Source organism: Rhipicephalus sanguineus, chromosome 8, assembly GCF_013339695.2.
Source record: "Rhipicephalus sanguineus isolate Rsan-2018 chromosome 8, BIME_Rsan_1.4, whole genome shotgun sequence".
NCBI classification, from domain to species: domain Eukaryota; kingdom Metazoa; phylum Arthropoda; class Arachnida; order Ixodida; family Ixodidae; genus Rhipicephalus; species Rhipicephalus sanguineus.
In genome coordinates this window covers 57245798-57317886 of record NC_051183.1, presented here as the reverse complement: position 1 = coordinate 57317886, position 72089 = coordinate 57245798, and the positions used below count along the sequence as shown (strand labels likewise).

At 46.9% G+C, this 72089-nt stretch overlaps 1 protein-coding gene and 1 long non-coding RNA gene across 2 annotated transcripts; both read left to right on the top strand.

The window, feature by feature from the left end:
* Nucleotides 1–33918: 33918 nt before the first annotated feature.
* LOC119402756 (metalloprotease mig-17-like) lies at nucleotides 33919–58320 on the top strand. The gene is made up of 7 exons (XM_037669835.2): nucleotides 33919–33981; nucleotides 44532–44662; nucleotides 44969–45040; nucleotides 45093–45223; nucleotides 48060–48100; nucleotides 56438–56546; nucleotides 58179–58320. The coding sequence occupies exons 2-7, from the start codon at nucleotides 44567–44569 to the stop codon at nucleotides 58318–58320; spliced, it is 591 nt and encodes a 196-aa protein (XP_037525763.2). The 5' UTR covers nucleotides 33919–33981; nucleotides 44532–44566.
* A 3135-nt stretch (nucleotides 58321–61455) lies between these two features.
* Nucleotides 61456–71804, top strand: LOC125759733 (uncharacterized). Its single transcript, XR_007417370.1, has 3 exons — nucleotides 61456–61600; nucleotides 63276–63395; nucleotides 71703–71804. It is a non-coding gene; the product is annotated as an uncharacterized LOC125759733 (long non-coding RNA).
* Nucleotides 71805–72089: the final 285 nt, after the last annotated feature.

Below are 72089 nucleotides of genomic sequence, written 5' to 3'. Positions count from 1 at the left end.
ATTGCTGACATTTCTTGCTCACAATCTGTAGCCGCTACTGTATCGGCACTCGAGTTGCACCTTGAGTTCTTATCAAAACGATGAATACGTTGTTGAGTAGTATGCCGTAAAGATTTGCATGCGCGCAGTATCAGTGCGTTTTTTATTCTTTTTGTATCTGCAGTTTCTTTTTCTGTATTTGCAGGTTTTCTCGCATGCCCAAATTGCCGCGCGCGCCCGCTGCACCGGTTCCCTCGTTTTGTCAAGGTGCAAGCGTAGTTCTGCACGAGTTCTCTGCCGGCCTGCACTCGCTCAAGAGGAGGTGCAAAGTGCAGTATGGCGTGCGCCCCGTCCTCCTCCCAAGCTTAGAGCAGACGACGCTGCGTGTTGTTGTTCAGGGCGGCAAAAGCAAGTTAAACTGCTGACTCCGACGGGCAATCTTAGCCACGTCTTTTCGGCAGCTATTAATGCGGATCTTTTCACGTCTCTCGTGAACAGAAAAATTCGCCGTACTTTACGGCAATACGAATGGTACACAAAAAAAAATGTATTAAAGAAGTGGCGCAACTCGCGTGCTGCGCTCTCAGTTCGCCTTTGCGAAATCGTGAAGCTGAGGCTATGGGAAGTCTTCTAGAAAATCGTTTGAGTTTAAAAATGTATTCACCATGCGAGCGTGCGTATACATGTGTCTTAATGGTCTACAAGAATTGCACATTCGTTCTCTAGTCTAGCGTGCAAAAAAGGTGGCGACGTCAGTAAAATTCTTTGAGCACAAATTTGCGAGCGTTCACTTTCCTGAATAACTGAACTGAACTTTCGCGTGAAGCCGTCTTAGCGTCGGTCAAATGACCCCAGGTATTTCTGTTTTTTTTTTCGTGTTGTATGGCCTCGCACGCACTTTCATAGAAGGTTGAAAGCAGCGAAATTTTCTATTGAACCAGCCAAACGTCTCTATAGATACTCTGAACAGTCTCTTGAAATCACACTGATGGAACCTGCCGACGACGTTCTCGTACCCGGGAACAGGAGTTACATCTTCACGTACCAACATGCAGGCCACCAAAACACATACACCGTCAAAACCATGCTCGGAGTCGTTGTGAGGGTCGCCGTTGTCGGAATCGTCGTCGCTACAGAGTCGAGAAGTTCCAAACGGCAGCTACAAAGAGTGCCGCCGCGGCAGTGTTTTTGGTAAACAACACCAGCGATACACGCCGCGTCGGCTGCTCGACCAACACGGCCTGCACCTACATCTTCGTTTTGGTGGCAGCCGCTGCGTGGTAGCATCAGTAGTGTCGCGGCTGCACCGGCACTTGCTGAACCGGTGCGGCGCGCTCACAGCACCGCATCGCACCGCCACGGCACTTTCCAGAACTAGTGCACGCAGTGCTAGCCAAATCGAAGAGACCTAATGCTTCCCCGTCTTCTTGTTGTTGTTTTCATGCGTCTTCTTTGTATAGACGCTTCGCGAGAACTGTTTGTATGCGCATTCCTGTATGAGCCTTCAGGGCTTACATTATTAATAGATAAATTATGCTTGCTCAAAGAAATAAAATACTGAATGTGTGTGTGTGTGTGTGTGTGTGTGTGTGTGTGTGTGTGTGTGTGTGTGTGTGTGTGTGTGTGTGTGTGTGTGTGTGTGTGTGTGTGTGTGTGTGTGTGTGTGTGTGTGTGTGTGTGTGTGTGTGTGTGTGTGTGTGTGTGTGTGTGTGTGTGTGTGTGTGTGTGTGTGTGTGTGTGTGTGTGTGTGTGTGTGTGTGTGTGTGTGTGTGTGTGTGTGTGTGTGTGTGTGTGTGCACGCGCGTTAATATCCAGTGTACGGGCCATTTATTTGTGCGCATTAACGCTGCGCTGACAGAAACAATTACACAAATAAAACGCAAATTACACAATAAAGCACAAGTGCCACTAGTCCATTCACAGTGATCGTAAATGATTAAAAAAACAGAAAATGCGTAATTACTTAAGACAGCACGAAAATGTCACCTTGAAACATAGAAACAGGGAAGGATAAAAAACATTTAACTGCACACATACATACATGGGCATCAGACCAGCACAGAAGGTGTACTTGACACATGGAAAGGAATAAAAAAAACAGGAACCCGGCGTGGTTTTAGTTATGGTGCTTGACTGGTGACCCGAAGGTTGCGGGATGGAATCCCGGCCGCAGCAGCCCCATTTCGATGGAGGTGAAATGACAGAGGCCCGCGTACTTAGATTTAGGTGTACGTTAAAGAACAACAGATGGTCAAAATTTCGGGAGCCTTACACTATATACGGCGCCCCTCATAATCATATCGAGGTTGTTGGGACGTAAATTCTCAGAAATAATTATTAGGAAAAAAGAAGGATCTGATCTGCAGAAAAACACGCATAATTAATATATTCCATGATACATTTCGAATCACAAAAACATCGAAAGCAAAAATCAAAGGCAGATATAGGACCAACCAAGTGCAGTAAAGAATGTTTGCGAAGAAAAATGCAGGATTCATGCACACGTGAACCAAAGCATTTTAAGCATGTAGCTCATATCAGTGTGTTCATTTATAACGCAAGGTTAACACCGGCAAAATTTATCCTTGCATGTGCATTCGAAATACCGGCCAGGAACTTAAGCTGAAAGTGCATAATGTGTTCTTCGGATGCCGCTTGTCACGTTTGATTTTTACTGTCCAATGGAACCTCGTATCTTCTAAAACGATACAGCTCCCAGCGTTTATGGAATGATTGGTGCACTGCGGCACGGAACACCCGGCCATGGTGATGGTAGAGAGCGCATAAAACTGGAGGGAAACGTGCACCGACCTAAAAACTGCACGCGCGCGACGCACAAGTGACCGGGCAGGGGATTCAAAACGGCGGCCCCGCTGCCGCCAAGGCCGAGGAGGCGGCACATGCCCTTTAAAAAACTGACACCACTCTAAGCGGGGTCGAGCGCATCGGGTCACTCTACGTAGTCTACTTGCACAGCGCCACCACGCGGCAGCGGCGAGCGGACGCGGAGCGCGCGCTCGACGGCCCGAGGAGAGCGTTCGCCCAGGCACTAAAAAATAGAGGAGGCGCTGACCAAGCTTACACTAATTGATAGGTCGTTCTAATATTCTTGCTAATTGGTATTTTGTGTCATTCATATTCTCACTACACACACGTGTTTCGGTATTGCCATAGTGCTTGCTATTTTGCCGAAGCGTGAAACTATGGCTGGATAGGGAGGTAAACTAAGCTACGCCCTTTTGCGTTTAGGGTACTTAGCACGTGCATTGTTATCACCCACAATGCTTTACAGTGTTTGCATCGACAACGTACAATTACAACTTAAAGTCGTGCAGGAAGACTACCTCGTGAGCAATACGTTCACATTGGCCTGAAAAGTTTCAAGTGCGCCACTGCAAAGTGCTACAAATTAAATTAAATGCAAATCAACGTACAACAGTCACGAGGTCGGATTGTAGCAGCACGCGGTTTCAGGTACATGCTTCTCGCGAGCGTTCATACATGCAACGTGTTGCATTCAGCTGTCGTATAGCGCGAAGGTGAGAGGATAGCATTATGATAGCACGTATATAAACACTCTCGGTGGGTTCTTACAATCCGTGTCGCCGTCACATTTTCTATATGTATGGGTATGTATATAAGTACAAAATTCATAAAGAAAATATGTTGGAGAAAATTCTTTGGTCATCCCATGCAAAACGTCTCACACAATGCGTTCGTCCCTTTCATATTATGTTCTAAGCAATTGCAGGTGCTTTTTCCAAGAAACAAAATTTGCTGTCCTTGACAGTAATTTTAATGTTGTCGCAGTGGTCAAAACATGACCTCCTAAACAATTCAACCAGCTCCTCTTTGCGCACACCGGAAAAACAGCAAAGCTGGTGGCATTCCTCCGTCACGCTAACGCATTTTCATGTCTTGCAAGTCTTTCAGATATATTATATCACTGCTTTTGATTACGCTTATATGCCCAAACCAAAAAAATGACAAAAGAAATATCTTTTTTTTACAAAAAGTGTACTTCTACTATCAAACGAGAGCACAAGTTTTTTTATTTACTGCGAGGTAAACGCAACACTGTTTTTCAAGCCGTCCTATACATATAGGAGACTGGAGATTAGGGGTGCTATGCGTGGGTGTGGTAAGCCTTGAAGCATTTCACGTGCACGCCGAGATTGCACTTCGTCCTCTCCATGACGTGTCGCATACAAAGCACGCGTTTGCCCGGAGGAAGCGGTCGGGATTTCACGTCCACTTCTTCCTCTCCATGACGTCTTTCACGCAAAGCACGCGTTTGCCAGGAGAAGGCGGTCGGCACGTGGCACCATGAAAAGCAAGCAATGTCTAGGCTTGCACACGTTGATAATGAGGCCTGCTTGATGTGCTGTAGGTGGCGCTAGTCATCAGCTAAAGAAATAGCGATGTTAGAGTGCATCAAAGAAGCGTTCTATATGTACGACACTGGGCATATATTTGTTAAACACTGTTTGTTGAGCTTTGAGATGGTATTATAGTTTTATTGCATCTTGACCATACCACTCTTTACACATGTTTACAAAGCAGCCTTCGTTCAGATGCTTCGATATGTTGTGTCACTGCTCTTTGTTGCGCACTCTTCGTTAACCTTGAGGTGGTCGTAGAGCCACCACCTTTTATAACCACAAAGTATGACGTGACAGTGGTGTGACTGTGGTAAAGCAATTGCCGTTTGTTGGGCTAGCTGTTGCCTTCTTCCTTTTTAGTGGAACTTGGTGTGTCGTTGCATTTACCCAATTTCTGTGACACATACGGCTTTTTGATGATGATAGTTTCCTCAAAGGCCGCACAGATTTCTGTGGCACATAACCGTTTGTCAGGCTAACTGTAGCCGTCATTTTTAGTGCACCACTGATGAGTAGTGGGATTTCCTCAATGTTTGTGCCGCATATCCGTTTATGATGTCGTCTGCGTTACCACGGATTCCGGACATGAAAGCCTCGACTAAGAACAGCTTCCATATTTTCAAGACTTTCAAGACTTTATTGAGGTTGTTTACGATACAGTTCATGTAAATTCAAAACACTGATTAGTCCCACAGCCATAGGCTAGCAGTGGGTCTAACGGAAAAATTTATACGCACAATAACAACTTAATTGTGAAACAAAGCACAACATCACCAAAACAAAAGTAATTAAGGAAAGGAAACAAAAGTATACAAAAAAGATTTCGTTAGGGTTTAAGATGTGGTAGTGCATAACTCATATGCATGATAGCACATACTCAAATATAGCTAATCATTACAACATTGTTTTCACTTTTGTACATCATTATATACTTGAAACGAGTACAGTCGAAGCGCCAAAAATATGTGTAAGGTTTTGTGCATGGTTATATTTTATTGTTCTTCATGCAGCAAATATTTTTAAGTGCATGTGAAAACCCTTTTATCTTTTATCTGAAGTGGTATTTTATTCCATGCTTTAACTCCTGCGAACTGCAGTAAGCGTTCACCATAGACGTTGTTTGTAGGTGGAAGATTAAATTTGCGCGATGTCATGCATCTAGTTACGCGGTTGGAGGAAGAAAATATTGATACATCGAAAGGTACACTGTATGTAATTTTATTATTGATGGTGACTGCTGTTTTATGTTGCCGTATATAATCAAAAGGTAGAATTTCCAACTTGTGAAACACTCTCGCCTCTCTTTCCGTCCAAGTGCATTCGACGCTTGATGCACGGGAGTGTTTAGCTTTGGCATCAAGGCATCAGTCGTCAGCGCACCCATTCACGTGCAGAACACCGTGCAGTGTGTTACCCGCCACACTGGTGACCATAAGCATTCGCAGGGTGTCCCATTAGGGGGGAAGGGGTGTTTCATCGAAGCATCCCTCCCTCCACTTGATCGAGTTCAAAAAGCAACATGCTTCACAATGGCTGATAAAATGATAATGATGCGATGACGTATGTCACTGGCCTTCTGGGAGCGACGATGCGAAGGAAACAGTTCCTGGAATGCATCTCTGCTTTTAAGCAATGATGGGTCAGATTTGACTGAGCAAAAGTATTCGGCAGGCTTTGCGGCTGTATCCCCTTACGTAATTAGGAAAGACGGCCGCCCCCTTCTAAGCACGTTAATTGAGGTGCAATTTCCGGCATGGAGGAAGGTCTTGTGCCGTGGTCTTCGTTCCTTTGTCGTCCTTGTTTCATTCGCGCTGTTACTTTATTTGTTCTAATTATGAACCAACTAGCCCACATCAAGTTGTTACTAAGGAAAAGGTTAGAAGCGAGCATTTCACAGTGCAATAGAAACAAACAGAAAAAGAAAAATAGCAGGTCAGGCACGCGCAGAACAAGAATTGCTTGTTCTAAGTTCCTTGGTAGAGGAAGGGTGTTCTTAAAACGTCTATGCACTTCATTGACATTTGTTCTTTGATCTTTATTCTCTTCTGTGTCCGAAATAGATATTTAAAGAGAACGTCACGACATCCTGATTGCTTCGGCCCGGATGCATAAAGAGTAATGCGTTTGCAGACAAGTCCGCCTTAAACATATCAACAAAAGCTAGCAATTGACATTTGCCTGTCCCTGCCATTTCTACGAAGTCTCTCTTGCGGGGAAAAAAACAACACCAGGCCTGTAATGAACACGCAGCACAGTCACAGCGACAGCTGCAGGTGTGGCGTTTATGGAGACGTTTTTAACCTTTCTTGGGGTGTCTAATTCAGGTACAGATGCGAGGAAGCCATTACGCCGTAAATGACCATAGTTTTGTGAATTAGGCAGGACCCACTCTGCCATTACACAGCGTTCTACAGAGAACTGAACTAGCCATACGCGCCTCAAAAGTCTTATGTGCACTTTGATAATGCTGTGTCTAATGACGATTAAGAATTATGGCTGATCCCTTTGTATTGCCTTGGCAGCTTACGTATTCGGTGCGTGATGTTACATGTACTTGAGATGCCCAGGCAGCAGGCATTCACTACTTATGGTGTTGGATAGCGGTACATTTATTTCGATACAACACACCGTGCAGTCCACCAATTTTATAGCTATATGATTAGCTGTCACAAAAAAATGTTTATGTGCGCGGTTATTTTCATACTTTGGCAATACTGATGACTGGTTTCTTCACCAACTGCTTTTCCAGAGGTACATGAATTTGCAGCTTCAAATGAAGCTGCAGTTTAACGAAGCTGGTTCGCCTTTCCCGCATTCTATACATGTTGAAGAAAGGCTTCTGCCATATTGGTAGCTCCAGTTTGCCGTCGATTTAGCCGGATCCTAAAGAGGGAGGGACAAGGAGATTTCTTTCGAGTTGCTATTGCGCATACGCTGTGTGTAAAGAGGAGGAGGTCAGTGCGCGCGGAAACGCCAGTGTGAGCAGGAGTTTGGTGGCGCTAGCACCTTGCGAATAGTTGTTCAAGGAGCACAACTGCAGTCGCCCCCGCACAACCAGAATGTTATGAAACCCCATCAAAAAGTAAAACTCGTGTAGAAAGGCACAGAAGTCTGGGTATGTTCCACCAAGATGGCACATACCCACTAAAGAATGTAGCGGCATCATCATCTCTGACAATCATTATCATCGTTTGTACCACTTACGCGTCTTGCCTCTTGCACAGGGGATGCTGACAGCTCGAGGAGCGAGCAGTGGAGAACGAGCTGTCGCTGCTGGCGGTGTGGACGCTGGCAGCCGCCGCCGTTAGGGTCGTTCGCCTCCCGAATAAAGTAGCGAGATTTCGGCACGGCCACGACAGCCGCCGTCACGTCTTCACGCCTCTCTTAGCTCGCTACAGTGGTGACCCGGACAACCACACCCTTCGACGAGCGGCGCTGCCATGCTTCCACGACTGTGCCCACCAGTGAAGCCTTTCTACACGACCTAACCCCGAGCTTGCTTCTCGACGCCACACTCGCGATCAGTGGAATCAAGAGACAGAAAACGATGCACGCCATCCTGCTTGACGCCCTCCTGGCTAAGCTGCGACATCTCCCCGCCGCGTCTTCCTCCAGCCCGCGGCCATATGACGACCTCTGCGTTGCGGTGCTGGCCCGTCATGGCGAAACGTACCGCGCGCTACCAGGGACGCGAGAGTTCCGTGTTTCCTCTCCGTGAGCGGTACCACGCGGCCCGCAGCCCTCCTATGACCGCGACCTACCTCCCCCACCATGTCTCTTCCGATAAAAGAACTTGTTGGGCTAGTTGTTATATCATTTCCACACACTTAATCAGACCGCAAACGCACGACACATTCACACACACACACACACCCACACACCCAGGCAACCCCGTAGAGCGCTGTACGTGGTTGTTGCCTGGAGGTGTGGGTGTGTGTGGGAATGTGTCGCGTGTTTGCGCTCTAATTAAGTTCTTGGAATTGTCTCGTCCGGTCACCAGCGCAGTGGTTCCCGCTCACGACGCCCCGCCCTACGATGTTCAGGTTCCCACGCCCGAGGTTCCCGTGCCCGACGACTTCGCTGCTGCCATCGACCACTCCGCCACCAGGCGCGTTTCTTGGACGCCCTCGGCCGACGGTCCAATACGCGTCCCCGCCATCCGCACGTCTTCCCCGACCTCAACCGCTTGCGACACCTCGGAGACGTCAGCCTCCACGACGATTTCCGTGTCGCACGCCCGATGCATTCGCCTAGGACGAGTCGAAGGCGACAGCCATCTTCGTTTTCTTCTTAGTCGACATTTAATGTGGGCACGCCCCCTCCGAAAGATTTCTGCACCGAGAATTGGTTTTGCACTGCCTCCAGAATAGGAGGCATTGCAAGCTTTCTGCACCTCACGTGTTTTTGCACTGCCTCCGTGACTGGCCAACCTTTGACCAAGCGACGATATTGTGTGACGACATCATCATGTGATGTCACGTAATGTGACGTCACAATGGCGTCAGAAACTTTGGTGATCTGTGGAGTCATCACGAGACGAGGATTTTTCACATCACTTGTGCTGGGGCCGACAGTGTCAACGGCCGATTTTAGGACCTTGCTCCTTTTGCCGGGGGCTTGTCCCTCGTCCTTCCTGCCGTGTACGCTGCGCGTGCTCCGCCGAGAAGGAGGCCGAGCGCGGAGCACGCGCTCAAGTACACGATTCAATGTCGCGCGCTCCGCTCTCGGCGGAGCATGCCGCGAAGAAGAAGCCGAAGAAGCCAAGGCAGCAGCGCGGAGGGCTCTCAATGCAGCAGCAGCGTGGGCTCACCGCCAAGACCTTGCGGTGAGAGCTTGCGGGGCCGAAGAGAGACGCCAGCGCCGACAGCAAGCACAAGCCACTACCAGCACCAAGGCGGCGGCAGCAGCGAGGGCTCGCGATGCCGAAGCTGAACGGGCTCGTCGACAAGCGGACTCGGAGGCGGCAAGGGTCCGCGAGGCCGCAGCGAAGCGGGCGCAAAGACAAGCGGACCCCGAGCTGGGAGCCCGCGATTCAGAAGTCATTATACTAAAAGGAAAATGTTCCACCGAGCTTATGTTTTCCGTAAATTAGCTCTTCAACAAGATGTATATACTGCATCAATATGTAAATTTGTGTATATAGTGCATCGATATGTAAATTTTAAACATTGTGTATATAACGTGTAGATACAATCCCACCACAACAACTCTCGTGTCACTTCAGTACATGATGATGATTGAGCAGATGTACAGAGGATTAACGGTTTACCGGATTTAACCTCTGGAGCAAGCTCCTTCGGCATCATTCACTTCGTGGATATGCTGTGACGTTTTTGCATTTGATGAGGCTTCCAAGGCTTTCGCCTTACAACAGTCTGTTCTGCATTGTTCTGTATTGCCACCACGAAACCAAGCTGCCTACACGCAATAGTTACCCTTTAAGATCACCATTTTGTAGGCACGATCTCCGAACAAAGAAAAGAGTACAAGTGCTTGCTAAATGGTGCACATTTAATGAATCCACAAATCATTCCATAAGTAATCAACACACACTGCTCGATACTAATAGCGATGTAAATTTGCATAAAAATATACTTCAAATTCTCGTTTCTCGCTAAACCACGAAAACGCTCTCGGTTTCTGCAATTTCGCACGTTGTTGCCAGCCTGTTTTTTTTTGTTTACTTGCAATGCGTCTCATGCGGATTTGCTACCTCCTAATTCATCATTTCTGGTATAATTTGGGGTTCTTAAGGGCCTTTGTTATGTACGCAAAAGTATTCCTTTTCATATGCATCTGCATCTTTATGCACGTAACTCAATCTGTGTAAACGCTCAATAAAAACTAGCCATAGAAATGCACGTATCAGCATATGGTTCAAATGCCGAATAAGAATTTTTAAGTCATTGCGATCATGCAGGGCAGCACAAGCTAACTGCTTATTCGAAAAGGCAAACTTACAAAACAACCAAGCATATGAATTGGCATCTGTCACGCTCAAGAAATCAGCGTTGCGGAGGGATAGAAACAAAGTCTCTGTAAAGCGCATGTAACCTGGTCAGCAAATTCGCAGTATTGAGGTATGCCAGGTTTTTTTATCAGAAAGAACAGCGTAGCGTGTAATTAAAAGTTACGTTTTCTGCCAAATATTGTAGATATATCTTAAGTTAGGAATGAATGGGATTTAAACCTTTCGGCTTCACACGACAATAAATATGATAATGAGGAACGTTGAGCGTTTTGATACAAGCTTTTTCTGTCTGCTTTGTTTTTCCCACTTTTTTCTTACCTGGTATTTTACTTCCTTTGTTGTGCGCTAATGTACAGTGGAACTCCTGATAAGGATGGAGGCTGTTTTAGGGAATTAACGAACTGTTGAAGAGAACGGAGAGTTTACCTCAACCCCAGTCGAATTGATCGCAACGTTGACCTAGGGGACTTATTTGTGCTATACTTCAAACTGCCAGTGAATTAAGTTTGTTTTGCATCCATTTTCAAAGTTGTTTCAATGCAACCCCTAAAGCCCGCGACTGTCATCACAATTTCAACAGCCTCTTTTACACGCTGACTGCACGCAGTGGTCGGCGCAAAGTTTGTAGGTAGAGTAATCGCGGTAAGCTATATCTTTTTGCGGGTAAATGCTTCGATAGCACTTACCTATAAGAATGTTACGTCTGAAGACGCGAATATTATCCAGCTTCTTCAAGCCATTTTCGTTAATCCGCGCCAGCCAAATTCGTCAGTGCTATTCCGATAGCCGCTATGTGCGTTCACAATGTCGGGTGATAACTTCCGGCAAAGAGAACCTCCCGACGCTTTTCTCCCTGTTTGTGGGCTTCAAAATCGACTTGCTTCTCCACCAGCTGATCATTACACAAACTTGCATCGTGAGGCCGAAATGAGCGGGTCCAAGCACGAGCAGACAATACGGCAGCGGATGGCGACAGCATCAGTAGGTACCCAGGTATGTCAGTGGCGCATTCCGGATGTGACGAAGGGGCGGTGCGTGACGCACGTGCACACTATGTATATGCAAGGAGTGTTACGTTGCTACAACTGCGGATAGCGAAGACTTCAAACACAGCTGGCCTTGCCCCAATGCGAAGCTGAGCTCAGAATTCTTCTTTGGCGGTATTGTAATCACCGGTGAACTTTTTTGACAGTCTGGTGTTCTTTAACGTGCACCTAAGTCTGGGTACACGGCACTCTAGCATTTGGCTCCATCGAAATGCGGCCACTGCAGCCACGATTCGATCCCGCGGCTTTCGAATCAGCAGTTCAAAACCATAACCACTAGACCACCGTGGTGGGTCTCGTGAATTTTGATCAGTACAAAAGTGGTTACGCATTTCACCTCATTGAAATTAGACTGTGGTTGTCGGGATTCAGACCCACGTCCTTTAGACTGGCAGTGCAGCCCGCTGGCCAGTGAGCTTTCATAGCGGCGCGAAGCATTAGAGTCATTAGAGAAATCGTCTCCCTTCATTTCGTTCCCCACAGCGGCGTCTGTGCAAACAGGCGTTTGGTGTGTAGCGACACCACGGACCCGAGATAACGTGGGGTTTCGACCGCTCCCATCCCTCGCCGTGCGTGGCTTTGTCGTGTCCGGGGAAAAGGCAATCCTGGGGGCTGAGCCGACGCCGGGTGCTTGGACCTTTAAGGCCCCCCGGCAGAGGCAACACACCCCTTTGGCTCTGGCTTCACGCAGACGGCACCCCTCGGCTGACCCAACCAGGAGAAATCGGCAGTCGCCGTTTCCTGCCTCGCCCTCTCCTCACATTTTTATCTTTTCTCCCACCTTTCAGCCTTCCTGTCTTCTCCTCTCTTCAATTTACTTCCATTTTTCCTGGCGGCGAGGGTTAACCTTGTGCGTGTGCCCTCTCTTGGGCACATTATATTTGGTTATAGTGGCTGTGTACAGCTGACATCGGCATGCCTTATATATATCTAAGTGCTTTCGAGTCCCCATGTTGTGCTCCATGGTGGGCGGCTCGCATAGCTGCCGAATTGATACATAATTTATGGCTTCCGCTTCCATGCCTCGACTGCATGATCGTCCTCTCACAGAGAGGGCGCACCGAAGACACCTTGAACTTTTTTCAAAAATCAAAAGAAAATTTCCCATGATTCCACATTATTCACTGCGAAAATCTTGAAAAGAATGCAAGAACGATTTATCATTTTGTTGTGTCGCGATGCCTCACAGATACACTCGGTCAAGCCGATAAGGCGACAAGAATGGCTAGTGTGGACCTTCTCCTTGAAATACAAAACAAAACCCAGTACGAAAACACCTTCAAAGTCGTCTCTTTTGGAACCACACCTCTTTCTCTCACACCGCACCGATCCCTTTACAGCTCCCGAGGCGTATCTGAACAAGACCTACAAGGACTGACAAAAACTGAACTCCTCGAGGGCTGTAGTGAACAGCAAGTGATAAATGTACAGCGGATCAAAATCAGGCGCGATGATAAAGAAATGCTGGCAAAACACCTAATCCTCACATTTGGCACAAGCACACTACCACACTATATCGAAACTGGATACCTCAAACAAAAGGTCAGACCGTACATACCGAATCCGCGGTGTTGCTTCAAGTGCCAGTGTTTCGGTCATGGCTCTCAGAATTGCCGTGGCAGTCAAACCTTTGCCAAGTGCAGCTCACACTTACAGCCTGCTGACAATTGTGCTGAAACTCCCCCTGTGCAAACTGCGGTGGCAGACACGCAGCCTACTCTCGCACGTGTCCTTCATGGAAAAAGAAAAAGAAATACTGACACTCAAGGTAACCGAAAACATCTCCTTTCAGAAGGCGCGCCAACGCGTTTCTTTTGCACAGGGTCATTTGTACGCGGACGTGGCACGAAAGGGGCCAGTGCCACAAAGGTTCGCGGCGGCCGCGCGTACAACACACAGTGGATGGGCGGCAGCGCCATCCGTTCCTCAGCGGAAGCAGCCCGTGCTGATCCGCAACCAAAGGGCATGCAGGCCTCCGAATCTGCAGGCCCAGGGCCTTTTTTTCAGGCAGAGAGCCCCAAAATTCTGACACCCGTGCACGTAACCCGCCAGCGGGCATCCAGCGCCTCTGCCGAGGCGATGGACACAACACCAAGCCCAACGAAGCCTCAGGCGGCCGAAGGAATGGTCCAGCTCGTTCGAGCACGCCAAAAAAGAAAAAGCCTGCATCACAGGGCGTGGAAAGGGCTCTGTGACAAGGTAATAGTTCCTTCAGTACACACAGCGCTAATTTAAACTACAAATTATACAATGAAAGTATACACAAATTATACAATGGAACGTCAGAGGTCTACTAAGAAACCTCGACGATATCCAAGACCTGCTACATCAACACTGACCAAAAGTGATGTGTGTACGAGAAACACACTTAAAATCCAAGCACACGAATTTTCTACGCCAGTATGTCATATTCCGAAAGGACCGGGATAATGGTGTGGTGTCATCTGGTGACGTAGCCGTTGAAGTTAATCAAGGAATTAAATGCACCAACTTACCACTCCAAACGTCCCTTGAGGCAGTGGCTGTTCGAGCCGTTCTCTTCACCAAACTCATTGCAATCTGCTCTTTTCACATAGCTCCGCACTACCAGCTCTAAAAACATGAATTCCAGTCCCTAATATATCAACTTCCACGACCATATCCGCTCCTTGCAGACTTCAACGCACACAGCAGTCTGTGGGGGGACTCTCGCTGCGATGCGTGAGGTTGACTGATTGAACAGTTTCTTTTCTCTCTGGTGCAGGTCTCTTGAATAAAAAACAACCAACATATTAAACCTTGCAAAAAGAACATTCTCGTCCGTAGATCTCAGCATAAAATCTCCATGACTTCTGCCTACCTAAATGGAAATTTATCAAAAATCCTTACGGAAGTGACCACTTTCCAATATTTCTGAACACACCAATAGCGAACTAATGTCCCCCTCAGGCTCCAAAATGGCAGACTGAGAAAGCCGATTGGGAACAGTTTCGGAAAGTTACACTCTTACGTTGGATGGTCATGTCTGCATAGACGCAGCTGTAGAATACATTACAGCATTTCTAACTGATGCTCCAACCAAATTTATTCCTCAAACAAGTGGACTCTCTGAAAAACGACGAGATCCATGGTGGAACACTGAGCGCGGAAATGCGCGCAAGAAACAAAATAAAGCATCGATGTTACTTCGGGACCCTCCGACAGCGGAGAATCTTACAAACTTTAAGAACAATAAGTCACAAGGTAGGAGAACGCGCCGACAAGCAAGAAGGGAAAGTTGGCAGAACCTTTATCGGACATTAATTCATATACACAGGAGGCTAAAGTCTGGAACATGGCTAGTAGGGTATCAGGACGGCAAGCATATTCACTTCCTCTTGTAAACACACAAGGGACAGCTTGGAGGACCAGGCAAACTTCATCGGCGCACACTTCGAACGGGTATCGAGTGCATCGCACTATACCGAAGCTTTGCAAGAATACAAACCACAAATCGAAAAACAAAAACTAGAGCGCAACCCCACAAAGCACGAAGCATACAATAAACCTTTCTGCATAGCTGAGCTACAAGCATCGCTTAATTTCTGAAATAATGCGGCCCCAGGGTCCGACCGTGTTGTATATAAAATGTTGAACGCCTGCCATCTAAAATCCAAAAATCCTTCCTTTCCCTGTATAATGATGTTTCGTTTTCCGGCGAGATCCCCTCGGCCTGGAAAGAAGCCATTCTTATTCCCGTTTTAAAACAGGGTAAGGAGCTATCCTCAGTTTCAAGTTACAGGCTTATAGCCCTAACAAACTGTCTATGCAAGGTTTCGAAAAGATGATAAACAGGCGACTCCTACACTTCCTTGAAACAAACTGTCTATTTAACCTTTACCAATGCGGGTTTCGAGAAGGTTGATCCTTAACTGACCACCTGATACGTATCGAGGCACAAATCCGTGGCGCTGTCGCCCATAAACTATTATTTTTCTCTGTGTTCCTCGATATGAAAAAGGCCTATGATACCACATGGCGCTTTGGCATACTTCGAGACATCTCACATTTAGGTGTACGGGGTAGGATGTTCGCTATAATAGATAGTTACTTGTCGAATCGGACATTCCGTGGTAGAGTGTGCAATGTGTTGTCCCGAATATTTGTTCAAGAAACAGGAGTTCCGCAGGGTGGTGTATTGAGTTGTACACTTTTTATTATCAGAATGAACTCCTTGCGACTGTACAACCCGCGTAACATTTTAAATGCTACGCATGTAGATGATGTGCAGGTTGGCTATAAGTCTTGTAATCTTGCAATGTGTGAGCGGCAGGTTCAGCTTGGTTTGAACAAGGTTCGTAAATGGGCGGAGGAAAACGGGTTCCGACTAAATCCACAAAAAAGCACGTGTATCTTATTCTCCAGATAGAGAGGCATTCATCCCAGTCCAGATGTTGACCTGTATGGTCAACGTCTGTCTGTAAAGACACAACATAAATTCCTAGAGGTAGTTTTAGACACGAAACAGAACATCATATCACACATCAAGTATATAAAAAAATCACACCATATCCGCGAAGTGAATGATGATTGAGGAGCTGGCTCGGAGATAATCGGGTAAACCGTGAATGCACCATACAATTCATCTACTGTCATATAAAGACGTCACACGTTTTTGTAGTAATGATTGTGGTCAGGTTGTTGTCGAAGCACAAGCGGTCGCAGACCTTGCAGCTGTGGCCGAACGTGTGGTGGAGGAAATCGAGGATATATGGTTATGCCTGCGTTGATATCATCATCAAGGCGCTCGAAGAACAAGAGGAAGAAGTCTTTTCCTTCGCGCAAGCGTGCGCATGCTACAGTTCGCTATGCTATATTAGCAGATACAGTTGGGCGAGTTGGTTGAACTAGCAACTGAAGCTTTAATCAAAGCGAAAGAGGATATACACACACATTACAAAAAACAAGAAAAAGAACCAGACCACCGCAGAATGGATATGCATATAATGGATATGCTATGCTATATGTGGTTTTGCCCGCGTTAATGTCATCATCAATGCGCTCGAAGAGCTAGAGAAAGAAGACTTCTCTTTCGCGTGAGCGTGCGCATGCTACAGTTGGCAATGCTATTTGTGGGTTTGCCTGCGCTAATATCATCATCAAGGCGCTCGAAGAAGAAGAGGAAGAAGACTTCTCTTTCGTGCGAGCTGCGCCTGTAGTGGTCGCCTATAGAACTAAGGTTACGCTTACGACGCACAACATGGCCCCAGCTTAAGAACCTGCCGAGCCAGCTCCTAAAACAAGTGCATAAAAACAATGAATGTTCTGAAAGTGTTCACGCACAACTTGGGGAAGTGACACAACGTGTCCGATGAATGTGTAAAGAAGCCCCATACGCACCCGCCTAGATAACGGGGCGATAACCTATCAGTCTGGGACACCAAGCTCCTTGAAGATGCTTGACACTGTCCATCATCTAGGCATTCGACTCTCTACAGGTGCTTTCCGTACTAGCCCAGTAGAAAGCATTCACGTTGAATCGAACGAGTGTTCATTACACCTCAAGAGATCCTACCTATCTTTTGTAGATTTCATCTAGGTGAACGCTAACAACGAAGACCTCTTACACTCTGATATCAACGATTTGTCCAGTTCTGTCCTGTTTGACAACCGTCCCGCCATGAGACAGCCCTATGCAATCCGTGTGAGGGGCCTAGCTGAAGAAATAGGTGTACCACTTCTTGAACACAGTGGGGTGGCTCCCACTGCATATCCCCCGCCGTGGCAGTGGAAACTCGTACATTGCGATGTATCCTTCGTGGAAGTTAATAAGCACGCGCCTGCTGTACATATCAGTACACACTTCCTCGAACTCCAGCACAAATACACTTTTCCAGAATTCTTTACCGATGCCTCTAAGTCTCATACATCTGTGTCCTACGCCGCGGTCGCTCCATCCTTTTCGGATGCCGGCGTTCTGCATCCTAATACAAGCATTTTCACAGCAGAGGCATATGCAATGTTGGTGGCCGTTAAACACATAAACCAATTAAACATACAAAATGCAGTTATATATTCAGATTCCCTAAGCGTTGTAAAAGCTTTAAAAACTATGAAAACACGTGGAAATGCTGTCCATATCTCTCTTTACTCACTCATATGCACGATCTACACGCTCGAACAGCATGTTGCTGTATGCTGGGTGCAAGGGCATCGCGAGCTCGAAGGGGACATGTTGGCAGACCAGCTAGCAGCATCCCTTCACGGAAACGCTGCCCAGCACCCATGACTGTCCCTGCGCTAGACCTGAAGCCCTTCCTCAAGCAGAAGCTCAGGGCTCATTGGCAGCACCTATGGAATAAGGAAAAGCACAAAAATTTACATCATATATAACCGTACCTTGGTAATTGGCCGCCGATATCTAAGACACGTCGTACACAAGTAGCACTCTGCAGACTCAGCATAGGACACACATATCGTACACATTCATACCTTTTGCCCGGAGGCAATCCACCTTTGCGTGACCACTGTGGCGACCCCCTCATTATACTCCACATCCTACTGCAATGCAGGGAACTAGACGCTCTCAGAAAAAAGCATATATCATCAATATGCCTTCAGTTCCAACTCCTTCCCGTTATGTTCATTGGAATAGAACCTCTCTTTAAGTATCAGTCCCTCTGTGAATATCTAAAAGATGTGAATAACTTCAACGTTAATTTGCCAGGTGCTCCGTAGAGCGGCCTCATCATTGAGGCTGCTGCTGCGGTAATTCTATCAAAGGAAGCACCTGCCTCCCGGCCTTTGGGCTCAAAGGCCTGGAGGAGGCATTCGTGCTGTTTTCCCGCCTGTCACTTGTAGATACCATGTTCACTCGTGATTGCGTGTGATCATGTGTCAAGGGATCACATCAATTGACACTGCCATAATTTGATGCTCTAAACAAATCGTTTACGCTGTGACAAAGCACGTGATTTTAGGCCTCTTTACAGCACAATACATGCTGTCATCGTAATCATTGGTCATCGTTACCACCGCATAGGAAGACATGGCGCTCTTTGACCGCCCATGGCCCTGGCGCCACAAAAACCCACTAATCAATCAATTCTTCATTTCATTCGAAGACTATTCCTTTCGATGCATTATCGCATCGCCTCAAGTGCTCGGCAACGGAGCGGTTTCTCACAAGCTGACATTATTGACGTCCATGTACACAATCCAAATGCTACCGGTAATTGAGGTGCGACTGTCATGCAGTTGTTACAGTAAGAGCTCCTACAACGTATACGTTCATAACAGCACAATAGCGTCAACGCCACCATTAATTGGGCGGAAAGTTGCTGAACATTGTTCTGAACAAAGACGACGAGCTGTCTTCCGCATGCGTCAACTATTGTCACTGCATTGTAATTACACCAAAAGAAGTAATCATTAAATATCTGAATCGCGAACAGGCTCGTTTTCTTTTTTATCAATCACGGATGTCTGGGTGTTCTTCTGTTTACTGTCCGGAAATACTCACGTCAAAGGTGCCTCCTACTGTTGCGTTATCGCAGCTTTCACGACAGGAAACTTACGTTGTATTTCACGTTTCTTATGTTACTACGCATCAACACTCAATTAGTGGCTGCAGGTAAGCTTCGTGGCTTCAGAAACAGGTGTTGATCGCGCTCATCATAAGGTCAGAATGTCAATAAAACAATTCAGTTGTACAGTGGCATTCCCTTTTTGGTGATTCTCTCATTTGCAGAATTTTCTGTTGCTTCTTTGTAGGTATAGTGACAAGTAGACTACTCATTAGGGACGAACAATACTTGATGTGGAATGCTATTTTTTTAATTTAATACATTCATGAAAAGCAAAATAGACCGGCCTCTTTTCATAATAACAGTGACAGCTTATATGTCGTTAATTCTTTAATACGAATTCTCATATGTTTCACAGTACATTATCAAGGCCCACATTCTGTTGCTTGCTTGTAAGGCCGCTGTAATATGGGAAAACTCTTCTTCACGGTAGTATATTTGGCTGTTCTTGTAGGTATGTACAATTTCTCCCGTGTGCATTCTCACTTCTCTTATTTTGTTACACACTCCTCGCATTCCAATAGTTAAGGGTTCGTGACGTGTGTGCGTAACCGTATCTTCATATAAGTTCGTTCATTTCGAGGACAATATGCATAGGTAACTGAAATGACCTAAGAGCTGGCGGTGATGCGAAAAACACCTCAGGGGATACCATCACTGCACACTCTCCGGCTTTCTCACCAAAGTGCCGTGTACATCGTAACACGTTCTACCAACGTTATATAGCACCTGCCGTACCGCACGTTTAATAGGCATGTGCAAAATAGAGTACCCTTGTCCACCTGCCTTTCAGCGTGTCACAACGTGAGGATACGTATACGCTTCGCTATATTTCTCGAGAGAGATTGTGATGTGCGCGCAGAAGACCCGCAATGCTACTGTGGGATGTGACAGAAGAGAAAGCAAACGACGACGACGACGACTACGACGCCGGTGCTCGCGCCAACTCTCTTAGCTGGGGGTTGAAGAAGAAGAAACAGAGGTGGCAGACGGGACTCGGCGTTCTATACAGTCGGGTGACCGGACCCGAGTGTCGACGCTCTGGGAAGCGGTCCAGGAGTTGGAGCCAAGGTCTTCACGTGGCCGCTGACGGCCTCCGACGCTTCGCTTCGGCAAGACGCCACGTTTCTTGGCATTCCTCGCACCCCATCGTCGACCTCAAGAGTTTCCGCACCGGTCGTCTCCTCTCGTCGCCCGAAGCATTGCACTCACCGATGGGTGAGCCCAGGTTAGCTGACTTCCTAAGGACACTCGCTGTTTACAAACTGTTTGTAGTTAGTTCTTTCTCTGTTTGCTGTGTTTTCTTTTGTGTGTGTGTGCCTTTCGTTCATGTTTTTATAAAGTGTTGGTGAAAACCTGCAAGCAGCATCGTCGGTTTATTGGGAACGTCCACGTTCATAACTTGAAGATTTTAAGAACCTCACCGTTCCCATTACACAGATATAGCATGACGAACGGATGCACCCGCCTTGTGTGAGCATGGCCAAGCGTCACCAAAATTTGTCGGAAATATCGATCATAGGTCGTACTGTGGGAAAAGTGCTGCAGCGAAACTGCTCTGGGCAGTGTTGTACCGGTAACTGAGGCCAAATGCGACGTCACGTTAACAAGGTTATAAACAGGATTAGGTGGCTCTAGATAGCACTGACCATTGTCTTGAACCCCTGTAGTGTGAAGATTACGCTTACAGTCAGCTCAATATTTTTGCCGGCGTATCGCTGCCAGGCATGATCTTGCGAGTCTTTTCATTCGCTATGGTAATATTTGTCAGGAATTTTTTTGTGGTTGCGCCATTTCTTGATCGCAGCGTTATTATGAGTTGTGCGTGTCATTGTTTATTACCGAACCCTATTATACAGGAATGTGAGCCATGTTGCCGTGGCGTTCGCCTCTAGGCACAAGGAAAGTCACTGAGTAAACACAATGCTTGGAATAAAAACTTTATTCCGGATATATATACATATATATATATATATATATATATATATATATATTTGAAGAAGCTTTTCCAATGGGCCAAACGTACTTGGGAAGAGAAGAGACACAAGCGGTTGTCTTAATTTTATTTGCCAACGGTTTCGACCGGAGGACCGGTCTTCGTCAGGGCTTATGAGCAAATACAGCGCTATACGAACATCCAAAATCGTCGTGGGCACTCTTAGTTGAAGGAAGGAAACAGAGGAAATAATGAAACAGTCAAGTTGTCAGCGGTGACGTATAGTGTGTCAAACAGTTCCTCTCGGCTCATTCGCTAGAGCAAGCAAAGAAGAGAATGGGGAAACGGGAAACAAGCGCCGTTTCGGCGGAGTAGAGCAGATGCCGTAGAATGGGAGGAGGAAGAAAAAAAAAAATTGAGATGGCAGAAGCGCAACAAAACGCAGAGCGCGGCTTCCGCGGCGCGCCTTTGAAGGTCGTCGGGAGCATTGTTGCTTTGCTTGCGTGGCAGCAATTACTTGCTGCGAGGGGTACATCCGTGGCAGAGTAAGCCCGATCCCGCGCCTTTTGCGGTCACTTAGAGGGAGGAAAAAAAAAAAAAAAGAAAGAAGGGGGGGGGGGTCGGTGTTCTTTTGACGCTTACCCGTTGCGTGTGTGTGGGGGCACAGATTGTGCATGCGCACGAGGCCCCTTGTGAACTACACGTTAATCCTCGTGTCTGTGTCGAAGTGGCGGCGTGAGTACAAGAATCCTGCCCTGTTAGCGCGGCTCTCCGAGGCGCCTGTGGTTGAAAAATGTAGTGCGGGTCAGCCTATCCCATTTAAAAAATGAATTAATAAGTTAAGCAAACTGGTTAAAATATAGAAAGAAAGGAAGAAAATGAGAATAAAAACGAATAAAACGTTGAAAAATATAATAATAAAAAGGCAAAGGTAAGATGTGGGAAAGGTATACATTGAATACTGAAAAGTCGGAAAAAAATAAAACATACAAAAGCACATGTCAACAAAATTGCACAAAAGTGCAGAATATGCAAAGGTTTCCGGTTGGTCCGCTCCCCCAGATACTTGTTCGATACCATTTTAGCATACATGACGAGTTACAACTGTCAGGATTCCTTTTCCCGTCTACTAACTTTTGCATGACCGAAGAAACGAGAGGTTCCCCATGTTTTCATTTATGCCGTGTGTCACTGTTTCAAATTTGTGGATGAAATAGGACTCTCGTTGTTCCCGTTCGCGAGTGCTGCGGAAGCCTGACTGCAGGAGGGTGACGCGTATTTTGTCGAATGAGTGTTCTGGCAAACTCAGATGTTTAGAGAAAGGGAGATCTGGCAGAGTACGCGCGTGAGCTCTGTGGTTATTCAGACGTAGTCTAAACGCCGTCCCAGTCTGGCCTATATACTGCTGGCCACAGACATCGCAATGTAGCATATATACAACATTCTGACTGTCACAATTTAGAGGTCCCTTAATTTTGAATGTGAAGTCAGAGGACGAAGCCTTGGCAACACAGGTTGTGGTCATATGTTTGCAGACCTGGCAGCGCTGTTTTCCACATGGCCTGCAACCCGATTCCCTGTTTTCAGACTCGGTCGTCTTAGCTCTTACTAGGATGTCCTTTATATTCCTTCCGCGCCGGTAGACCACTCGCGGCGGCTCCGTGAAAACTGAGGACAGGCGCGTACTCTGCTGTATAATGTTGAAATGTTTAGAGAGAATGTTGTTGAGGTGCGGTAGTGTGGACGAGTACGTGAGGACAAGGTTCGTTTGGTTTTTTGAGTGGCATTGTTCCGAGCCCGACAAAATTTCGTTTCTATCTAAACTCCTCGCCCGGCTTATAGCATCATCGATGATACTCTCTGGGTAGTCCTTCGCCACAAGGGCCGTTTTAAGATCCTCGGCATGACCTTCGAAATCTGACACGTCCGAACAAATTCGGCGGTATCGATGGGCTTGTGAGTATGGTATGGCTGTTTTGCAATGACGTGGATGGCTACTCTTAAAGTGAAGGTATTGATGGCGATCCGTTGGTTTTTTGTATAGATTTGTATGGATGCGATTCTCATTAATTTTAACAGTGACATCAAGAAAGTTTATGGTTGATTTCGAGTAACTGTGTGTAAAAGATATTGAAGGGTGAGTTGAATTGAAATCATCTATGAACGAAAGGAGACTTTCCTCTCCGTGGTGCCAAATAATGAATACATCGTCTAAGAACCTTTTGTAGACGAGAGGCTTCAATGTTCTGGTTGCAAGAAAAGGTTCTTCAATAGATGCCATAAAAATATTCGCGTAATTAGGAGCCATCTTTGTACCCTTTGCTGTACCGTTTATCTGGAGAAAATGTTTATTATCAAATTCGAAGTTATTGTGGCTAAGTACCAACCTCAGAAGTGTCGACAGCGTGTCCTCGTCTAAGCATAAGTGTGTACTAGCGTTCTTGAAAGCTTGCACCGTTGCAACAATGCCATCTGACTGTGGAATGTTTGTGTAAAGTGACACTACATCCATTGTCACAAGGATGCTATCCGCAGGAACCTCGAGTCCGGTGATTTCGCGGAGAAAGTGGTTCGTGTCCTTAATGTAAGAGGGGATAGTTGGAACTATGCCCTTAATGATAAAGTCTAGCGCGCTTGACATTCTTTCTGTCACAGTGCCGTTGCTTGAGACAATAGGACGGCCGGGGTGGTTGGCTTTGTGGATTTTGGGGAGCAGATAAAAACGGCCTGGGCCAGGTTGAATCGGTCGCATTGCTTTGAGCATATCGGCCGTGATCTTTCCGTTCTTATGGAGCGAGTTTAGTTCGCGGTTTATTTCTGATTGGAATAATTTAGTGGGGTCCTCATCAAGTTCCGCATAGAAGTTCTTGTCCTCAAGTTGCCGGTAACCTTCTCTCAGGTAGTCAGCTTTATCTAGTACTACTACTGCGCCACCCTTATCTGCAGGCTTAATTACCAGATCCGCTCGACGGCCCAGGCATTCCAGTGACTTTCGCTCTTCCGAGGTGAGATTGTTTCGATACCGTTTTGCTTTTGAGCAAGCCGCTATGATGTCCTTTTGTACGGCCGAGATATACATATCTAGGTGTTTGTCCCGCTGCTCAGGCGGCGACCAAGTTTTTTCTGATGAACCGGGGAATGCTGTTCGGCTCGGTTTATGATCGTGAAAGTACTCCCGTAGGCGAAGGTTTCTGGCAAAATTATCCAAATCCTGATATAACTGAAATTCATTAAATTTGCCACTTGCCGGACAGAATGTAAGACCCTTTGAAAGGAGGCTTATTTCGGACGCAGATAACTGTCCAGAAGAAAAATTAATCACACTTGGAAGAGCTGTTTTTACGTTCTGGTTGGCCTTTATCGGTGTCGCCGGTATAGTTGCATGTGTAGTAGTGATTGTCTCAGTTACCCCATCCCGTTCTAGTTTGCGACGCTTGCGCTCTGTTGTCATTGCTGCTTTTTGATTTTCATATTCCACCAATTCATTAAGGTCCTCCTCGCTGAGATCGGCCTGACGCCTCATTGAAAGCTCAGCCTCTTTAATTTCGAGAGATTTGCGTTCACTGTGCTGAATAATTATTTTCATGAGCTGCAGCGATGCATCTTGAAGTGTTTTCTCCCACTTCGCTTGTTCTTCTCGATTTAATGTTGTCATTGCTGGATTTAGTTTTAGAGACAAGCCCTTCGGTACCGAATTAGCATTTAAATATGCAGTCAGCGTCGAATAGTGGAGATCGTACTTCACCCGTTTTTCAATTAACTTCCTAATTTTCTGAAATGAGCGGGAGCGCAGTTTGGGGGAACGGACCATACCTGAACTATTCGGCAGTCAGTTTACTTTCGGCTGCGCTGGTCGTCGGGCGGCTTCAGAATAGCTCCGGAGGTTGTACGTCGTCGTCGGCGATGTTGGGGCAATGACGGGCCTCGGGACCGGTGGCACGGGAGTGCGCGATGAGGAAGAGTCCGCGGGTGCCATGTTTTCGCCAGGCACCGGAGAGCCGGCACCGGCCAGGGCACCGTTCCTGGCCGGCTGTGAAACCAGCGGGTGCCAGCGGCTGGTCCTCGTGGTGAGCAGGCCTCGGTAGTGGAGCGCCAGCATCGCCACGCCTTCGAAGCTGGGGTGAAGGCCGTCAGCGGCAAGGACCCTCCAAGGCGGCATCTCGTGGAAGGCGTGGTCGAGATAGAAGACACCGCGACCCAGTTCCTTCCGATGGCAGAGGCGGCGCACTTGGGCTACGAAACGGGAGGCCTCTCTGTTAAACCAGTGTACGAACTTCTTGTTCGCTCCTCGGCGTCGGCGGTTCGGGGCTCTCGGTAGCGGCAGGCTAACGCAAACTTCCAGGTGTGGTCGCTCCTGGTGGATTCTCTCGACGAGTTCTTTGAAGTCCGCCAGCGCCAGCGCGCAACCATTGTCTGCAATGTCCACAGTTCCCACGTGAATCACCAGCCGACTTTTCAGTATTCAATGTATACCTTTCCCACATCTTACCTTTGCCTTTTTATTATTATATTTTTCAACGTTTTATTCGTTTTTATTCTCATTTTCTTCCTTTCTTTCTATATTTTAACCAGTTTGCTTAACTTATTAATTCATTTTTTAAATGGGATAGGCTGACCCGCACTACATTTTTCAACCACAGGCGCCTCGGAGAGCCGCGCTAACAGGGCAGGATTCTTGTACTCACGCCGCCACTTCGACACAGACACGAGGATTAACGTGTAGTTCACAAGGGGCCTCGTGCGCATGCACAATCTGTGCCCCCACACACACGCAACGGGTAAGCGTCAAAAGAACACCGACCCCCCCCCCTTCTTTCTTTTTTTTTTTCCCTCCCTCTTTAAGTGACCGCAAAAGGCGCGGGATCGGGCTTACTCTGCCACGGATGCACCCCTCGCAGCAAGTAATTGCTGCCACGCAAGCAAAGCAACAATGCTCCCGACGACCTTCAAAGGCGCGCCGCGGAAGCCGCGCTCTGCGTTTTGTTGCGCTTCTGCCATCTCAATTTTTTTTTTCTTCCTCCTCCCATTCTACGGCATCTGCTCTACTCCGCCGAAACGGCGCTTGTTTCCCGTTTCCCCATTCTCTTCTTTGCTTGCTCTAGCGAATGAGCCGAGAGGAACTGTTTGACACACTATACGTCACCGCTGACAACTTGACTGTTTTATTATTTCCTCTCTTTCCTTCCTTCAACTAAGAGTGCCCACGACGATTTTGGATGTTCGTATAGCGCTGTATTTGCTCATAAGCCCTGACGAAGACCGGTCCTCCGGTCGAAACCGTTGGCAAATAAAATTAAGACAACCGCTTAGTTGTGTCTCTTCTCTTCCCAAGTACGTTTGGCCCATTGGAAAAGCTTCTTCAATTCTACAGCAATGGCTGCCATCAATCCCACTTCTGAGCGGTTGTCTGCGCGTTTTCCGCGCGTTCCGATAAGCTGTGCTATCATCGGAGATTCTTCGATCAAGTACGTACACGAAACGTTCAATCCCCTGGAACCTGGAACTCCCGCGTTCGTCTCGTACCGTGGAGCACGCTTCAACGACGTCCTCGGCCTGCTCCACCGTTTGCCACCGACACTGCCGAGGCTGGTGATTCACGTGGGAACTGTGGACATTGCAGACAATGGTTGCGCGCTGGCGCTGGCGGACTTCAAAGAACTCGTTGAGAGAATCCACCAGGAGCGACCACACCTGGAAGTTTGCGTTAGCCTGCCGCTACCGAGAGCCCCGAACCGCCGACGCCGAGGAGCGAACAAGAAGTTCGTACACTGGTTTAACAGAGAGGCCTCCCGTTTCGTAGCCCAAGTGCGCCGCCTCTGCCATCGGAAGGAACTGGGTCGCGGTGTCTTCTATCTCGACCACGCCTTCCACGAGATGCCGCCTTGGAGGGTCCTTGCCGCTGACGGCCTTCACCCCAGCTTCGAAGGCGTGGCGATGCTGGCGCTCCACTACCGAGGCCTGCTCACCACGAGGACCAGCCGCTGGCACCCGCTGGTTTCACAGCCGGCCAGGAACGGTGCCCTGGCCGGTGCCGGCTCTCCGGTGCCTGGCGAAAACATGGCACCCGCGGACTCTTCCTCATCGCGCACTCCCGTGCCACCGGTCCCGAGGCCCGTCATTGCCCCAACATCGCCGACGACGACGTACAACCTCCGGAGCTATTCTGAAGCCGCCCGACGACCAGCGCAGCCGAAAGTAAACTGACTGCCGAATAGTTCAGGTATGGTCCGTTCCCCCAAACTGCGCTCCCGCTCATTTCAGAAAATTAGGAAGTTAATTGAAAAACGGGTGAAGTACGATCTCCACTATTCGACGCTGACTGCATATTTAAATGCTAATTCGGTACCGAAGGGCTTGTCTCTAAAACTAAATCCAGCAATGACAACATTAAATCGAGAAGAACAAGCGAAGTGGGAGAAAACACTTCAAGATGCATCGCTGTAGCTCATGAAAATAATTATTCAGCACAGTGAACGCAAATCTCTCGAAATTAAAGAGGCTGAGCTTTCAGTGAGGCGTCAGGCCGATCTCAGCGAGGAGGACCTTAATGAATTGGTGGAATATGAAAATCAAAAAGCAGCAATGACAACAGAGCGCAAGCGTCGCAAACTAGAACGGGATGGGGTAACTGAGACAATCACTACTACACATGCAACTATACCGGCGACACCGATAAAGGCCAACCAGAACGTAAAAATAGCTCTTCCAAGTGTGATTAATTTTTCTTCTGGACAGTTATCTGCGTCCGAAATAAGCCTCCTTTCAAAGGGTCTTACATTCTGTCCGGCAAGTGGCAAATTTAATGAATTTCAGTTATATCAGGATTTGGATAATTTTGCCAGAAACCTTCGCCTACGGGAGTACTTTCACGATCATAAACCGAGCCGAACAGCATTCCCCGGTTCATCAGAAAAAACTTGGTCGCCGCCTGAGCAGCGGGACAAACACCTAGATATGTATATCTCGGCCGTACAAAAGGACATCATAGCGGCTTGCTCAAAAGCAAAACGGTATCGAAACAATCTCACCTCGGAAGAGCGAAAGTCACTGGAGTGCCTGGGCCGTCGAGCGGATCTGGTAATTAAGCCTGCAGATAAGGGTGGCGCAGTAGTAGTACTAGATAAAGCTGACTACCTGAGAGAAGGTTACCGGCAACTTGAGGACAAGAACTTCTATGCGGAACTTGATGAGGACCCCACTAAATTATTCCAATCAGAAATAAACCGCGAACTAAACTCGCTCCATAAGAACGGAAAGATCACGGCCGATATGCTCAAAGCAATGCGACCGATTCAACCTGGCCCAGGCCGTTTTTATCTGCTCCCCAAAATCCACAAAGCCAACCACCCCGGCCGTCCTATTGTCTCAAGCAACGGCACTGTGACAGAAAGAATGTCAAGCGCGCTAGACTTTATCATTAAGGGCATAGTTCCAACTATCCCCTCTTACATTAAGGACACGAACCACTTTCTCCGCGAAATCACCGGACTCGAGGTTCCTGCGGATAGCATCCTTGTGACAATGGATGTAGTGTCACTTTACACAAACATTCCACAGTCAGATGGCATTGTTGCAACGGTGCAAGCTTTCAAGAACGCTAGTACACACTTATGCTTAGACGAGGACACGCTGTCGACACTTCTGAGGTTGGTACTTAGCCACAATAACTTCGAATTTGATAATAAACATTTTCTCCAGATAAACGGTACAGCAATGGGTACAAAGATGGCTCCTAATTACGCGAATATTTTTATGGCATCTATTGAAGAACCTTTTCTTGCAACCAGAACATTGAAGCCTCTCGTCTACAAAAGGTTCTTAGACGATGTATTCATTATTTGGCACCACGGAGAGGAAAGTCTCCTTTCGTTCATAGATGATTTCAATTCAACTCACCCTTCAATATCTTTTACACACAGTTACTCGAAATCAACCATAAACTTTCTTGATGTCACTGTTAAAATTAATGAGAATCGCATCCATACAAATCTATACAAAAAACCAACGGATCGCCATCAATACCTTCACTTTAAGAGTAGCCATCCACGTCATTGCAAAACAGCCATACCATACTCACAAGCCCATCGATACCGCCGAATTTGTTCGGACGTGTCAGATTTCGAAGGTCATGCCGAGGATCTTAAAACGGCCCTTGTGGCGAAGGACTACCCAGAGAGTATCATCGATGATGCTATAAGCCGGGCGAGGAGTTTAGATAGAAACGAAATTTTGTCGGGCTCGAAACAATGCCACTCAAAAAACCAAACGAACCTTGTCCTCACGTACTCGTCCACACTACCGCACCTCAACAACATTCTCTCTAAACATTTCAACATTATACAGCAGAGTACGCGCCTGTCCTCAGTTTTCACGGAGCCGCCGCGAGTGGTCTACCGGCGCGGAAGGAATATAAAGGACATCCTAGTAAGAGCTAAGACGACCGAGTCTGAAAACAGGGAATCGGGTTGCAGGCCATGTGGAAAACAGCGCTGCCAGGTCTGCAAACATATGACCACAACCTGTGTTGCCAAGGCTTCGTCCTCTGACTTCACATTCAAAATTAAGGGACCTCTAAATTGTGACAGTCAGAATGTTGTATATATGCTACATTGCGATGTCTGTGGCCAGCAGTATATAGGCCAGACTGGGACGGCGTTTAGACTACGTCTGAATAACCACAGAGCTCACGCGCGTACTCTGCCAGATCTCCCTTTCTCTAAACATCTGAGTTTGCCAGAACACTCATTCGACAAAATACGCATCACCCTCCTGCAGTCAGGCTTCCGCAGCACTCGCGAACGGGAACAACGAGAGTCCTATTTCATCCACAAATTTGAAACAGTGACACACGGCATAAATGAAAACATGGGGAACCTCTCGTTTCTTCGGTCATGCAAAAGTTAGTAGACGGGAAAAGGAATCCTGACAGTTGTAACTCGTCATGTATGCTAAAATGGTATCGAACAAGTATCTGGGGGAGCGGACCAACCGGAAACCTTTGCATATTCTGCACTTTTGTGCAATTTTGTTGACATGTGCTTTTGTATGTTTTATTTTTTTCCGACTTTTCAGTATTCAATGTATACCTTTCCCACATCTTACCTTTGCCTTTTTATTATTATATTTTTCAACGTTTTATTCGTTTTTATTCTCATTTTCTTCCTTTCTTTCTATATTTTAACCAGTTTGCTTAACTTATTAATTCATTTTTTAATTGGGATAGGCTGACCCGCACTACATTTTTCAACCACAGGCGCCTCGGAGAGCCGCGCTAACAGGGCAGGATTCTTGTACTCACGCCGCCACTTCGACACAGACACGAGGATTAACGTGTAGTTCACAAGGGGCCTCGTGCGCATGCACAATCTGTGCCCCCACACACACGCAACGGGTAAGCGTCAAAAGAACACCGACCCCCCCCCCCTTCTTTCTTTTTTTTTTTTCCTCCCTCTTTAAGTGACCGCAAAAGGCGCGGGATCGGGCTTACTCTGCCACGGATGCACCCCTCGCAGCAAGTAATTGCTGCCACGCAAGCAAAGCAACAATGCTCCCGACGACCTTCAAAGGCGCGCCGCGGAAGCCGCGCTCTGCGTTTTGTTGCGCTTCTGCCATCTCAATTTTTTTTTTTCTTCCTCCTCCCATTCTACGGCATCTGCTCTACTCCGCCGAAACGGCGCTTGTTTCCCGTTTCCCCATTCTCTTCTTTGCTTGCTCTAGCGAATGAGCCGAGAGGAACTGTTTGACACACTATACGTCACCGCTGACAACTTGACTGTTTTATTATTTCCTCTCTTTCCTTCCTTCAACTAAGAGTGCCCACGACGATGAAAGCCTACAGAGCTCATGACTGGTGGAAATGTTTTTAAGAGAGGACAGCAAGATATAGTGTAAGCGCCTGTTTTTCTAAAATCGGCAACCTGACATGAGAAGCGGCAGGAGGATGCAGGAAGTTAGGAGGGCAGGTCAGCGTAAGAAATGTGTGAAGATAACGCGTCCGCAGGAAACACAGGATCAGTTTAATGGGAGGAACATGGCAGGGGCCATTACCTCGCAGTGGGGGTAGGCAGGCTGATGGCGGTAATGACGTAAGCAGTACATCAGATGCCATCACGACATGACAATGAGTTTCGGCAATTGCGTGCTGATGGCGCTTCTTGAAATCATTTCGAAGATATGAAGAAATGATGGTGCGTTCAGCGTACTCACAATGCTACGGGAAGTTTGTTCTGAATATACGCGCATTAAAAAAATAAGGCAGCTTCACAGTGGTGAAGGAAGTGCAGAGCTGGGCAGCCTTCTTTACTTCTGTTCGTTTTTCTCTTTCTTTCCTACTCTCTGATTCGTGTTCTCTTTTTCATTTTTTCTGTCTGATTTTTTCTTTTGCTTTCTACTTATTTCTATTTTACTTCCTGTTTCGTCCCTTTGTTTCTCTCCGCCTTCAAGAATAAAAAGCGATAACGTAATGGGACCACGTGTGCATCGTACTGCAGGAAATAATGCACAGAATGAATGCGCAGAACTCTTCGACATCCTGTGAAAGAGTTGCTAATGCTAGCAGTGGCAACTCCCTCAAAGACAGCGAATGCAGCAGCGATGTGGTTTGTTGTCCAGCAAAAGCTGTTATGAGACCACAAGAGCTGATTTCGGCGCCGTGGGTGTCTGCCGCCGCCTCCACCGCCACAGGTATCCGTAACCGCTATCGTGTGGAATAAGGAAAATTGAAATAAAAAATATGAATAAAAAAAACCCCTGCGCCCTCAGCGTGGCGGTCGAGTATTCTACGACAGTGCCACGCCGGTGCTGGGAACTCCTTCGCAAAACTTCTATGTACAGGCGTCATATCGGGCAAGGAATCGCGTTAACATATGTAATATAGCGTGGTAGAAGAGTAAAATATCAACCAAACCTCACATAATGTTAATTGGGCAACGATTGGATCGTTGAATGCTTCCGACCAATTACAAAGGGATCAGCCATAATTCTTCATTGTCATCAGCAACAGCACAACGTACCCATAATACATTACAGATGGGTACCACGCTTTTCTGCAGCATGACGAATAATGGCCGAGTGGGTGCTTCCCTATTACACAAAAAATATTTATGGCATAGTGGGTGCTTCCCTGGTTGACACAAAATTAAAATTTACAGCGTAGAGGGTACCTTACAAGTGTATTTGTATTAGTTGCCCCAAGAGGGTTTACAATGATGAAATAAACTTTTATTTGGCTGAAACAGTGTTCCCGAGCTCGTAAGCTTGGGGTCACCCTAGGTGGGAGGGTTCCTTAGTCCAGGAATCCTCTGGCCGCGATCGACAACAAACTCTAGAAAGGCCGCTCTTCCACTTTTCGCTGTGACTGTGCTGCGTGTACGGCACAGACCTGGCGATTTTTTTGTCCTTGCTCTCACGTGGTGCGTATGTTTGCTAAACTCGATGCATGTGCATATCCGTGTTCCAGAACTAAGTTTGCAGAACCATTGAACTGTTTCTAGGGCAAATAGGTTCCAAGCAATCCGCACTATAATGCGGAATGGCAGCAGTGCATGGGGGTGGCAAGATTGCCACGTTTCTTTAGCTCAACTGCATCACTACGCTTATCCTTTCGCACCAACTCCCGTTATGTAGACAATAAGCTATTGTAAGCCCAAGCTGATGGTAGATTACCGCAGGCAGGGCCATTCTTCTAGGGCCCCGCTGGCCCCAGCGGCTCGAGGGGCGTGACCGAAAGTCGTCAGGTGCGTATTTGCTTTATACCATGTGCGTATTTGTCATGTATTCCCAATACCGACCGAGAATGGCCGCTCTAGGCATGTGAGTGTTGGAGTGCCTCCGCAACAGGGACATACATCCGTGTACCTGTCTAGGTATATGGTGCGTAGCTTGTGTAAATAAGGACATGTGCTAGCCTGTGTAGGACGCCAGTCCAACGCTTGTTTCTTATTGAGTTGTCCATGAGGTGGTGCCATAGTTCTGTGGTGCAAGCGCTGGTTCTCTCGGATAGTTTATCACGTCACCTGTTGATCCCCAGGGATTATGTAAGTATGTATCGGCGGTGGCCGGGGGGTAAGTTCTCGGTTGATAAGTTTTCAAGTTGAGGAGTGGACAAGTTGAGTACCCTGCTTGCCCGTAGGGGCAGGGCACCAGACCAGACCGTGATTCAGGTTTAGTTGACGTTCACTTCACGATCAGTTCAGGTTAAGAAAGCTAATAGGAAGTCCACGTAGTCCATCATTGAAAACGAAGGGAGACAATGAAAACGTGAGGTGGACCTTTGTTGGGCAGTTTCCTAAGGTTGCATGCGACCGATCCTAAGTGGAGTGTTGCAGTGTAGTCTTGTATGAAACTCCACATGTATTGGCAGGTTCGCTTATCAGCATATGTCATCGAGGCCTTGCAAGACCGCCTGATGTTCTATCGCATGAAAAGCCTTATGCACATTCAGAACGATAAATATATCGTTCAGTTTACACGGGGTGGGATTCAGCAATTTCTCCTTCAATAGAAGAAAAACGTCCTGCGCTGAAGACCTCTCAAGACACCACACATTTTGTCGTCCGGCGTGAGGTGTGTTTCTCTAAAGTGTTTCCTCAAAAAGTATTGCTTCCTTTGAAGGTAAACCTCTGACAGCCATACACTTATTAGAACTAACACGTTTCGACATATAGGGCAACCAACTGCGCGCCACAGTGTTTCGTGTCATGCCTGTGTTTTAAATGCCGACACTAATCGCGGACGATAGTTCATGAACACAAAAATATCTAGTTATGAATTTTAGTTCGTTACGCACTAGATAAATTGTCAAGAAAGCACAAAACTTAAAAAGTGCGTTGAACGCACGCAACAGACTGATGATGCTTTTTACACTGTTCCTTATTGTGCAACGGATCAATAGCAGCGCACAGTGGTCACTTGTGTTCCATTATTTTGTTTTCTTTTTCAGCATATTTTGCTTTGGCGCGGTTCATTCAAAATGAAGTTCTGTTTCAAATATCGCGTATGCGTTGAAAATATACATGCTGTTATTATTTCTTTCTGCTTTCAGCACTTTGCCAATCATCTTCAAAGACTGTGCAAAAGGACGAAGTCGAGTCAAGTACCGCTGTGACCAGTACTATTGTGAGCAGTAAGTTACTACATATAGGTTCAAAAAGGAGCATTGTATGTACCGTGTTTTTGTATCGGTTACCGATATTCAATCGTACATTTATTGCACAAGACAGAGTTTGCGATATACCAGCTAACGTAAAGCAAAGTAGAGAACAAGTGGTGTGACAGACTCGTCCACTCATAGGGTTAACGTAGCGGAGCGTGGCCGCGCTCTGCGCAACACCAGTGTATCCGGTGCGGCCGCGGATCGTATCGAAGTGGCGCAAGCGCGCAGGGTGCGCTGGAGCCTTGGCTGGAGCACGCCGCGCTCCCTTTTGCTGTGAATTACAGCAAGAGTGAGGCAAGAGTGAATTACAGCAAGAGCAAGAATTACAGCAATTACGTGAGGAAGGAACGGCAGAAACTGATACGCAAGAAGCCGATTAATGAACTAACTCTGCGAGGGAAAGTACAGGAATTCAGAGTTTCACTTCAGAATAGGTACGCGGCTTTAACCGAGGAAACCGACCTTAGCATTGACGCAATGAATGATAATCTGACTAGTATCATTAAGGAGTGTGCAGTGGAAGTCGGGGGTAGAGTCGTTAGACAGGACACTGGTAAGCTATCCCAAGAGACGAAAAACCTCATTAAGAAACGTCAAGCTATGAAAGCCTCAAAGGCAACAGACAAAATAGAGCTGGCGGAGCTTTCGAAGTTGATCAATAGGCGTAAAGTAGCCGACATAAGAAAGTATAATATGGAGAGAATTGAGCATGCTCTAAAGAACGGAAGAAGCCTCAAAGCTACGAAGACAAAACTGTGCATAGGCAAAAATCAGATGTATGCGTTAAGGGACAAGGATGGCAAGGTCACAACCAATATGGATAGAATAGTTGAGATAGCGGAAGAGTTCTACAGAGATCTGTACAGCAGCCGAGACAGTCAGGATGATAACGTAAGAAGCAGTAATATCCCAGAGGAATCTGACATCCCACCAGTATTAACAGGAGAAGTAAAGAAAGCCCTAAAGGGAATGCAAAGAGGCAAAGCCGCTGGTGAGGATCAGGTAACATCAGACTTGTTGAAAGACGGTGGAGAGATTATGTTAGAGAAACTGGCCACCCTGTATACGAAGTGTCTCTCGACAGGGAGGATACCAGAATCTTGGAAGAATGCCAACATCATCTTGATCCATAAGAAAGGGGACGTCAAGGACCTGAAAAATTACAGGCCCATCAGCTTACTGTCCGTTGTCTACAAGCTATTCACAAAAGTAATTGCTAACAGAATTAATACGACATTAGAGTTTAATCAACCAAGGGACCAGGCAGGATTTCGTACAGGCTTCTCAACAATAGACCATATTCATACTATCAATCAGGTGATAGAGAAATGCGCGGAATACAACCAACCCCTATACATAGCCTTCATAGATTACGAGAAGGCATTTGATTCGGTGGAGACATCAGCAGTCATGCAAGCACTGCGGAATCAGGGCATCGACGAAGCCTATATAAACATAATGGAAGAAATCTACAGCGCATCCACAGCCACTACAGTCCTTCATAAGAAAGCGACAGAATTCCAATAAAGAAGGGCGTACGGCAGGGAGACACGATCTCTCCAATGCTATTCACCGCGTGTTTACAGGAGGTTTTCAGGGCCCTAGATTGGGAAGAATTAGGGATAAGAGTTAATGGAGAGTATCTCAGTAACCTGCGCTTCGCTGATGACATTGCATTGATGAGTAACGCGGGAGACGAATTACAGCTCATGATTACTGAACTGGATACGGAAAGTAGAAGAGTAGGTCTGAAAATTAATATGCATAAAACTAAAGTAATGTGGAACAATCTTGGCAGAGAACAGCGCTTCGCGATAGGTGGCGAGACGCTGGAAGTTGTAAAGGAGTACGTCTACTTAGGACAGCTAGTAACCGCGGAGCCGAACCATGAGAGTGAAATAACTAGAAGAATAAGGATGGGATGGGGCTCATTCGGCAAGCATTATCAAATCATGAATAGTAGTCTACCACTATCTCTCAAGAGGAAGGTATATAACAGCTGCATCTTACCGGTACTTACCTACGGAGCAGAAACCTGGAGACTTACAAAGAGGGTTCAACTTAAATTGAGGACGACGCAGAGAGCGATGGAAAGGAAAATGATAGGTGTAACCTTAAGAGACAGGAAGAGAGCAGAGTGGGTCAGGGAACAAACGGGGGTTAAGGATATCATAGTTGAAATTAAGAGGAAGAAATGGATATGGGCCGGCCACGTAGCACGTCGGCAGGATAACCGGTGGTCATTAAGGGTAACTGACTGGATTCCAAGAGAGGGCAAACGCGTGAGGGGAAGACAGAAAATTAGGTGGGTAGATGAGATTAAGAAGTTTGCAGGTATAACGTGGCAACAGAAAGCACAGGACCGGGTGGATTGGCGGAACATGGGAGAGGCCTTTGCCCTGCAGTGGGCGTAGACAGGCTGATGATGATGATGATGATGACAGCAAGAGTGGCGCGTCCCGGTGCGCGCGCGCAGCTTCGATTCAATACGTCGCCGCGCCGGAGGCACTGCCGCTCCGCAAAGCGCAGCGACGCTGTGCTGTGTTCACCCTAAGGGCCCGCTCACGCTAGCGGCACGGCAGCTTGCCGTTTGCCGTTTGACGTTCTCAGGCTGCCGCGCAAGCGATTTCGTTCGCGCACGTCTGCCGTTCTTTGCCGTTCGCAGAATAGGTCCGAGACCCATTTTCTCGCCGTCCTCCGTCTGCCGCAGAGCGACGTGGCCAATCAGCGACGGAGGAGCGATTGCCATGACTACGGCGCGCCGCGTCGTCTGCTTTTGGCTCTCCGCGTCGTGTGCGTCTGTCGCGGGACGCTTCGGGCTGCTTGCTTTTTTTTCCGAGATTTTCACGCTAGAAGTGCGTATGTCGTCCGTGTCGTTGCCAGGCATGGTTTCAGCAGTCGATAAAGCGTTTTAGTCTGTCCGGCATTAAAGAAAGCGTCGCGTATTATCAAATAAAGTGTCCTCAAGCAGGCGCCAGGTCACGTGGCGCCAGCTATGGAGGATTAGAAACAACTAACAAACACGTAATCTATGTCCTCCGAGCACTCGGAAGCGCCCATCTCCACTCGCTAAGCCTACAGCATCGATTATTTCACTACGGCTCTCAAAAACGGCGCCAAATCGGCACGAATACTTTGCTGTCGAAGCTTAAGGACATGAATCTAAAGCAAATGGACGCATCAGTTCGGAGCTTACAAGCTACAGAGCGCTCATCGGCCACTTGATAGATTCGAGGTGGACGACAACCGCTTTTTGCAGTGCGGCCATGTTTTTCGGAGGCTCGCCGGCGAAGTTTGCCGTGCAAGTAGGACGGCTCTCGCGCGTGCGGCGACGGCGGACGTTCTGCGGCACCGCGCCGTTGCGGCAGGCTTGCCGCTAGCGTGAGCGGGCCCTGGGTGAGCCTGTATATTCATCCGCAGAGGCATCATCGTAAGCCGGCGTTTGGTTCGCAGTGATATCTTGTACACAGGCTTACGTAGGCCATAGCCGATCGAGCGCAGTAGTGCGCGGCTTAGCTTGGTTCTGGACTAAAGGAATACTGCGAGTTCATCCGACACCGGGTGTTCTGACTTTCAAGGACCATCGGGTGCGGCAACATAGCATTCGGCCTAGGTTTTATGTAGATGACACGCCAGTACTGGCGCATGTGGGTGAATCAGCTGTGGTTGCTTTCTAATTTTCTTAATATTTTGCCGTTCTGTTTTCTTTCTGTGCTGTCATACATTTTCTCTCATATTATGTTAATTCACTATACTTCCCAAGGCGCCTTGCGGTAATTAAGGAAAGAACACTACTTTTAAGGGCTCGTTTTTTTGTTAGGCACAATATTATTGAGAACTAACAGACAGTAACGCCTAGGAAAGTATAGGGGGTGTTATTTGTAGTAATTAGAATATAAATGTGAAGAAAGTAAAGTGGACGAAAAGATGACTTGCCGCTTGCAGGGACCGAACCTGCGACCTTCGAATAACGCGTCTGATGCTCTACCACTGAGCTACGGCGGCGGTCATCTCCCGGTCCACTTTATAGGGTATATATGTGGATTTAAAGTAAGGAGGGTTAGTCAGCGCCAGTCGCAGCCATGGCGGCGAGTGTGGAACACTCTTGTTTGTGCCTTTTTGGCGTCACGTAACACGTGAACTATTTACGAGCAGGCAGCTGACCAATAATCCCTCGCATACTACCTGAAGGTATCATGTCTGCCAGAACGAGACCCTCGCTATGAATGAAGGAAAGATTACTTTTAAGGGCTCGTTTTTCTTTCTTAGACACAATATTAATGAGAACTAACAAACAGTAATGCCAAGAAAAGTATAGGGGGTGTTATTTGTAGTAATTAGAATATCAATGTGAAGAAAGTAAACAGGACGAAAAGATGACTTACAGCGGCGCGTAAGTCATCTTACGCGCCGCTAGTTATTATAGCGTTGTGTGCTTGGCGCAGTCTGCTACGAGCGAATGAGCAGCCGTCATGCTGAAAGGCAATTTAAATCCTGGCTATCAAGAAAAACAGCGACGCAGCAGTTGCCCCAGTGTACCATCTTGTGTATAGGATAAACAAACCTCCATGATCACTATATTTGAGCGCTTTACAAGTCTAGTCGTCAGTCATATTGGACATAGTCCGCCTGCGTTAAGACAAATTTAATAAATTCAAACTCGTACAGAGCCTGTGCTTGAAGATTCTCGCAGCCGGCTGACACCGAGTTGAGTGCTTGGCACTTTCGCAAGTCAGCCACGCTCCGATTGCTCAGAGTTACGTACTTCAACGAGTGTTTTATCCCTTTATTAGATGCGAAGCATCTTATGGCGGAGTTCAATCCGGTGGTGGTCGTGTGCGGCGTGACCACCCTTACTGCGCATCTGGAAGACCCTCTGCACACACCTCCTTTCTACTCCCCCTCTCCCCCCTCCACTCCGCCTCTCGCGCGCCTTATTCTCTCCTGCGCCTCCAGGGACTTGACGTGGCACGAGTGGCCGATGGCCGCCTCTGCTTCTGTGGCTCTAGACGCGGGGCGCTTCTGCTCTCCTTTCCTCGCTGAAGAATCCCACGACGACACCATTGACGTGGACTGCAGAGAAGCAGACGAACATGATCATGCGACTTTGCGGGAGTCGAATACCTCGGACGCCGGCAGTTCCACGCAGTGGGAGCTGGATAGAGACTGGAACACAGTGCTGATTCTACGCCAGAGTAAGGCACAGGCTCGAGAAAGCAAGAAAACAAAGTTACACCGTCTCCCGCTCAAGCTAACCATTTCTCCGCTGCTTCGCATCCACACGTGGTTCCCTTTAGCGGGAGATGGTGTAATTTTTTTTGGCATTCATCCACATTCTCTTCGGTGTAGAATGTGCTCTCGCCAGGTACACTGCAATTTCACGATGTTCTTGCAATGTTGGGCTCATCGCAATCAACTTCTTTTTGTAGGCTACTGGTGACTGCGCCGTCATTAAATAGAATCACGCATCGTCCACCACTTAGTCTTTGTGGAATGAAGAACAGAATGGGCTCGTTTTACGTTGCTCTCATGTCGCTCGGTCCTCCAAGGACAAAGCCTCCAGCATGGGCCATACAAGAAAACTGGCCTACATTTCTTGTCTATTATCAAGGATATGGCGGGCCACAAGTAAAACAAGCTACCGCACTGACAGAATGCGGAAATTATGCGAATCCTTTGGTAATGTATCACAATAACAAAATCGGCCTGCGGTATTCTCAGACAGACAGTGTGGGAAGCATGATTGGGTTTAAAATACTCCGCCATCTTTAGGTGACTCCACCTGAATGAAGACAGAGTTCTTCTAGTGGCCTGCGCTGTTGGTGCTGAATTCAACTAAGGCCTGCGTTCATGACACTTTCATGGCACTCTGCATCCTGATTGTCAGCTCTTTCAAAGTGCTGCAGGGCGTGCTCTGCAGCCGATTGAGAGAGTGAAAAAGGTTGTATAGGAAAAAGGAGCGCTACTAAAAAAACTCACAGGGTTCCTTATGCGTTCTCCAAAGATGACTCGAAGGCGAAAGCCATCATTTTGTTCTTTTTCTTTTCAGTCGATGTATTGGACCTCCTCTTTCCGAAGATTTCTGCACCTAACTTGTTTTTGCGCTGCCTCTGTGATTGACCCACCTTTGACGAAGTGACGACGCCATGTGGTGTCATCATGTGACGTCATGTTATGTGACATCTTGATGACGTCAATAGTTTTGACGACTTGTGATTCATGGTACGTCATACGGGGACGTCACCACGTGATGACGATATTTTTGATCGCTCGTGTCGACGCCGCCGACGATGCATGCCGACGCGGAACGCCGACAGCCAATTTTCGCGCCTGATGAGGAATCTGAGGCTTACGCCTTAATACTGCCGTGTAGGTACGAAAGGACAATGCCCTCAAAATTATGACGCACAAAAGCGCGAGTGTTACAAAAAAGGTCATTATTTCATTGGTGGTTTTGTAACTTAATTGGTGTAAAATATCAGACCTATGGCAACACGAGAGTATTAATCAGCTCTCACGAATAATTGTACATCATAACTTCAAATTTATAGATAACAGCGTCCAGATAAATATGACAAAAACAGATGCTCAATAGATGAGCTACGCCGGGTACAGCATGAGTACGCACATCGATCATCGCAGCTGAGGCAAACAACACATGACATTGGCTCCTTCACCTAGCGGAGTGTTACTATGCGTCCTTTGCTCTTTTGCGTATTGCTCTCGGCCAAACATGTTGACTGTGTATTAAGTATTTCCAAATTTCAGTGGCAGCTGCGTTTTTCCTGTCAACATCTGCACAAAAGCACGTAGTCCTCGTGGACAAAGTATGCTGGAGGGTACGAATAATTGATATAAAAATTTGGCATGTCAGTTATTAACACTATTCTTATTTGGGCATCTCCACGCCGCCATAATTTTGACGTTGTATTGAATAGGTAGTATTGCCCATAAGTAATGATGAACGTAACACGTTACAATACCCTAAGTAACTATTTCTGAAAAGAAACTCGGGCGCAGACTAATCCCGCTGTCAGAGAAAAAAATTCTGCCTTTTTACTGCCACATTGTCATGCCATATAAAAGATGACGTGTTTTATTATACGCATTTTATTCTAAACTAGAGTGTTGGTTCGAAATGAATGCTAACCAATCATAGCGGCTTCTAATCCGCCAACTGCAGTGAGCCAACTTTTTTATGGTGATTTTCTAGCAGCTCTTAACGAGCACTGATAAGTTTACATGCTCTAACGATGAGGACAGAGATAATGACCGATTGCTGGACAATCTAAACTATTCCGACTCTTTATCCTCCTCGTCTGCGCGCCAGCCTAATGAGCACGCGCGAGCACCCGAGCCTCGGTGCCGTTCTTCATCATTGCACTCGGCCATGACTGCGAGGGCGCGGAGTTTCCGACAATGTCTCCGGTGGGTGGCACTGGCTGCATCCGGTGGTCAGTCCCGGCCAGGCTCTCACTTGGCTTGAGAAACTGCCAACAACGTCTCTGTTATGGGACACACGTCGTGGTCGTTGCATGCCTCTTGCACTCAGACACTCAAGCTCCAGCTCTACTGTAGTGCAGGCAGGGCAAAGGTCGTGGCGGGCAAGCGTGATCACGTTGATGTTCCGTGACTTGACATCGTTACTAATTCAGAAGGGAGGACGTCTGTTCTTCTATCTAAGAAAGGACTCAATCGTTTGGCATAGACGACACGTGTTCATTTACGTTCTTTCGTTTCTTCTTGCAAAGAAAGGGCTTGTCTTGCCTGCTTCTTGTCCCGTGTTCGTTTGTGTGCTGTGGATTCTCAAGTACCGTTACCAAAGTCCGCCACAGAGGAGTTCCCAGTCACGCCCTTGCCCTCTGAGCCGTTTGTGTCACTTGTAGGCCTGTTCCTTGAATTGCTTGTGGGCGTTCTCCCAAGGTGTTTCATGGGTTTTTTTTTGTCTGGACACTTGTTCTTGCTGCTGTTTGTTTCTTGGGGCAGAAGACGCTGAAACGTGCTGATCAAGTCAACCAATGCACGAGGAGTCTTGGAAGGCGTTCACTTTTGTACCCGATGCTCCTTTAACAATTTGCTAGAATTGCACGAGCTTGATGAAATGCTGCAGTGTTGTAGAGTTACCCACGAGACCCATTTTGGGCCTCGGCACAGGGAACAGTTCTGCGGCTTTGAAGACTGGTCTTTTGCGAGTATTTCAAGGAGCTTTGTAACAAAGCCCACGGCAAGGTTCCTGATTCTATAGGCGGTGTTTGGTGTCTGGATTCTATTAAATGAGACACTGCACAGCGAGCGGGGAATGTTCGCGCACACAGCCAATTTTTCCAGTGAAGTCCATGCACGTGACTTCGACGGTGTGATAATATCCGTGTTCAGGTAGACGTCCCTGAGATGGAGCACGTCAGGTCATTGAGGATCTGTCGTGTCCTCATACCTAGGTGTTGGTAAACTTCAGGCCCACTGATCTAACTGCTATGGATGCAAAAACGGTATCTCGGCCTGTGTCATCAATGTTGCAGCGTTGTATTCCGGCGCAGACTCTGAGATCTGCAGTGAAGTGAGGAATCTGCAGCCGACATGTCTGGTCGCATTCTGCGACGCCTTTCCCGGTGTTTTGCATGGCACAGCTCTGAGACTTTCGGTCTGTGGTCGAGAGGGTCGCTAGCATGTAGAAATCAGCCAAAGGCATGAATCAACATGGCATTCCATTCCGCCAAGTATTGTCTGATGCCTTTGTAGTTGCGCCATATCTTAGCGCCATCTCGAATGCGGTCCAACGCCACCAGCCATGTATGCTGATCCGGCCAGGCAGGGCGGGTACCGAGATCTTTGACGGTTTGTATCAATAGGATGGCTTCGTCTTAAGGTACGAACACACTGGCGGCGCGGCACTATCCCGCGCGCCGCTCACCGCTCGCGCGATGCCGCGGAGCGTCAACGCTTTTTTGCCGCCGACCCAATCGCTCCGGGACCTATTTTTGTCGCTGCCGCCGACTGCCGCACAAGCAAACCACCAATCAGCGCCTGCTTTTCCTCCTTCTCACAAGGGTTGTCGTCATAGCAACTAGACATTGTTCTCCTCACACACGCCACCGCTCTTCGTCTTTCGGGGGGAAATCGCGAGCCGAGAGCGAGCCGGCGGGCGCGCGCGCCTCGACATGTCCACTTTGTCTCGTGACTCGCGTCGGCAATGTGGACAGCTTGCCGCTGCTTTCCGTGCGGAGGTTCCGACGGGCGGGACGCCGCCGCGGCATGCTTTCCACCAGTGTGTACGTACCTTTAGAAACCTTAGAAGTCCGGTGGTTTCCATGCAGCCACTAATGGTAACGTGGCCGGCGATGATCTGAAAGTTCTCGCGGCGAAACGGTCTAGTTTCTTAGTGAACAAAGATATCGCCCGTATGACGTCCGCGAGGTGGTCGAGCGAGGCGCCTGAAGGGCAAGGGGCGACGCCTACGGAGAATACAGGGGCCCCGGAACTCACACCACTGGGCTAGAAATTGCCGTTCGAAGGCCCCGAAGTGTCAAGTTTTGGCGACAAGTGCGTGGTCGCGCAGATGATCTGCGCTGCATCGTCGGGTAGGCCGCCCGGAGATCCAGTGGCGGCGGCCGTGGAGTATGCGGTGGTCGCAGCAATCAGAGAGGCGATGATCCGTTGACTAAACTAATATGGTCGACATCTGTTAGTAGCTATGTTGTAACAAGGGTGTATGCCACGGAAAGCCGGGACGGCGTCTCCTGGCGGGATGATCCCGACCTCTGTGCTACCGACATAAGGTATCGCAGAGCTAGTGAAGCAGTACCATGCAGTCGCCGAGGAGGCCTTGACGCCTTCCCAGGACGGTGCATGTGGTACCGGCAGGTTAACAGGGGCAGAGGAGGCCTGGAAGCCACACCCGAACGGCACTCGCTGCGGCGGCACGCTACCGGTTTCCATGGCTGAAGGCCCTCAACGCAAAATACTCACGAGTGCACGCGGCTTCTGGTCCATGTGGTCAAGTGGCTTTAGTTTCAAGGCTGAGCTTTTTTAGACTACGCCATTCTGATGACGAGAAAAGACAACAGCCGATCACTGGGCTGCCTGTTTTATTCTGACCCTTTGTTCTCCTCGTCTCTGCGTGCCCCGGAGTGACGTCAGAACCGCCGCTTCTTTCCCTTGTCGTGGCTTATCTGAGGGCCGCTATGGCAGTTTTGACCTCAAATGAAGCTTTTGTTTCTAACCTACTGTGTAAATTGCAACCTTCTGACAAACTTGCTGGAAAGAAACATAATTTCTATTCCAGTTTTTACATTATTATCAATTTCGTTGGGCCGTGCGGCACCCGCCGTGTCGGCTTCACGCAACTCGGCCCTCCGCTTCGAAAGGTTGCCGAGCCCTGCGCTAGACAACTGAGAGCGCGCGAGCACCCGAGTATCGGTGCCGTTCTTTGTCATTGCAATGCATATGAATAATTAATGCATACGACGATACCTCGCTGATTTCTTTTGTCTACATTGTGCTGCTTTCCATTTTTCACATAGAAGAACATCTGCATCATACTGAACCTGATTTCACAATGGATCTATTTGTCGTAGTAGACCAGACACTCGCCACACGACTGGGGCAGGACGACGAAATTATTGACGCTTATGTTAGAAAGATTGTGGATGAGGTACGTAAACCATATGGTGCTTACAAAATATATACACATGTATAAGGCACCGTTTATAAGGCACAAGTATAAGGCACAAGTGTAAGATACGTTTTCACCCTGCTTTTATTATGAGGGGAAGGATGTTTTATTATTTGATATGACATCTTTTTTGTTCAAAGAAGATCGAACTACACTGCATGCTTATTCATTTACATGGGCCACGCTAAATACGATGACAAAGGCGGATATTTGTCGAATTCAATTATGTGATTTAGCAAACGAGTACTCTGGATTATTTGATTTACACGTCTGCAATGCCCACAGATAAGTCGTATCCTTGGACAACTGGTACCTCCAGGCAGTATCAACCTAATAGGAGTTAAAATTTCCCGCGAGGTAAGTAGAATGAACTGCAAGAGACACTGTACTTATTAAAGTGACGTTACAGGAAAACGAGCCCTTCTCGGTCTTATGGTCAAACAAGAAGGTAAAGGGTGTAGATGCACTGGTGGCTTTTGTTGCATATGCGAGACGACATATAAATATGTGGAAAGCGGACTTTCTGTTATGGCTGACGGGGTAAGGAATTATTTCAAACTTCATGCTTAGACCTTTTTTACACCCAGTAGCCGCTTCACGATGTGATCAAAGTCAATATCCATTCTTGTAATCAGGGTGCTGCTCCTTTATAATTGATACCCTAGCATACAACAGGTCATCAGACCTTCATATTACAAGAAACTGACAAAGCCAGTACCATCTTCGTGTTAAAGCGAAACTGTTAGTCTCCAGCTGGTGCGGATATTTTGTGGCACTCGTCACAAAACTCTCATCACCATGAGAGACGAACACCTTCATATCAAAGAGACAGTGGCCACGCAAACTGATTTCAAACGGCAGCTTTCGAAGTGGGCGTATGGGTTGATGTCAGTGCGCCAATAATGAGAATATATAACAAATATATAAAAATATTTATTTGAAATAGTCGTTATAGAAGAATCATAAATAGGAATGCCCATTTCCCGATACATATTAGCATACCCCGTCCTGTGGTATGCGGGCATGCGCCACAGGACAAGGAATGTTAGTCTCGATAATCTATAATCGCAGGAAGAGCCAAAATATACACCAAAAGTTTCATTAGGACATAAGTGGCATCGATTAAACAAGACAAATACTTATCGGTGGTCATAGTTGGAGGTGTTATTGTAGACATCACACCAGTAGACAAGCGCAGACAAATGTGGTACAATGACCCGCACCAACCACATGGAACAGCGTGTAAAGAAAAGTATTGCCTCAAGCGCTGCGCCGTTGGTTGTCTAATGACCGCTGTGTTGGTGGGGCGTGTCTGACTTCCACTGTGGTGGTGGTGCTTGTTTAACATCTTCGTTGTACATGCGCTTTCACATAGTAAAATTAAGGGGGTATTTTACATAGGTGTGAGGCCTCAGGCATTTTTTGTCGACACAAATGAAACTTCATGTCACCAAGACAAGACCCATGTAGAATTTTTCGGGTGGGGTACACAGCCCAGCCCAACCACATTTGTGCCCTATATGATCTAACAGATTACCCAGGTGGAAATGACGTATGTATTGCGGGTAACGTGAAATTGTCGTCGACAAAGATCTTATAAGAGCATGTACGAATTACGTGCGTGTGGGCGTTTTTTAGGATTAACGGCAACTTAGAAAATGTTCAGATGTCGAGTTCCGAAAAGTTGACATGCTGCTTACAAATTTCGATATTTGTGCAATGTTCTATTGGCGATGGTTTCCGCTTTAAAATGTAGAAAATACTAGACATTTCTCTAAAGCTTTTCCAGCACATCTGGCAAGAGTAATTTTATAAATCCAACGATGGCAAACATTGCTGTGCATGGTTGTCCTTTGTTTGCGCAAATTAAATATACAAAGTATATTGAGGCGGAAATTTCGTATTGATGAGTTCATCCACGTGAAGGTCACATACGATGAAACCATTGAAGTATTGCTTGCTCAAAACTTGCGCGCACCGTCTAACGTAATTAACTTGGTTCTGGGTTTCGACCGACAAGCAGGACCTAAAATGTGTCTAAGCTTGGTAGTTAACAGAGAGATATCCCGCTTCTCGGAACATCCGTAGCGACCACTGGCGTAACCAGCAGGGCAGAGGGAGAGGGTGGGAGTGTTCAGATCCAGACTCTAAATATTTTTTCAGTTTTCTATCTGCATGTATACACGCACACAACAAACACGCGCACGAAATGCGTAAAGTGCACTTGAACACCCCGCCCCCACCCCCGCATAACAATTCTGGCGACGTCCCTCTTAGTGACTATAAGACATTGCTATCAAATGCAGAATTCACGCTGGAAGAGTTCAGTTGGTAAGCTCGTGCATTGGCAACAAGTCATCAGACCGGGGCATTTTAAAAACGGAAATGTCGCAATCAACTCTACAAGGCCATCCAGAAAAGTAAATTGCTTGGGCATAGATTGCAAAAGTGAGCATTTATTTTTAGGTATTCGGTAAAAAGCTTTGAACAAGTCACTTAAAGAGCCACCAAGGGCTTTTTTTATTCGCTAAGAGGAGTGTGCTGTTGAGGCACCATTATTATACAAAGTGCGTGTACTGCTTTCTTTTGCCTCCTTACCTCCCTGAGCTCAGATGTCATGCATTTGCTATTCTCATATTATTCTAAATTTTTCTCCTTTATTTATGCTAACCTGTTACCAAAAATAAAAGGAAGTTGGTGGCTCTCTTACCGCACTTATAGTATTTATGACGGTCGATCACTACTGACAGTAAAAAGCACCAGAAACTACGAGTAGAAAGGCACACACACGTACGTCGCCAGTGCTGAGATCCAAATAACGATTGTTTGGACTGGAATGCTTTTAATTTGCGTGCGAAGAGATAACTTGAACCATTGATCGGCTTTCAAGCGCCGTGGTTTTCCGCGCTATTTATGGTTGGTGTAAACTGGCCCAGCCAACAACCTTACGGGCTAAATCACTAGTAAATAATTACAATAGATTCGCATGGTCAACACTATTGCGTTGCTTACACTAGCACATTCGCCCCGCCACTGTTGTCTAGTCATTATTCGTCATTATTATTAGTCATTAGAAGATTACTGACGCGAAGGTCGCGGGATTGAATCCCGTCCGTGTCGGCTGCATTTTCGATGTAGGCGAAAATGTTTGAGGCCCGTGTACTTACTTAGATTTAGGTGCGCGTTAAAAAACCCCACGGGGTCGAAAAAGACTTGCGCTACAGCGTCCCACATAATCAGATCGCGGTCTCGCGAGGTTAAACCCCAGATATTATTACTAATACACGAGCACATTCAACTTGACAATTCTTGTTGTACCTCTCGCCAATAGTGCTTAACGCTTCTCTGCATTTTCTTCTCCGCTTTTATATTTCAGACGCGGTCTGGCTCGCGTGTCAGAGGACCATTCCATTGAAGGTATGCTTTCTACAGGATACACACCTTTAGACAAAGGACACGATGATCATATAGATTCCAATTATTGTTTTCCCACTGATTGTGACGCAGAATATATATATATATATATATATATATATATATATATATATATATATATATATATATATATAGCTCAATCGGTCTGAGGATGCGTAAAGGAGCTCTCACTGCGCCGTCTCTTCCAACGAGCATCTCTGGTGCGCGCGCGCCTTCTCGGTAGCCCCGCGCTCGTGGCGGCTGCAGTGACCAAATAATTTCAAAGTTAACGTCTCCAGTGCCGGCGACACCTTTTTCAGTGCCTGCTGGCCTTTTGATAAAAATAAATGCAATCCGGCCTGGATTTTATACATTTGCTGGGCAAGAAGTCGGAATGGCCAATCCTTGCCTAAGGGTCTCATTGGAGGGGCCGTAACTATAAGTGCAACGACATTATTCAACATGTTTTCAATGATTGTGAAAGCTAATGTGGAGGAGAATACGTGGACAAAGTTGAAGAAATGTAAAAAAATGGGTTTTTTTAATTGTCGTCAGAAGTTTTCATTGTTCGGTGTTTTCTTGAACTTAGCCCGATCATATCTCTTTACTGAAACGCTATATAAATGTAAGATTCGGCAGTTTGGTAGATAAGCGTGCGAAAAACGTAATGCGGAATTTTCGTCGCTCTGCTACAAGGTTTTTCTGAGATAAAGACGTTCAAAGTAAATAAAATAACGTTTCCTGGGCCAATTTTGAGGTTTTTTAAAAAAATCTACACTACACATAAAAACAAAAAATAGCTGAGCAGAAGCAAAAACATGCATATATTTATTTAAAGAAATTTCAGCTATCTAACGTTAATATATTGCTACGTAGCTAACCCATCAAGAGCCAGACATTCTGCGTACAGAAGACGACAAAGAGGACTGGTCTGGCTGTCTGCTGTGGGTGCTGTCCTCCATCTTGCTCGATGCTGGGCACATCAGTATAAATACACTTGTAAATAGTCACGCCTCGTGTCATTTTCCGTAGCATCGTTGTGGTGGAGGCGCTGGTTGTTCCCTGTACCCATCACGAAGCTCCGCAACGGCCGTATCATCGCGGGTCCGACCATGTCACAAGTTGACGGAACATGGTCTTCACCGCCTGCCCCTCCCGTGGCTTCTACCTACGTAGTCCTACCTCCTGCTCGTGATCCTGGCGTATTTTCCGGACAGGATGGCGTTGACATTGACAAATGGATCAACTTGTATGAACGGATCAGCGCCAGCTATAGGTGGGACCCGACCCTTATGCTCGCCAACGTACTTTTCTACCTTGATGGCCCACCGCGGGTGTGGTTCGAGAAGCACGAAGCAGACATTACGAGCTGGGAATCTTTCAAAGAGAAGATCCGCGACCTTTTTGGCAACACCGCTGGACGGCAGATGGCTGCGCGGAATCAACTGGCAACCCGAGCACAGACCTCTACCGAATCGTACGTCGTGTACATTCACGACGTCATCGCCCTTTGTCGCCAGGTTGATGAGCACATGCCTGAGTCAGAGAAGGTATCGCATGTGCTAAAAGGAATCGCAGACGATGCCTTCAACCTGCTTGTTTACACCAACGTTGCCACCGTCGACTCAATCATCAAAGAGTGCCGACGGTTTGAACAAGCCAAGAGCCGCCGTATAACTCAGAGGTTTACGCGGCTTCCCAACACGGCCGCAACCTCATCTTGTGAAGCCGCTCGCCAGCCGCCCACCTATGACAACGTCACACGCATTGTTCGTCGGGAGATTGAAGCTGCCTGTCCTGCTCCAATCCAACCACCAGTTTTCACAACACACACCACTGACCCTTCACAGCCATCGGTGGCCTTCATTCAAGCTGGGTCAGGCAAGAGTTTGCAAACCTCGGTCTTCCATCCGCATGTCCCCTGACTCGCCCTGCAGTAAGGCCTTACTCCCCAGGCAACGCTCGCCGATCCTCTCCTACATTGCCCCTCCGCAACCCTACAGAATGGCGAACACCCGATGACCAGCCTATCTGCTTTTACTGTCACCAGCCAGGGCACGTTTCTCGCTATTGCCGTCGCCGTTGGTCAAACCCACCACGCCAGACCTACCCTACCTACATGCGCCCTACCACTTCTACACGTTCAGCCGCTGCACCCTCCAATGTCTACTCGTCCTCTCACGAACCTCTCACCAATGACGCCACTTCGCCCGTTCGCCGCTACTCCCGCTCGCCGTTCCCGCAACGCCGCCAATGCCGCTCTCCGCAGCCCCGACGCTTTTCCTCGCCGACCTTCTCTGGACGCTCGCAGCAGGAAAACTAGATATTGTAGCTTATGGAGGTGAAGCTGCAATACCATCGACGCCTGCAAATCCTCTACTGACGCTCCCCACACACCACAGCCTGCTTGAAGTAAAAGTCGACAATGTTCCTGTGACCGCCCTCGTTGACACAGGCGCGCACCTGTCTATTATGAGCGCTCCTCTACGCCACCGTTTGCAGAAGATTATGACGCCGTCCACGACACAGGCAATACGTGTTGCCGATGGCGGTACTGTGGAAGTCATCGGAATGTCCACTGCTCGTGTCAGCATTGCCGGTCGTCACACCGTCGTCCTTTTCGCCGTTCTGGCTCGTTGCCCTCATGACCGCATACTTGACCTTGATTTCCTTTCGGCACACTCGGCCTTAATTGACTGTTCTTCTGGCACGCTCAGCCTCGATCTTCCTCTTCTCGCCGATACCTGTGAAAAGCCCGTCAGCCGCTTGAGCCCGACCTCTTTTGTTCGCATGCCACCTCGAGCAGTGACGCACGTCTGTTTGTCATCGACCCCTCCAGTTCCCGACGGCGACTACATCGTTACACCTCTAACTGACGCACGACTGACGCGCAATATTACTGTGCCGCATACCATCGCCACTATAGTGGACAACTCCGTCTTCCTTCCGCTCCTCAATTTTGGCCTCATTCCCCAAGTGTTGCCCTACCAGATGTCGCTAGCCCAACTCACTGCTATAACCGACGACGATGACATCAACGTTGTCGCCGTAACTGCTCCGGACCAAGCTGAAGTCTCACGGTTACCCGGTTCTGACGACGCCATTTTTCGAAACATGATTGGATCAGACCTTTCGCCTGATCAGGCCGACGCCCTCTCCCAGGTTTTGGCCTCCTATAGTGACATTTTCGATATTCATGATCGTCCCTTGGGCCAGACTAAGATTGTCACTCACCGGATTAACACAGGTGACTCTGCGCCCATCCACCGTCGGCCTTACCGCGTGTCTGCATCAGAGCGAGCAGTGATTCAAAAAGAAGTGGCCAAAATGCTAGCGAAAGACGTAATCGAACCATCGTCTAGCCCTTGGGCCTCCCCCGTGGTATTAGTAAAGAAGAAAGACGGCTCCTGGCGTTTCTGCATTGATTATCGGCACCTCAACAAAATTACCAAGAAAGACGTGTATCCTCTTCCACGTATTGACGACGCACTCAACTGTCTCCATGGCGCCACCTTCTTTTCATCTCTCGACCTCCGATCTGGCTACTGGCAAATTGCTGTAGACGACATGGATCGTGAGAAGACCGCCTTCGTTACCCCTGACGGTCTTTACCAATTCAAGGTCATGCCCTTCGGTCTTTGCAACGCTCCAGCAACCTTGGAGAGAATGATGGACACGCTGCTTCAAGGATTTAAATGGTCGACGTGCTTGTGTTACATGGACGACGTGATCATCTTCTCACCCACTTTCGCCACACACCTTGAACGCCTTTCGACCATTCTATCAATATTCCGACAAGCTGGCCTCCAGCTCAATTCCTCGAAGTGCCACTTCGGTCTTCGTCAAATTACTGTGTTGGGCCACCTCGTTGACGCTTCCGGTGTACGACCAGACCCGGCCAAAGTCCGCGCTGTAACGAACTTCCCCGTTCCTCGCTCTGTCCACGATGTTCGCAGTTTTGTGGGCCTGTGCTCGTACTTCCGGCGTTTCGTGAAAAACTTTGCGGCACTCGCACGCCCACTCACTGACCTTCTGAAACAAGACGTCCCGTTTTGTTGGGGTCCTCTCCAAGCTGACGCCTTTTCTCAGCTAATCACCGCACTAACGACACCACCTATTCTTGCACATTTTGACCCAGATGCTCCTACAGAAGTGCGCACAGACGCTAGTCGTCACGGCATCGGTGCAGTATTGGCCCAAACTCAGCGGGGCACTGATCGTGTTATTGCGTACGCAAGTCGGCTCCTCTCGAAGTCTGAACGCAACTACTCTATAACAGAACGGGAATGCCTTGCCCTTGTCTGGGCGGTTTCAAAATTCCGCCCTTACTTGTATGGCCGCCCATTCCGTGTCGTAACAGATCATCACGCGCTCTGTTGGCTTTCTTCACTGAAGGACCCTACTGGACGACTTGGCCGGTGGGCGCTACGTCTTCAGGAGTACTCCTACTCTGTTGCCTACAAGTCTGGACGCCTCCATCTGGACGCCGATTGCTTGTCTCGTTACCCTGTTGAAAAGCCAGACGGATCGGTCATCCAGCCTAGCCCCAGCGTCATGTCCATGTCTCAGTTTCTTCAGATTGGGGAAGAACAACGTCGCGATGCTTCCTTGCGATCACTCATTAGCCGTCTCGAATCTGCCCCTAACGACGCGTCACTCCGCATGTTCGTCCTCGTGAATGGCACGCTGTACCGTCGTAGCGTTCTGCCCGATGGCCCCGAGTTCCTTCTCGTCGTGCCTAAACATTTGCGTTCAACGGTCCTGCATGAGCTTCACGACGAGCCCACTGCCGGCCACCTGGGCATATCTCGCACGTACGACCGTGTCCGGCGCCGCTTCTTTTGGCGCGGTCTCGCCCGGTCCGTTCGACGTTACGTGGCCTCCTGCGATAAATGCCAAAGTCGGAAGCGTCCTGCCGCACCCCCTGCTGGACTCCTTCACCCGGTCTCCATCCCTACCGAACCTTTCTTCCGTGTTGGTGTAGACCTTCTCAGCCCTTTTCCTGAGTCCAACTCTGGCAACAAGTGGGTCGCTGTTGCTATAGACCATGCGACCAGGTACGCCATCACTCGAGCGCTCCCCACCAGCACTGCTACTGACGTTGCCGACTTTCTGCTCCACGACGTCATTCTACACCATGGCGCTCGTCGTCAACTGCTCACCGATCGTGGCCGCGCATTTTTGTCACGAGTCATTGACGATCTTTTACGCTCTTCCTCAACGCAGCACAAGTTGACCACTTCCTACCATCCCCAAACAAATGGCCTCACCGAGCGTCTAAATCGCACTCTCACGGACATGCTCTCCATGTATGTCTCATCTGACCACCATGACTGGGACCTGGCGCTACCTCACGTGACCTTCGCTTACAATTCATCGCGTCATGATACCGCCGGTTACTCACCTTTTTGTATGCTTTATGGCCGTGATCCGACGTTACCACTGGACACCCTACTTCCGGCTACTACATCTCCGCCGAGCGAATACGCACGGGATGCTATCGCTCGTGCCGACCGCGCGCGTCAGATAGCCCGCTCTAGGCTGTCGGCTTCACAAGCAGCCCAGAAGACCCTCTACGACAGCAGGCATGTCGACGTTCGTTTCTCGCCTGGTTCCCTGGTTCTCCTGTGGTGCCCGGTTCGTCGTGTTGGCCTGGCCGAGAAGTTGTTATCCCGCTACATGGGTCCGTACCGTATCGTCCGCCAGGTAACGGACGTCACCTACGAGATCGTTCCCGTTTCCGAGACTAGCCCGCCTGCAAACACGCCCAGTGACGTAGTGCACGTCAGTCGGCTAAAACAATACCGCCCTCCTTCTGAAGAACATGGTTAAAGCGCACCGAGACGGCGCTTTTACCGCCGGGGGTAATGCTACGTAGCTAACTCATCAAGAGCCAGACATTCTGCGTACAGAAGACGACAAAGAGGACTGGCCTGGCTGTCTGCTGTGGGTGCTGTCCTCCATCTTGTTCGATGCTGGGCACATCAGTGTAAATACACTCGTAAATAGTCACGCCTCGTGTCATTTTCCGTAACAATATTTTGTGCAATTCATAACGAAATTTGGCCAAAACAGCAGAGCGGATGAGCGCTCCACTCCACCTCTTCGTCATTATTGATTTCCTGTGCTTCGAAAAAATTTTTGGCGGCAAAACAAATTGCGGATCTCTTCTATCCACTCATCAGGCAATAATAAATAAATTTTTGAAGTAAATTTAAGAGGTCGATCAGCCATCGTTTGGTCGATCTTACGTGGAATCACCCATATATATATATATATATATATATATATATATATATATATGGGTCACTTTACGCCAAGTGTCCCAGAGTTGCTGATAAAATTTGTGCCTATTTCCTGTGCCACGATCATGGCGCTCTCTCGAAAAGAATTTTCACGATCATGGCGCTCCCTCGAAATTCGCTTCTATTTGTAAAACTCTTCCTAATAGAAAAATGTGTATAAACTATATTTTTGTGTGTTGAGCTTCGAAACCACGCTTGCGCTATCGCAGAGGTTCTGTTTAGTTGACCTATTAATTAATTCCCAAATTTTTTTATTTCACTACCAGCTACGTACCTTCAAAAACAACGAAAATCTTGAAAGTTGGTGATATTTTCTTGAGCTATCTGGAACTCTCCCTAACCAACCTAAATAATAGTATGATTTTCAGGAAAGTGTATTTTAGTACAAAAATGTTTTGGGGTAAAATAGGCTTCAAATCTTCCCGAAACATATTGTGAAATTAGAAAAAATATACGATTTGTCGCACGTTTGACCGTATTTTTCATACTGATGCGTTCCAAGTAAAACTACTCGTCATGTGGCGTTTGTTAGTAGACTACATCGTTAAGTAATGAAGAAAGTCTAATCAAATCATTTTTTGTTTTGAGGAAGAAAATAATTTTTAAATTTGGCCTTCGGACAGTGTCCTGCATTTCTTTTTGTTGGCGCTTCGCTGCAAAGGACGTGGTCGCCCTTGCAGTTGACACTCGTCACAGGCAGCGGCAAGATGCGAGATATATGTCAGTGGCTCGTGAGTGGTCGATAGTCTTGTCCCGTTGATGTCAGGGCTACAAATAATGAATTCGCTTTACAATGTGAGCTTGCTTGGCGGGCGCAGGGGGAAGTATGGACGCCCGAGAGCAGCCTATGTGCTAGAGGGACGTCTTTATGAGCTGCAGTTAGCGCACACGAATTTGTAATTATTTATATCACATAAAATATATCGGGCCAAATATACCGGTTATAAGTGTACTCCGCGAGTCATCATCAAGGCAAACATATAAAAGGTATCTATCGGCAATAATAAAGACCGATTATTTATTTATTTATTTATTTGTAAATACTGCCAATCCCAAAGGGATCATAGCAGGAGGGCATATACAGTAGTTGAATACAAAATAACACAAATTGTGATACAATGGAAACAACAAATAATTACAAAGAAAGTGCAACACAAGAGCGATTAGTGGTATGTGCATATGAAGAAAATAGGCTCGCATAATAAGACCATAGTCAAGGGAAGGAAAAAAAGAAACATGGAAAAAAAAAGAAAAACATTTTGAGACCATGGTGTAAGCATTTTAACATAGTAGAGCTTTAGCGCGAGGCGACAAATGCATCCTGTGGGGCTTCAGGTATTGGAAAAGAAAAAAAAATAAGAGCAGAAAATGCATTAAAAAAAAGCAGGTGACAGGTGCAGTTTCATACATCAATAGGAGGGTGGAAAGACAGAACTATCTAACAGGGTTCAAGGTTCGCTTTCAAGTGCAGATAAGAACTGTGTTAGTGATGTGCTTTCTATGATATGTAGGGAAAGGTTATTCCATTCTCTTATGGTCAATGGAAAAAATGAATTTTTGAAACAGGCGGTATGGGAGGTGTATTCAGTGAGCGTCTGCGTATGGTTATGTCTTGTAGGGCGTGTTTGTAAGCTTGTGATGAAGTTTGTGGCATCAATATTTACTTTGTTATGCGTAAGTAAGTACATAAATTTCAGTCTAGCTATTCTGGCTCGGCGCTGAAGAGTATCGATACCAGCAGTTTCCATTAACGCCGTTGGTGATTCGGAGAGATAGATAGCGTGAGCGATCTCATGTAATATCGTTTTTAAGAGAATGTAAGGCAGAATTCCCCTTACACGTGCTGAACGCGCAAACAGATGCATATACTACATACATCGAGGCTGACAGAGCTTTTAACACAGAGACAAGAAGTGAATAAAGCCACGATGAATCTGAGCCAACTCTACCAGTATTCCAGCCTACTACATACAAGCACGTCACTCCAAGCATTGTCTGAAAATGCTTATATGTCCCACATTTTTATTAAAAACAGGGATGACTACAAGAGGACAGGTCTGTGGTCCAGGGAAGGCGGCGATTATTTCAGCCAGAGAGGATGGATTTAACGTTTCTTTGACCGCTGCGCACGAAATATCTCATGCGTAAGTACCTCGAGGCTGCGTCACTGTCTGAGGTAACAGATGCACTTTTCTCCTCTCCATACATAAGTTTTGTCGACAGAGCTGTACGTATTGCAAGCAGTAGGATGGTTTTCCATGTAATATACATTGTTGAGTAGTATAGAGGCACTTCAAGCTCCTTTCAGTACTAGGAGCTTTATCCCAAAGTATTGGGCAACATTTCTTTCAAAGTATGGTGATGCATTTTGATGCCTCAAAAAGTTATACGCTCCGGCTACTGCTGACATTACCACCTCGTAAACGTAAATGCAGTAGGCTCTATTCTGCGGTGCCCAGACTCGTGGCCGGAAACGCATAAAATGATCTACGGCATTTAAGCTTCTCTTTCACCTGCTAATCCGTCCCGGAAAACCCGATTATTAGGCACCAACGTTCGTTTTGTCGACAAACTAGCCTCGTTTCACGAACCCTAGATCAATATGTGCATATGAGAAGCGCGTTGCAGAGCCGTTGCCGCACAAAGCCGCAGCTTTCCTTCAGTATTTGGCTTTCCGTACCACTGTTCTCATCCCGCACTTCCAGATCACCGCGCTGGATGTAATACGCGTCGCATTTAAAAAAGGCCCATTTTCGCAAAACACCCTTGCCCGGATTCCCCCCCCCCCCCCAAAAAAAAATACAGCCAATATACTTCTCCTACATATACTACAAGTGAAGCAGGATCTTCAGTAATGAAGATCGGAGCGAAACCGAGCAGAATGCTTTATGAATTTGGTCGTTGTATTCTAATGCTCTATAGTCAGGTTCATTTCTGAAGCAAAATATAATGTAAAACCATTAGAAGAACATGAAAGTCAGTTAATTTGTGCGTGAAATCGGCAACAAATACCAAGGGCAAAGCATAGCGCATACGCTACACTTAGCTGTTGAATGAGGTGCGCTACTAAATTTGATAGAAATCAGTGTAGTGTTATTGGTCTTTATTGAGCACCAGACTTCAGATAAAATATAGCTCGCCTTCTGTTTCTGTGCAACGAACTGTCCCAAGTTCTGAAAAAATAAAAATTGTTCTACTGACATTGTTCGACAGTTTCGGAGAGAATAAAATTATTTATACTTCAGAAAAGAAAAAAAAGAATGAAATGTCATAAAACGTCCTGTTATAATTAATGATATCAGCTCAATGGCTAACGAGTGATTTTATTTGGGTGAAGCCTTTTATCGCTTGTTCCTAAGGTCCGGAATTAGACGTTCAGTAACTTGGACCATTGACTTATACAGCTTCTGGCATACTGTGCACTACATAGACAGGCAGAATCATTAGAAAATATACATGTTCATGACGACATCTGGGGTCGCTTCGTCTTGAAGGCTCGCCATTTTCCTTTGAGCTCATTGGCTAACGAAGTATTTTGTTAACGTGAAGTATTTCATCGCTTGTTCCTACGGTCCAAGATTAGACGTTCAGCAACTCAGATGCTCAAATGGCTTTCGATATTATCCGATTCGTATTTCAAGGACAGTATGGTAATGTTAAATAATTTGTAATGCCATTCCTTTTCTTGTTACGAGAAATGGCGAGCTATTAAGCATTGGCAACCAAAATGCATTCAAAATAAACATTATGTGAATTACGAATATACAATCTTTCAGGCTTGGAGCCTATCATGACGGAGCAGGCAGCTCTAAATCTTGTCCGCCAACAGATAATTACCTAATGCATCCTCACGCTGGAGGCGTGGGACCAACCTACTCATCATGCGCCCTGCAGTCTATCAATATCTTTTTAAAGTAAGTTATTTTGCTAATCACAGCTTGTACACTTGCAATAGCAGCAGGGTAGAGTGGGGCTAAGCGTCTCTTCGTAATTTGGTTCTACTGAAGCAACAAATAATACCACCAAAACAATACCACCAAATGACCCCTTCAGCTAGACTGATGTTTACACGGAAAGTATTCACGCTAAAACCACGCGGACATTCCCTGCGCAGAAACAGTAATTCGGAAGTGCTTTTACGATAATACTAAACGAGCAGAATCGCCCCGTTAACCCGTTGCGCTGTCAAATATTTAACGTAGACTAAACGAGCTGGTGACCGTAAACAATATACACGAGTATAAGTAATAGAACAGCATGGATTCAAAGAAAACTCAGGACTGCAAATATTGCAAATCAGTTCTGCGGAAACCCGCAAGGTGGGTTTCAGGACTCTGGTCCTGAAACTCAGGACTCTGCTAGTATTACTGCAGTGCCTAAGCTAGTCAATAACTAGTTCTCGTAGTCAGTAGACAAATGTTGCTATACCTCACCAATCCACAATCAATCACTAGCCCTCGTATTCAATCGTGACTGGTCTAGCAGGAATGAATATGGGTCCGTACATAGCATTGGCCAGAGGATTTAGCTCACCTTCAGGGTTTAGCTCACCAGGCATTCGCAGCTGTGATAAAGACTACGAGCTGCATTATTACGAACAATGAAGGCGCCACTTGACAGGTTGGCACGCTTCTTCGGAGCAGCCCCAATCTCATGTACGAACTCATTCGCTGTTCAAGTTAGCTTAACCTTTTCAGCGCTGGCGTACGTGAATTTCGTGTCACGTGCAAATATAAAATCACATCTTCCCAAGTCATTGAACGATGGCTCTTACCTTTTTTGAATGATTACTTACTTAACTCAATGCTCAACGTTCACTTTCATGTCTCGCGGCCCGTTGTGGTTTTTTCATCATCCATTTGCTGTTGGTCATGTTTATTGTGCTGCGCGAAAGCGCGCGGTTCCTATGTATTTGTTCCGTCCTGACTGATATGTTCTGTGTTACTGGTACTGTGTTCCTGTGGTGGTACTGTGTTTTTTCAACAGACATGCGCACACATACACACCAAGGCTTACCGCACTCCTCAGCGAATCACCTTTATAAGATTTTCACGGCCCGGTATATCAGCGCTCAAATGTTTCAGCTGCGATAAACGGCATGGTTTTAAAGACGGAGCTGTTTATGCCGAGCATTGGTCCATGACGAGTGAACAAAAATGATTATCATCATGAACCGGCAACACGCTCTTCGACCTCTTCTCCCTCTTTTTCATCTTGTGCCTCGCTCCCAGAACACATGCGCCGATTCGTCTGGTGGCGTGAGGTGCGATAACTCTGATAGGCGAGAGAACCAGTACAGAGAGAGAAACAAAGAGAGCGGGATAGACAGAAAGAGAACCAGAAAACTTCAGGGCGAAAAAAGCTTCTTGGCGATGCGGCGCTTGAAACAGCGTACCGACGATCCAAGGCGAACATCGTAAGCACTCGGCTATCGAGGCACGTTAGCAGAGCATAGCGCAGCCTTGTATAGTATAGTATAGAAGGAGGGGACATAGTAAAGCGTAGCATAGAAAGAATGCGGGGAGATAGCAAAGGATAGCATAGAAAGAATGAGAAAGAGAGAAATAGACAGAAGGAAAGACAGAGAAAGACAGAAAGAGAGGAGAAAGATAAGAAAAAGGGGAAGCAAGCGAGAAATAGAGAGAGAGAGAGAAAGACAGATGGAAAGAGTAAGAGAAAAAGCCACAAAGACAATGAAATAGATATGGAGAGGTATCACGAAAGAAAGAATTAAACAAAAATAAACAGTGCATGCCAAAAGGATAAAAAACTGAGAAAAGAGAGAAAAAGAAAGAAATAGAAAACTAAAGAGGACGGTTTTGCGCGCGTTTCGCAACGCACTCGAAAGTTAGGGCTTCGCGGCATGAATGCTACGTATCATTTGCTTTGTCCAATAATTGGGTCACAATAATTGGGTCAAAATAATTGGGTCAGCCAGGTCACAAACGCTTGAAATTTGAAAGTTCACAATTTATTGCGTATACGTATATGTTCTTGAAGTGTTTGTATGATATGTTTGTTTTTCATGAAGTATCATGAAGTGTTTTCATGTATGATGTCTATCTGTATTGCTTTATTTGCAGTGATAATGATGCACATGCATTTGTGATTCCTCTGGTTGCTTCATTGTTTGTACTCGCTTCGAAAACGTGTACATGCATGCCGAATGCGCATAGGAGTAAGAGCCTCTGTCAGGCAATATGGACTTTAGCTCTTACTCTTCTTTCTGTATAAGAAAGAAATAAACTTCAAACTATATAAAAAATATAGGTGGGTGAACAAAGCGCTGAGGTGAACGGCGTCACAGGTTTCAGAGACGAGCGGACAGAAGAGGCAGGTCCCAAACGCTCTCCTGAAGATGCATACGTGATTTCGCCTTAAAGTGCACGTGAAAGGCGCGACGTTCTCACACGTGCAGAAAAGCGAAGTGAGAATATATAAAGTAAATCAAATTTAAATATGTCACTGGTGTTTGGATGCGGCCTCTTTCGAATAGCTTGCTTAGGAACTGAAGAAATCTTGTTTTTCTTTGCTTCTTGAAAACACCTACGCAATCCTGGGACAGCACTCATTAGCAGTGGAACTCGCGTATTTTGGTTGTGTAGTCTTCTCCTCAGTGTGAAGAAAAGTTGCCCGCGAGTACAACGACATATATAAATATTACAGGTCACTGGTATTGCAGTGCACAGCATTTCTCATTACCTAGTCGCTAAAGGCATCAGAGCGTATAGCGCCATTTCATACAGGAGTATGAGTGCTTTTTATTTTATCTGCTACTTGTGTACTTCATGGCCACCAAAATGATATATTGAAATCCATATGCCCACTTTAGTTATTTGCCGAAGCCATCTAGTTCTTTTTTACTCGCGCCCTCATCATTCTCGGTACACCTGCTAAATGAGAGTTACAAAAGGGCTTCAAAACACCACCTCAGCCCGGCTCTATTTGGTAAGCTGTTTTAGAGCTAGTCAAACAAAGTTATACGCGTGTCTATTTTGGATTACCATGCCACTGATTTTGTGTAATGTTTTTTTGTTGTTTCTGCAGTAGCGTTGAAGCGAAGTGTTTGTTTCGAGATGGATACGAAAACCCGCCTCAAACAATGCCAAGCTACGAGCAGTATCCAGCACTACAAGATGAAAGACGTAATATGTGCCAGAAAAGGCTGATGTCTGATCAACGCATCGAGCGAATTGAGGTGTGAAACTTTGGGACGGTGAATGGTGAAGAATGTCTATTATACCTGACAATATACTCATACAAGTTTTGCAGTAGAAGCTTTACAGTATTGGGATATTTGCTGACGTGACTATTTATATAAAAGACGTATTAAATATTAGCTTAAAAAGAGCTCTTTTCCCTACTCCGTTCTAAAAAAGCGCCCGTCTTCTCTACTCACTCTCCCCTTGATTTTCACATTATTACGCTTTTGAGGCGGTTTCTATACATTTGTGTGCAAGAACTTCTTTTAGAGCGCAGCTCTTGGGCGCCCGTTCCTACGTTGAGCGGCGTCGCCGTCGCCGTCAGTAGCGTAACCGATAGGCATGGGAAACTAAAATGAGAAAAAAAAACATACAGGTTCGATTGCGATTTCAGCCCGGGCCATCTGCATGGCAGTGTATTCTACCACAAAGCCACGCTGGTGCTTGAAACTGATATGCAAAAAAATCAGCACAAGTGTCATGCCAGGCAATAAATCGTGTTAACGAATGTAATACAGCGTGGTAGAAGAGTAAAATAACATCCAGTCATCACACAATGCTAATTGTGCAACATGTGTGGTTTATTGCTTCCCACCCACTTCAGAGTGCTCAGCCATAATTCTTCAGCGTAATCATTCACATGCAGAATCAACAAAGTGCACATCATACTGTACAGATCTGTAGCGGATACCCCGCTTATCCGCAGAAAGACGAATAATGGGATCCTACTTCACGAAAATTATTATTTAAGGCGTAAGGGATACCTTGCGGACAGCCAGAACTTCAAACACAGTTGGTCTTGCCCCAACACGAAGCTGCGCTCAGAATTCGCGTTGGGCAGTAATGTAATTGTCTGTTATTTTTTGCTCGTTGTGTGGACTGGCGGCTCAGAACAAGATATATTTAGGTTTGGATGGTTTGGAGAACCTCCTACGTAATCAATGTGTCTTCAGTTATCCTAATTTTGCAGTGTACTGTTACTTATGAAGTACTACAGCTGAAGGCACTACCATTCTAAAAAGAGACAGGGCGTGCGAACACGTACCAACTAGCTCAGCTCTCTGTTATTCTAAGGCACTACCATGTTTGACGAGTGGTTCGACGTGCCCCTTTCTGTGGGCCACGTCAAAAGTATCATTTTTCTTTGCTCGCAATGAATATTAACGAAAAAAAAGATGCACTCTGTTTCTAGCATGACATTGCATTCTACTTTTTGCAAAAACAGTACATGTATGACTTGATAATTACATAAATTTCAATTTAATCGATATTGATTACTGTGAAACTCACATTTCAACCAGTTATGGCATTATTTTTCCTGTAATAGAATTTCCAGTGACTTGAGATACAGACAATTTCAGATACATCGCGCCTCAGGGGGTAAAATCATCCATCAATTTAACCCATTTTGAGGATGACAGTTGAATAGCCTGGCATTGTCTTAGAACATACAGAATTTCCTGAATGTGTATTTGGGGGTCACTAATATTCGCCATGGTATCAGGCCTCACAACACTTTATCATTACCGGCTAATGCGCTAGGTCTAGACTGATGTGGTAGTATAGCAACGCACGGCTTGCCAATAGCCATGCTATTCATTGCATCTGTTTCGTACGATATTGCTAATATTTTTCCTCTGCGCTGTTTCTGCATTTTATTTTGCTATATAGACCATAAGCGTGTGCTACTTTGGCTGCCACACTTCATTTACTTCAACGACAGATACAGCGAGTGTGGTTTACATGCACGATGAAGACGGCACGCACTGCAACATATATAATCCCACAGAGGTAATTATTACTTGCCCGTATCATCTCCATTTATTAAGGGGAAAGCCTTACGTGTGTTATGCGAACGTGACCTCGAAGGAAAAGAAGGTGAGAGTCGCGTACGCGAAGTGGAGAAAACTATATCACGTGACCGCGGCGGTTGCGTGTTTACATTGTCTGTGCGGCGTTCGCGTGACTCATTCTGATGACGGCTATGGAGTAACGCGAATAGGGCGCTCTGTGGAAGACACTGAGCCAGGGCCTAGTGCATTGTGTCCACGGCATAAGCAATGTATACTTATACCTTGCACCATGATTGTGTCGTAGGCCGAAGACGTATGCAGCTCCAGAGGGGGCTCGACAAACACGAAACGAGGCACCACCAGCCAAATGCCTCGTCCGATTATGAAGAAACCTTTAAGTTTTTTTTAATTCAGCGGCACTCAGGCTTTCACCTTCGAGTCGACTTCGTGATAGTATAACATGTTCTCAAAATTTTTTACCACGAAAGTGTGTTATGCCAGAGTCCACCAAGATTTTAGTGACGTATTTCCGTCCCGGAAATGGCGTTGATAAAATGGACGCTAAAAGATGAGAAATAAAACAACTAAGAGAAAGGTCCCCAGCCGGAAATCGAACCAACGAGCTCTTGGTCCACGACAATATGCGCCCTGCACTCTACCGACTAAGCTAAAAAGGCAGATGCCGACGTCTGTGAGCGGTGCAGTGAAGTAATGCGGCATGACGCCTACTAGCACCGACAGAGAAGGATTCGGCGACGACGCAGTTAAAGCACGGCGTCTGAGATTGCGCGTTGACACATTGGCCAGCGGGACAGTGGCCAGCGGGACGTGGAACGCCCGCGCGTGTTGGCGGCTCGAGCTATCAGCCTCTGCCTCCCGCGTTGGTGAAGTGAAGTGTGACAGTGTATGCATGAGCACAGGCAAAGGTTACCCCATTAGTAGGGAGCGCACACCGAGCAGTTATCCTTCTCAAGTAACGACAATTTGAAGAAGTGCATATTGAGTACCAGTGTTTACTATGTGCTTACTGATGTTATCTTTTCGCGGGATTCACGATACACTGTGTCCAGGTATATGTTAAAAACTTCAGCTACCACAACGGTTAAAGCGTGATCATGAGCGTTAGTCATCGCGAGGGAGATGTGCCACTAGGCGTTAACTCAGGTAAATCTACGTCAAACGGTGCTATAGTTGCCATACACCTATAGGCAGCGTGAAAGCACTACACAATAAGCACTACTTCTGTGAACACACGTTTCACTTTCGTGTTATACCGATTCCTATGACGGAGCGATGAGCCATGTTTCTTTTGGGCTTCCATACAAAACACAAAAGCTAAGGGTAAGGAATAAAGCACTTCAATTTCGAGAGCGAAAAATGCGTATTCGGGGCAGCTAGTCATAGCATATATTTGTGCTATCTCACAAATTACCCAATATAACCGTCCAATAATTTTTTTATATTTAAGTATGTGTTTACTTTGTAAACCAACGTGGAAGGCATATGTCTTTCTCAGAAATTTACTATTAAATGTGTATCACGTCAACTGTTTTTCCCACCAGCTAATCAGCCCTACAAGGAAAAAGTAACTGTTAACCATGCCATGTTTGTTCTCGGCAGAACCGTCGTATTTTTTTTATATCTCCATCGTACCTGCCATAGATCGCCTTCAAACTTCTGCAGCTAGACGTTCGAACATTCTCATTTTCAACAAGCGTGCTTTTTTTTCACAATAATGCTGCATGCCGGACATGAGCCCTCTTCAGTTGTGCTGCCAGTATACGCACTAACTTGGTCGAGATCTAAGTATGATGGGCGTGGTAGGCAGGCATATTGGATGTTTAGATGCACATTGATTGACACATTTTTTTCTTCCTGAATTTCGCTATACTTTTCTGACGGCGGAACAATGACCACGCGAGGTAGATAGCTCTGCCATGCATTATTTCGCGCAACCAGAAAGAGGAGGGTCCCTATGTTAAAGGGACACTATAGGCAAATAACAATTTATGTCAAATGAAAGCTCAATGTATGACAACGTCTAAAACGGCAGTATTATCAACACCAGTGCCCTACTTACCGAGAAATTAAAATAAATATATCACACGATGAGCGCCACGAGTGGGACATTTTGCAAGTGATCCCGATGACGTGGGAGAGTCTGAATACAATGAATCACTAGTAATCAAACTAGCTACAATTAACTAATATGCCCCCACCTCCCCAAAGGGAATCGTGAGGAAATGCGAATGCATTTTCTCACGATTCACGGCGTAGTAATTTAATGGCGTAAATTAATGTGCACGGCATAGTAATTTTAATGGCGTAAATTAACGACGAGACCAGGATTTGTACCGTAACCATTTATTTACACATTCATCAGCACCTGTTTGTGTTGTCATTGTACCTGACGGCCATAATCTCAGCCTTGTGGTCGCCGTTGGCGTTTCACAGCGGTGTCTCGAGCACACATTTCCGGATGTTCTTGAGAGGCGACCAGCCAGCGAACGGTCGAGAGTGAGGCGCGAGCGGACGGGAGAGTGGGGCGCAGGGAGGAGAGAGAGCGAACGGCGAGAGAAGGAGCGGCGAAGCACTGCACCTACTTTCTCCTACACTCTCTCGCACCACATGCTCCAGTTGCTAGGGGGAGGATAAGCGCGCGCGCCCGCAGCTGTTGCTATGGGAGAAGGAGTGAGAGCGGAGAGATAACACCAGCCGGCGTTTGGAAGACAGATGCGCAACTCTGCTACCTAAAGGTAGCATATACAGTAACTCTGCGTTGCGTGAGATATCAGCGCCATCTGGCATACGTCGGGAAACATGAGCTTTTACAGAGAGTTTCCTTCTTCAGTGGCAGAGGGCATTCGTCGCCGTCTTGTATTTTCAACGCCGCATTTTCAGCGCAGCCGTCATTTTAAGCGCAGCTTAAGAAACTATAGGGTCTTTAGAATTATGTATCTATGTATTTTCTGGTAAAGGAACACACTACCTAATGCTTACGTAGTGATGTTGCGCCTCAGTTATGCGTAATGTTTGCTTTTTGATTGACAATGTACGCAAGTATGAAATTACAAACCAGTTCAAGATGGCTGGCCCTTGGGCAAGTGGTTCAACTTTTGCCGGTTGGCTGAAACGGGTGACAGACAGATAAGCAGACAGACCAAAATTTCTGCAGTTGTGTTCCCCAAGAAAGACTGTCGTCTTTAGAAGAACCTCTTTGGCGTTGCCATGGGCAACGGCGCGCGTGGTTCAAAAGTTCCGTTTGCGCCGGACTGCGCTTCGCCCGGCGCCCTGCTTCGCGCACGCGGTCGCGTCTCAGTGGTAGTTTTGTTATCGCGTACTGCCGAGTCTGTTTTGCACGCTCGTGAAAGTCGCGACACAGAAAGGTCGAAGAAATACCAAGGTAAATGTGAATGGTAGCGAAGCTTCCATAGAAGCCCATACGTTCAGAAAATGGCTGCTCATCAGCTGCTCATGGGGCTTAGCGCCATCTGTGTGAGGAGGGAACACTTCCGGCGGAACAAAAAATAAAGCGGATGTGACGCAATATCTGGTAAAAAAGTGACGTCATTTTGTTGGTACTAGCGCTAAATTTGACCTCAAAATGTTTTTCTTAGGCCCCTGATCGCTAAGGACTCGCGCTACGGCGAGCCGGCAAGCCCTTGGCGAATGCGCTTGAAGCCAACGCCAGCTAAACTAATATCGACCCGTGACTAAAAAGCGGTGTTTAAGTGTACCGTCGTGCAATTCGCCTTGGTTTTACCAGGAAACTTTATTCTCTGAGCTTTTATTCTGCGTTTGTGTCATCTTCCATGGCGTGAATGAAGTAGGCAACAGCGTACCTCTCATGTTTGCAGTGTTGCTTATTTGCTTCGCACATGCGCAGGGGACTTAAAGAGCGCATTGCATGTGTCCTTCAGTTCTAACGAGAAGAAATGACGCCTGGTCACGCCAAAATAATGATATTTCAGTTTTATTCAATGATCACAATAACGCAATTCAACACACCCTACACAATGAGCAACAAATGTCATAAGAAGTAGAAAAAGTGCGTACACTACGTGCACTATGTTTTGCCTTTTGTTCCGATAAATTAACCTTACGCGTAACGTATCAAGACATTCGAAATGTAGTGACTGTAGCGCGACAGATAATTTAGCGATCTGCTCACCGATAAAAGGAAATATATTAGTCACCGCGTGTTCACGAAGGAAACTGGGCAGCAAGAATACTGATCCATGAAAATCCAGCAAGCACACTACTCCGAACCGTTGCCCCAGTGTCTTATCTAGAAGAGAGGGCTCGCCAGGCGTACGCGTGCTGCTATTGCATCCTTGGAATAGCACATCGTTTCCGCGAGTACCGAGGAAAGCGTTCGGCGTGAAATGTTAGCCGCCTCGTGCCGTTGTCCGTTGAACACCGTAGCCAACACGTTCACCAACGATGAAACGCACCTCGCAACTTCGTGCACACCAAAGTCAAGTTCTCACCACAATAATTCACAGAACGCATGCAAGTGCGAAACACCAGAACACCTGAGGGGGCGTGTCGCCGCAGAGGAACTTACGAGCGCGCCACGCCTTTCCATGCACCGCAAGGGCTGCACTGAATGACAGGGGGCGCTAAAAAAAAGGTATTTCGTAAGAATTAAGCACTGTCGTACATTCTTGGCACATTGCTCCTACATAATATTGTTCGGGAAATAAATGTAATTTGTAAAACATAAAGATTGCTTTTTGTGTGAATAACACTTGGTTTTTCGCTATTAGCGTTTGTTCCCTCCAAATATAGTCGCGCTTCAATCGCAGCACCCATAACTCCCGTTGCTGGTGTCGTTGGCAATAGGTTCTGAACCGTTTTTCGCCCGAAGCTTCGCGACCTATTTGAATCGACCTTCGAAATACCGCATGCATGCGATGTTGCCGGATGCCCGAATGGTGCACGCCGCCGCGCAGTAAAGGCGGGCAACTTTGGGCGCGGCAACAGTGACGTGCGAAATACCGCTTTCAGGCGGGTGATTTGAAGTACGCTAACGCGATGCGGACTACTAAAACGTGATTTTATTTCAAAATAAGTACTTCCTTGGCATAAACGTAGCACTACGAGGTTTCTGTACCGCTATTTCCACAATCAACGTCGACATAATATTTGCCTTTAGTATCCCTTTAAGAAACATGTACAGTGCTCATGGATTGAAATAGGACGTTCGGAGCGCGTACCCGCCGGTACATGCAGCGCCGCTCGTGGGTGCTCATGGAACCAAGGTGTTGCATTCTGGTATAGAGCGAGCGGGAGACCATCTATGCAGCAGAATTGCTCCTTCCGATCGCCGACGAGCCGGCCTATAGTTCACCGTCACTACACTGCCAGCGTGGCATTGCAACGCTTGCGCGGTTTCGTATCCCAACTGAAATGACTCGCCAGTGCGCACCCCCTATATTGCCGGTGAGAGCAAAAGACGCTCTCGTTACATGAGCTTCGGTGATGCCGCACGTATGCTGTGAAACTAAGACACAGGATTGAGCTTAGAGATTGCGTCTTAGAGCGTGCATTTAAGCATTGCATTCTGCCAACATTGAAGTGCAGGGCCCACAATATATCGTACGGCTATCAATCGCTGGGACAAATCGCGCTGCAGTAAAATATAGTCTGTGTGTTTCCCGCTTTCGTGACCCACGTTCGACGGGCCCAATGTGCATCGTGTCGCAAGCAGTGGCCGATGAAGCGTCGACGAACACGTGTAAGGCGCAACCGCTTAGCCGAATCCGGTGTATTACTGCACAGCATGTGGCCGCATAGCCAAAGCGCGTCTAACGAGAGCGTCCTCTGCTCCCGCCGCAAATAGGAGGTGCGCACTGGCAGGCCATTTCGTTTGGCATATGAAAGCGCACAAGCCTTGCAGCGCCACGCTGGCAGTGTGGTGAACTGCAGGCCGGCTCGCTGGTGACCGGAAGGAGCAATTCTGCAGCGTAGATGTCCTCTCCCTCGCTCTATACCACAATGAAACACCTTGGTTCCACGAGCACCCAAGAACGGCGCTGCACGTCCCGGTGGCCACTCGCTCCGAGTGTCCTATTTCAATCCGTGGGCACTGTACGTTCAGACTATTGTATGTCTGAAAGAAGATACGAAATAAGGTCAAACAGGAGACGCATGCGAATAAGCGCAGTGAGCTCACAACAAATGTGAACAGCGAGATTCATTCCGAAACCCAAGAGAATCGAGATAGGCGTGAGTTAAGATCTGTGCAGGCTGGTAGGAGGCTAGGCGTTTCCCGCTACTAAGGATGCCTCTTGCAACCAGGGAGGCTTGCAACCAGGGAGGCTAACTTCCAAATCAAAAACTGTTTATTAAAAGGCAAGATGAGATGGGATCAACATACATGACTGTCCAGGGGAGGCCGATGTCCGGCCCGCACTCTGCCCGCTGGCTCACTCGAGCCAGAGTTCGGCTCGGCGAACTTAACTGCGTGGCACAAACCAATATAAAGATAACCCAAAGCGTAGACAAAGCAGGTCGATTAATGTGAGGAATTGTCTGATGAGTGCTATCAGAGGTAACCTGACCAAATATGAAGGACCACCACCAACAGCTCACGCACTCTATGGTTGTACTAGCATGGCAAACTTATCCTTCTACAGAAGGTCGATTCTTTCAAAAAAGAATTAACTTTCTGTAACGGTTACGCGGATCCAATCATTCCGTGTTTTTCTAGCTAAAAAAAATCAGCGCCACCGCATCATCGGCACGCGGTCGTGCGTACACTCGATTTAGAGAAACAATCAATAGTCTCTTGATGTCACAAGTGTTTGAAGGCTCTCTACATCAAAACCAAACGCCCCACTATCTCTGCTTGCCGTGGCCGATGAGGGCGTCAGGGCGCGATGAAATGCGAAGACGTCACGCTGCTATTGCAATGGAATTTTCTCCTAGCCTGCTAGTTTTTCTGCCAAACACTTGTTATTTGCATTTTGGATGAATTAAAGAATGAACATCGACTTATCGGGTAAAACAAATGACGATTAGCGTGTCAAGCGGGGTAAACTAATATTTGGGCACTTCAGGCTCAGGCGACTTTACCAACATTGATCTTAGCGCCATCTTCTATATAGATGCACAATGGTAAAGCTGAAGGCGAAGGAGCTCAGCTGCGACGATAATGACCGTATATCTCTTAGAAACTTGTTCACGTTGTTCCGGTAATTCTGAACTCATTACCTTCTGCTTTCCTCAAAAAACATGAATAGCGCTTCCGCTTGAGGTTATTGGTTCTTCCGTTACGAAAGTAAAGGTAAAAGGCACCGCCCTGGAAATGTGGTATGCGCGGGTTCGCATCTCGGATGAGGAGGAATTTTTGGTCAGCTAAAAAGCTTTCCGTACGAAATATCTGTATGCATTGACCTAATGTTTTCGTTTTTTCTTCAAGCGCCTGGGGAGGAGGGAAGATTCTTTCTTCTTCATAACCATTATGAATCTGTAACGTTGAGCGTTAAACACGGAGCAAAGAAAGAAGACGGCGACAAACTCAGAACGCGTACTACAAAGATTTATGTTTAAACGAAACAACATGGCACAGTTTACATCAGGTCGCAAACATTGAGCATGAAAACAAAGACTCCATCACAAAGAACGAGCGTAGACAGAAACTTCGCGTGGCACACAGATAGGCCCCGACGTTCATTCGTTGTGGTTTTGCATTTGCTGCCATGTGCAATGCTGTACATGGCAAGCTATAAATAATATTGCGTTCTTGTCAGGCAGTGTTCCTACCTTGCGCTTCGCGTGTATCACTGTATTTCTTCTATTGTCGGCGGTTTACGTGCAACGCTACACGTTCAACGATAAATCTTACATTTACTGACACTCGGAGGTTATTTCAGCACATGCAGATTTAAAGAATTGTTCATACCATGCGTATAATGAAAATAAATACGAACGCTGTAATGCCTGAAAATAGTACATTGAAGATTTCAAACTAATGTACATTTGGATATTTTTAAGCCATTTTTATCGTGGAGACATTACGCGTTATTTCAAACGGTGACCACAATACTAATTCCTGGGGTTTTACGTGCAAATACCACGATATGATTATGAGGCATAGCCTTGTGGAGGGCTCCGAAAATTTCGACCTAATGGGGTCTTTAACGTGCACATAAATTTAAGTACACAGACCTCTACCGCTTTACTTCAATGCAAATGCGACTGCCGCGATCGAACCCGCCCCGTTCGAATGGAATGTTACCCCACCAGCTTGCTGACTTCATTCTGTTCAGTAGACTTAAATGCGACTTTTCTATTGCAGAAATGCAAGAATGGGAAATGCGTCCCGGAAACATAAGATTTTCTATGAACTCAAGAAGCAGACATTGATGCACTCACGTTTCTCTTGCTTCATTAAACAGAGTATTATTTTCTCCTTGACCGACCTCTTCGTGAAGCACGTTTGGGCTTTCAGTGGTTACTAACATATCCGCTCACTTTACAATTCTTTGACAGCTTAATACCGTGAAGATTTTACCCGTGTTAAACATAATTGTCTATGTGTAGGGCGGAAACAACAGCGAACCCAGTGAATGAAGACAGTAGTGAGACAGCGTAGCTACACAGTGCGTATTCAAAATGCTCATTCATGCCGTTAATTCTATACAATATGCCAAAAAAGGTACCGCTAAAGGAGCATCCCTCATAA

What these genes read in the sequence shown, in the direction of transcription:
- LOC119402756 (XM_037669835.2), top strand. Translation starts at nt 44,567, where the DNA reads ATGGATCTATTTGTCGTAGTAGACCAGACACTCGCCACACGACTGGGG. An exon ending in AGAGGACCATTCCATTGAAG is followed by an intron (nt 48,101 to 56,437) that starts GTATGCTTTCTA and finishes TATTAAAAACAG; the next exon opens with GGATGACTACAAGAGGACAG. An exon ending in GCGCACGAAATATCTCATGC is followed by an intron (nt 56,547 to 58,178) that starts GTAAGTACCTCG and finishes ACAATCTTTCAG; the next exon opens with GCTTGGAGCCTATCATGACG.